Raw genomic sequence first — 72,089 nt, forward strand, 5'->3', positions numbered from 1 at the left:
GGCTATCGTACCATCATTGACCAGCAGGTAGTGTATGTTCACCCCTCCAGTTCTCTGTTCAACCACCAGCCTGAGTTGTGAGTCTATAACCATGGGGGCTATAAGCATAGTCACGAGCCACTGTCATCAATTGTTACTGGGGCTAGTAAAAAAATAAATATGTTTTGACATCTTTGCCTCTATGTAGTAGAATCCTTGTATATACCATACATATCTTGAAAGGCACGAGTGTTCCGTGTTGGACACCCATTTTTGGAAGTAAAGAGTATAAGTGTGTAGATTGTGCTACCTTTTTAATATGTATAATCAGGGAATAAAGCTCCAGAAAGATTAAAAACATACTCTTCTATACCCTAATTTCCCCCACTCACCTTATCACCAGGTTGGTAAATGAGTTGGTGCTGACTATGAAGGAGTACATGCGGGAGGTGAACACCATTGACCCACGCTGGCTGTTGGAGGCCATCTTCAAAGTGTCCGACCTCACGCGCCTCAGCAAACAGAAGAAGCAGCAGCTCCTCAGCAAACAGAAGAAGCAGCAGCTCCTCAAGCCCCTCTATAACCGCTACGAAGAGCATATAGAGAATCTCCCGCACCTTCCGCAGGAAGTAGATGGAGATCCCTTTGCCCTTACACGCAGGTTCAGACCACAGCAAGAGAGAGAAGGAGACCGTCATTAACTGGTTGATAAATACCAGGCCATGGTTCCTCTCTGTGTTCCTACAGTCATTTGTTTTCATGGTGCAATGTCAGTTAACTTACCCCTCTCAGACAGAAATCAAAACTGATATGACCCAAAAGCTAGTTTTACTTAAGATGTCCAATGTATAAATTACCTCAAAACTGAACCTCAGGGATTCCCTTAAAGAAAATAACTATTAAGTGAATAGGAAGGAGACTGCGCAGTAATCTGATCAGCCCGTGGAAGTCTGTCTGTTTTTGAGGACACAATGCTCAAAGTTCGATTAGTCTAGTGATCTCATGTAAATAGTTTATATCAAGGGAAATGGATGGGACTTTGATTGTAGGTCAGCAATTGCCAGATCTGTCGTTTCATTAAGATGACGGAAATGTAATCAGACTGAAATTATGAGTGATTCCTTTAACCAGTGAAATTCTAGCTTTTTCTAAATGATATAAGCCTCATAAAATATTGGATGGTCTCATGTCTGTTTTTTTGTTGTTGTTGCTGTTATGTTATAATTAAACTGTCTTGATCCGGCAATTACAGAAATGGAAAGTATAGAACAGACCAGTTACTGGTTTGAGTCCCCGAGCCGACTAGGTGAAAAATCTTTCGATGTGCCCTTGAGCAAGGCACGTAACCCTAATTCTCCCTCCATATTTATTCATCTGGCAAATAAACACGCCCCTTTTAAACAATTCAGAGTCAAAGATAGATCTAACCCTTGGTTTTCTTCGGAGCTATCTGAGCTCATTCAGATGAGAAATCAGGCCTGGGTCAAAGCATGGAAAACTGACTCTGTAGTGGACTGGCAATTTTTCAACTGAGAAACAGATGTACTATCTCGATTAAGAAAGCTAAATCAAGGTACTTTTTAAGCTCTATCTCTGACTCTGCTGGTGAGAAAATCGACTGCTCTTCCCTCTGCCAGCCTCTTGCTGACTCGACGGTTAACCCATCAACTTCTAGTGAATCTTTGTTTTCATTTCAACAATTTACTGTCTGTGATGTGCTAGATGCCTTGCTTAAAATTGGTGTGAAAAAAATCCACTGTGGCTGAAATGCTTGATCCATTTTTGCTGCAGCTCTCTGCCCCCCTAATTGCTGAATCGATTAACCAATATTTTTTACCTGATGATTATATCTGGTACAGTCCCCAAGGTTTGGAAGGCAGCCCATGTACTCCCCCTTCACAAAGGTGGTGACCCTTGTGACCTAAATAATGATCATCCTATTTCTAAACTTTCTTGCCTAGCTAAAATATTAGAATCCTTGATTAATTCTCAGCTAAGATATTTCTTATCTTTGAAATGTATTCTAAATCTACATCAATTGGGTTTTATACCACGTCATAGCACTATCTCTGCTGAATCCCTAGTTATAAATGATGTGGTTAACTGTATGGATAAAAGGCAACATTGTGCTGCCCTCTTCATTGACCTGTCAAAGGCCTTCGATACTGTTGATCACTTACTGCTAATTCAAAGGCTTTCCTCAACTGGCCTAGACCAGGCTGCATGTAACTAGTTAAAAAATTAATTGACAGATAGAACTCAATGTGTATCTACAGGAAGTGTTGAATCAGGTTTCCTGGATATTACGAATGGTCTCACGCAGGGGTCGATTCTGGGTCCTGTACTTTTTACTGTTTACGTTAACAATATCGACAATATCGACAATATGCCGATCATACTGTTGTGTATGCTATTGCCCCCATGGTTGACCAGGCTCTATCTGAACTACAGTCTGCCTTCATTGTATTACAGAAAAACGTTATTGACCTGAAATTAGTATTGAATGCAGGTAAAACTAAATATATATTGTTCTCTAGAGTGCATAAAAATAACTCTGATGATTTACTTTGAATGCTTTCCATATTTATCGTGTCCCTGCTTACAAATATCTGGGCATCTGGATAGATGAAAAGCTGTCTTTTAAAAAGCATACTGATGAGTTAGTTAAGAAGCTGAGAATAAAAATGGACTTCTATAGAAATAGGTCCTGCCTCTCGCTAAATAGTAGAAAGCTAATTATTCGGTCGACAGTTCTAGACTATGGCAACATCATCTATAATGCCACTTCATTAAAGACATTAGATGCAGTTTAGTACTCATTACTGCATTCTCTACCAGAAAGTTGGTTGGCCCACTTTGATGTCACATAGGTTGATACATTGCTTATGTTTTCATTTATAAAGCCCTTTTACAAAAAGTCCCACTGTACCTAACATCATTACTAAACTTTAGACATACAAGATACCACACCCGGTCTCAGGGATGGTTAACTCTGGAAATTCCTTTGGTCTCTACTGAGTTAGGTAAATCAGCTTTTAGTTTTCATGCACCTTATTTTGGAACAATCTTCTAAATGTTCTTAAATGTGATATTTTGGTGCCTCTAGGGAAATTCAGAAAGCTGACTGAGGACCTTATTACTGATGAATGTGTTTGTTTTTAATTACCTGTGTTTTTCTTTCTGCTTGCATTTTCTATTTATATTTTGATCTGTGTATTTTCTGTCATTTCTGTAATTCAGGGCTCATCTGTAAAAGAGACCTTGATCTCAGTATGACTCCCTGATAAAATAAAGCCAAAATAAAAGGTCACTCTGGATAAGAGCGTCTGCTAAATTACTTAAATGTAAAAAAAAATATTTCAACTGATCATTTAATTTATGCATTTTCAGGCGTCCCATTGCAGCTGGAGTGTGCTGTGTGTGCAGATATTAAACGAGGAACAGTCTGACCTTTAAGAACCTTCGTAGTAATCATGTTTCCTAGTTGACATAAGGTGTGACCACTGATAACGTCAGGAAAGGAAATGGCAGGTAGGAAATGCATGTTCTCTTTTGTCATTGACTGTGACTTCAGTTTGGTTAACTGATTTTGATGTTCATGATTTAGAAATTACTCCATACCTTGAGATAACACCCATTCTCTCTCTGTGTAGCCATTCCCAATCTGTCACAATGTTATCAGAGGAATAAAACAACGTCTTGGCACATAGAGTAGTAGTAATATTGTGTCTTTATTAAGCAATCTCTTTAACCACAGTCATGTGTATGGATTGAATATGCCTCAGAAGTGAGAGGAATGCAGCTCTTAAAAACTCAAAAATCCCTAATGAGATTAATTTTAACAAAAACAAAAAAACACCATAGCCTTATATACAAGTGGATGGGGTGGGCATGTGCAATAGGTGCAGGGGGCCGGTGGGTTGGAATAGGTGGGTATTATGGGATATGACAGAGAATCTGGAGGATGGGATGGTGGCATTAGTACATGTAGCCTTTGGAGTAGGACTGGGCGCCCATGTTTGGTGGGGCTTGTTCTTGGGGGTAGGAGGCCCCCTCGTCCATGTGGGACAGGGGCACCGTGTCCTCCTCATTGACGTAGCGCTCAAACTCGGCCTTCATGCTGGGCCGATGATTGTCGGGGAAGGCCAGGGAGATGAGGGCCTCGGGCTCGCACACAAACTTGTAAACGTAGCGCTCCCCTGCCACCTGCAAACAGAGGAAAGAGATTTCTCTGTTAGATATGTTCATTAGTTGGTGTTGTTATACTAATGCAAGTATGGTAAACATCTGAGCAAATAAATCAGATACACACATAAGCCATTTAATATAAAACGTTGCTTCCAAATAAAATGGAAGAGCCAACAAACCGATAGGCAGTCTCACCACTCTCAGAGACACATTTGAACTGCTGAGTAAAGCCTTAGTTTGTACCTTCTGCATAATTCCCTTCTCGTAGTAATAGCGCAGAGAGCGACTGAGCTTGTCGTAGTTCATGGCTGGACGGTTCTTCTGCATGCCCCACAGCCTGGCCACCTGAGAGGAGAGAGGGAACGAGAGAGGAGAGAGGGATAAGAGAAAGAGAGAGGAGAGAGGGGTGGTTATGCATCTGGGACTGTTCAGCTCCAATGGATAGGCCCTCTGCTCTTCACAGGTGAATGAACAACGTTTTTAGCATCTGCCAAAGGACACTCCTATTATATTATTATATAGATTGAGGTTAGATGGAGTGATGACTTTCTCTCTGGAACCAATATGAATGAATTCCAAATAATTTGCCCTAGAGGGAAGAACACTATTTTTCTTGCTTCAGCCTGCAACTTTCTAATGCTACCACTAGGGGTCCTCAGTGACTAGTTGAAATGCTCTTTCTCTCTGAGCTAACTGGCTCATCATGTCAAAAGCAGGGCGAGTCCCCACATGTGGATTCACTTCCTTTTTATGTAACCCGTCACCACTTGAATGCAAACAGAGTCCCACAATGTGTGCAGTGAAATAAGAGGCTGGTGCCTGGTTCTCATTGAGGCAGCATCGTGAAATTTGTCTCAACCTTCCGTTGAACAGCATGTTAATTCCAATACCTATGAAATGTCTCACATCTCCAAACGAGTGTGAAATGAAACCACAGTGTCAGAGCTTTGTGTTGTTGACAAACATTCTGGTCACTAGGAAGAGTTGAGTGTAGAAAAGGCATATTAGACTCCTGACTTGGGGGTTTAGGGAATGCTTGTGTCCCAGAGCAGATTCCTCTCTTTGATCCTGAGTGCACATTCAACCTTAATTGCTCTTTTAAAACACTCGCAGTATTCATTATTTACGTATAGTAGCCAGATAATGGAAGTATCATTGTATCAAAATGTCTTAGAAATAAATGTCTTAGAAATTCAGTTACCTGTTTGAATAAACTTCTAAGTCAACGGCCCTCAACTTTAATAGCATCTCTCAAACAGTCCATTGACTTATAGGTAATGTGATGTAAGGAGTGAATATTAGGTGATGAAGCTCATCCTCCATTTTGTTTGTGTATCTACTGTTACAATTGGTAAATAATGCATGGAGGCTAATGGGCACCTGGCAGTTTAGATCAGTGCATGGCCCAAGAGGGATTGTATAGAAGTAGGGAGGGGAAGGGCGGAGCAATCTCAAACATTGAAACCTTATTGTAGACAATACACAATCAGCATTAAATACCTCTTACGTCTGACTCTGACCCCGCAGCATATAGCAAGCGAACTTAAGCTACTTCTAATGTTTCTTAACAAAGGTCAAAGATCCCAAATGGACTTAACGGAGACGTAACAGAAATGCTGTAGATCTCACTAGACTACACCCTGGTTGTGTTCGGGTTAAGGTTGGGCCTTACCCCCTCTGGCTTGATGAGTTTGAACTCTACTTCTCGCTTTTCTTAACACAGAGCAAAGATCCCAAATGGACTTAGAAGATGCTGTAACTGTAGATCTAGTTACTGTAGGTTGGGCTTTACCTCCTCAGGTTCGATGAGTTTGAACTCCATGCCGCGGCCGGTCCAGGCGATGAAGTGTGCGTTGCCAGGGTCATCCAGCAGGGCCACCAGGAACTGCCAGAGCTGCAGGGATCCCCGGCGCTGGTATGGGGCCCCATCACGGAACACGCTACCCCCCTCCTGTTTCACCTCACCTGGAGAAGAACAGGGATACTGGAGGTTGGACTAGGCTGTAGGCTCAGACTGGTTTGAGGAAGTATGCAGCTACCATTGACTAGGGCTGGTAAAATTACTGTATAATCGTGTAATGGACGATTATAGATGAAGACCGTCATGAAAATAAGATAATCGTCATAATTTTTTTTTTTTAAATCTGTCCATTAGTGCGATTCAGTCCATTTCCGCGGTAACATGGACTTTTTACAACCTGATGAAACTTTGTTGCTCCTTGCTGAAACAAGCAAGGTGTTGTAGCAAACAAATCTTTGATTGCCTAGGCAACGCCCCCCTCCCTGCAGTAGCAGCACATGTAGTCAGGAGTGGAGGAGAGGAGAAAATGTGCGTCTTAATAATAAAAAATAAAACAATTATTTTGCTATTCAAACGATTATAACAGTGACCGCGCGTGGTTATTTGGTTGACCATTAACTGTCATCCAAAATTCCATGACCGTCACAGCCCTACCATTGACATAGGACAGCTAATGACAAGTATGGTAATGTGGCCAAAGTTTGTTCAACGTTACTAATAGGATAAGGATAAGACTGTAATTTTGGTTGAGTCCAATCAATAGCTTTCTTGACAGGCTTAAGATACTGTAGTAACTGCTACATTGTGAGTGACAGTTGATTGGTTAATTATCTTGAGAAGCAGGGAATGATGCCGATATACAGTACTATGAGTGCGGGAACATGGGGACTGTCACTGTAAGTAGCTGTCACTCTAACCCGGTGTGTTTTGCCAGTTCAACCTGTGCAGGAGCCCTCAGGCTCTCCCCTCACATCAATCACCCCAGTGCACCATGGGAAACTGACTGTCACCTTGCTCTCCATGACACAGGAGCCCAGTCCCTACCTCACGCACGGGAAACGAAACCCACTAACTCAGCTCCAACCAGGAGCCTGTTATGCAAAAAATAAACTCTAAAGCTTATTGTTCAGCAATACTATATCTGATACTATTGGCACTGATAGAAGGCTGATACCGATACATGTACTGGGAAAGATTATTGTGAGCAATAGGGATTCGATCCCAAACGGAGAGCCATGTGATGTGATTGAATGGATTCTATGTCTCTCCTATGGAGAACTGACAGTGGACACCCTCAGTGCCATCATCCATAACCATTATTATCTCAGTGACAGCTATTGGAGTGGATTGTGTGCAAGGAGCTGTAAGACTCACCTTCTAATTTCTCTGGAACGACACGGGAGTCGTTTTCAAACAGATAACCTGTAAGAAAAGACAGGGGTTGTTATTAGTGTTTAAAGTGGTCTTGTGTTACTATAGCTTGTTCACTATGCCAAATCTTGAATCACATTTTCACAAAATGAATGAGTATATAAATGGGGAAAAAGTGAACTGTTTATTGGGTGCACTTATCTCTTACACTTCAACAAGAATGTGTAGAGCACTTCGTGAGTAGGGGAGGATTCCTCACACTAAATATCTCAAAAGGACTCCATCTTCCCTCTTTCTTTTGTTTTAATAATACTTTTGATTTTAAGTGTGTAATACTCTAGTGATTCTTAAAGGGGCATCCCAACACTGATATGGTAAAAAGCTGAGGGATGGGTCTGGATATATGTAACCACTCTTAAATGCATAATAATAATAATAATAATATGCCATTTAGCAGACGCTTTTATCCAAAGCGACTTACAGTCATGCGTGCATACATTTTTGTGTATGGGTGGTCCCGGGGATCGAACCCACTACCTTGGCGTTACAAGCGCCGTGCTCTACCAGCTGAGCTACAGAGGACCACATGCATAGACAGAGCTATGGATACAAGGACTGACCATCCATGATATCAAAATTATAGTTTTGTTTTGAGGCTGTACAGTGTTTGTTTACATTTACATTGTTTACAAACAAAGTGTAGAACAAGTTTATATTTTGGGTTCTGTTGGGGTACGACAGTTAAATTAAGCTCATAAGTTATATTCTTCAAGAATCAATGGGTATATATAATTAATTTAAAAGGCGAAAAATGGATGAAGCAACTGCAGATTCCCCCTTTAATAATACAATCTGTTTTATGATTGGCTATTCAAGAGCAATTCCTGAGTTCTCACTTATTTAGGAAATGATGCTGGACAAGAACTAGAATGACCCTAAATGGTGTGACAAACAAAGGGAGTGAAGAGGAGCATTGTTTTTATTTTCTCAAGGAAAAATACTCTGGCTTTTTCCAGGAGTAATATTTATCAAGGGATTCTTGGGGCAGGGGAGAGGCCAGAGCCTATGCCAATGGAAACATAGACACGCCACCGGTTAGCCAATTTAAATACAGACACTCTGGGCTGGTTAGCCAATGACCGCAAAGCTACAGCCAGTAGCCAGGCCTCATTTCAATTAAGAATAGGGCGATTCGGTACATGTAGTATCCCCATCCCATCTTCAGTGCCATGAACCGTTGGCACAGACTTTTGATAATAAAGCATGCATGTAAAAAAAAAAAAAAACATGATTATGCAGTCATAATGCATTATAACACTTGCCATAAGTGTCTATGTATTATTTATGACGGTCTTATACATGCTTGTAACAAGTAATAATGAATTATATCAGACAAGTTTTTGCTTACCTTCATTGTTGTGCTGGGGGTTGGGGTACCCCTCGTTGTGGTGATACATGGATGGACATCCAGGCACATCTATAGGACAGAAACACAAGCGGACACCTATTGGTCAATGCAGTGTATTTAAACAATCAGTAAAAGCTTTTTCAGTGTACAGATGGGTTTCCTTCCTCAATCTATATATACTAGGCCAATATCCACGGGGAGAGAGAGCATTAATGTGGTCCTGCAAGGACACAACCTTCATTTGTCTTAATATCAATTGTCTCCCAACAGTATTTTTAGGCCATGAGTAAGCTCCTAGTGATGAGCAGCAGTATAGTTTAGTGTAATGGTAGAGAATGTGAGTCTGCATTGTCAGCACTTTGTCCATCCACCTGAACACACCTCTACGTGACTCAACCATCCACACTGCAAATGGATGGGATCTTCATATTTCTATCAATCCCGAATCAAATTCCTAATCAAATGTCCATTTCCTAAAGTTGTATAAATTGAAAACCTCAGATGTTTCTCCCTGTTGCTAAGGGCTGTGGTCCGGTTGGTGACAAACTGCTCTTATCGCCTATATAGTGTACTGTATGTGTGCCTGTGTGAGTGAATGCATGCACATGCGTCAGTGTGCTTGTTTGAGTGGCTGAATGGCAAGAGGAGGCCAGAGTGGGTGAAAGGTGCAGCAGCTCTAGTCTCCTGCCTCTCAGTGGTGTGGTTAGTCTGGTGACTCATTCCTGGGGAGTGCAGTTGCAGTGCTGTGGCTGTGATAAGATGTCACTGGGGAAAATCAGACCCTCCATTCCGGGCTAGCACTCTATCACACTGTAAATAATATCACTGCCAGCCAGGGCAGCCTGCCACTGGGGAGTGATGGGCAGATTTGGGACGAGAGCACCAGGGTCAATTGTGTGCTGGCTGGTGTCGCAAGCTTTTGTAGCCATTATGTGTCTTTCACACAACACAATGACACACATTAGTTTACTAGATGGAAATTTGAATGTGAAAAAGACAACTTTATTCACAAGCCTGAACCACATAACTGCCTATGTGCTAGTGGTGCGCCTATCTATAATTTGGGTCACATTTCTGTGCCAGTAGGCCTATGAGGTCCTTGTGATAGCCTTTCTGAGCAGGCAAAACAGCTGCCAGCTTTTATCTGCGGCACACCTCTCAGGCAGGCCCACCAGCCTCCTCAACTCCTCCTATGACTTTCAAAATACAGAAATACAGCCGGTATGATGCATTTTGCATCATCTGTATTTCTGTATTTTGAAAGTTATATATCTTGAAAACTTGATTGCTGACATGCACATTTTTTTTGACAATATCAATAATGAACTAATGAAACAAATACCAGAAGATAGTTATTGGGTGGAATTTTCCTTTAAAGGGAACAGCCAGGACCTTGGAACTGTGCTGCTGCTGCTGTGCTGTGGAGGTACGGCTGGTTCTCTGTTGTTGCCAAGGCCCCTGGCTACCCCACCCTCTCCTCCCCCCTGCCCTCACCCCTTCTCTCTCCCTCCACAGTGAGAGGTTCGAGTTACTGTGGCCACGCTCATTTTTCCATTATGAGTTCATCTGCCTGCAGAAAAAGGAGCCGCTGCTGCAACCCGACACCCCAGAGTGCTCCACTGGGGACTCTAGTCTTTCCAGTGCCCTCCATTTTCTCAATGAAATTCCTCTGCCTCCCTTTCAGTGAGACAAGCGCGGAGAGACGGAGCGGGGAGGAGTGTAGAGGAGGAAAGAAACAGTATTACAGTCAAGAGTCAATACCTTTTTTTGCAAAGTGTCAGGGAGTTGAAAGGAGGAGTTTGGAGGTAGGGAGGGGGTAGGGCAAGGTCTCTAGAGGATATTGAACTGTCTGCGTTTGGACATTTTGTTCTAATGTCATCCATACACACCAGGATGACTCAAAGCAACTTTTATTTCAAAGGAACTTTTGTAGGACAGAGAGCAATAGCCACAAAGCAATAGGCACGTAACATTTCAATGTGTAAGTAATTGTAAACATCCTACGTCCTACAGAAGTTGAATAGGCCTACATGAGTGATATGGGATTAGTTCGGGTATGTTTTGCAGTGTTCCGTGGTTCAGTGTGTTGTGATTTGTTAGGGAGGAAAGACACTCAGTATCTTCCATGAGAGATTTGCTTCCCTCCAAAAAACCATGAGCTATTCAGTATAGACTCTTTCTACTAAAGGGAGACTGCCATTCAAAACAGACTCATATTGTATCTCTGTCATTCTTCTCTTGGACCCTCAGTGTTTTAATCACTCACCAGGCTCATAGGTGTAGTCGGTCGGCTCCTGCTTCACCATCATGTGGACAGGGGGGAACCTGTGAGGATGGTGGTGAGAGTGCGGGTGGGGTTGTTGGTGTTGGTGAGGTGGGTGAGGCCCGTGCCCTGATCCATGCCCCGGTCCTGCCATGTGGGCGGCCCTCTCGTAAAGAGGGTCCAGGTACTCTTGCTTGAAGCTCTGCTGCAGGTAGGGTAGACAGTGGTCTGAGTGCTGTCGATGATAGCCACCACCTCCACCTGGTCCTCCACCTCCTCCTCCCCCACCACCGCCTCCGGCTGGGGCAGGGTGCATGCGCTGGAACGCCTGCCCTTGAGGGGGGAACCCCTGGGGGCACATGTCTGCTGAGGTGGCCTGATACCTGGAACTAAGAGAAGGGAAAAGAGAGGTTATGAAAAACTATCAGTACCGACAGCACATTATTATGTCACCAACCAAAGGCATATTGTTTTTTGGCACAATTTTAAGTATTTCGTACAGTACAGGGGGTAATACCTGGGGTGCATGGGGTAGTTGTTGTGGCTAGGCAGTGGCTGGGAGGCAGCAGGGGAGTTCATGTTGTAGGCCGTGTTGTCAGGCCGTCCATCAGCGCCCCCGGCAGGCTTGGGGGAGTAATGCTGCTGCATGGGAGACATGGGTGTCCCTTGGGGGCAGGAGCTCTTATTGGGTCCTGCAGCCCTCTTCTGCTCGTAGGCACTGGAAACACACACAAACATGGTTTATGAATCCCAATGTGGTGTATGAGTACATGTACTACTCTGGCATCAATAGTAGGCCCTAACATTAGTAATACAGGTCAGTAAGCCAAAGTGGGCTTATGGTGGATGGGTGTTTTGTAGTGACTCACATTGTGTTCAGTAGCTTGTGTTCTGGTCACTCTCTTTGTTGCACTGCCTTATGTATGAGAATTGACTGGAATTGGTTGACTAGTGACTTGCTATGGAACATTTACATTTTAGTCATTTAGCAGACGCTCTTATCCAGAGTGACTTACAGTTAGTGAGTGCATACATTTTCATACTGGCCCCCGTGGGAATCGAACCCACAACCCTGGCGTTGCAAGTGCCATGCTCTACCAACTGAGCTACACCCCCCCGAACCTCTGAATCCGTAAGACGAGAATGTTTGTAAATGGGCCATAATAAGCTGAATACTGTACTTGTTGACATGTGTACCTGGCATAAAGGCACTGCTCTCCATTGGGGTAGGTGAAGGTCTGCTTGTGGCTACAGGACTGGCTGGGGTCGGACCCAGGGCTCGGTGGTTCCTTCTTGATGGTGACTGGCGGGCTGTGGAATGCCACTGCTGTAGAAGGACAGAGACAGAAGAGCATGTTGGCACATATGGATCGTTCTTTTTACCCTCTATGATGTCATCAAGTTCAAAGGCAAAGCAAATACTCCTGTCCACACAGGAATCCCTAATATGTGCCAGACCGCTTAAGTGACAGTCAATTGAAAACAAGGGAAGCAGACAGACACACATAAACACACATGTGCGTACACACATTCCTGCAGTTCATTTGGAAGCCATTGGTGTCCGCGCCCACTTTTTCTCCTCTCCTCCAGACACAACACAACTTTCTATGCACCCAACACAAAGTATACCCCAACCTAAACAACGGCACTGGCCAAGAAACTGTCTTTCGATGAACAAAAGGCCAGGCAGGTCGCTCAAAAGTGACTTCGAAATTGGACGTCCTGAGGACGTGGGAAATGCCTTCAAAACCGGCCACTAGAGGCAACAGCGAGCACTATTACCATCAAGTAGGCTTGGGTTTTGCTAGGGCATTTTGGACGGCAGTGGCGGATGGGCGTAGTCCCATGACTCTATAATCCCATGACTTTGGATCAGAAAGTTGCGTGTTCGATCCCAGTGGTGGACACTCCTTTATATATTAAAGTAATTTTTTACCCTATCCCAAACCTTAACTCTTATCTTAACCATTTGGAATGGGTGCCTAAACTTAATGTGACTCTGGATCAGAAGGTTGCGTTTTCTATCCTAATCGAACTCTTAACCTTCTAAATTTGACGTTTGGAGCAACTTCGAAATTTGACGTTTTGAGAAACAGAACTATACTGAGCAGGAGGAGCAACCCAGAGTGTCAAAAACACTTAGAAATTTTTACATTGGGAGCAACTTCGAAATTTGACGTTTTGGAAAATCATGGATAAATGTCTAGCTCTGCAGTGAGATTGTGAGAGCTTGTTGCAAAAGGCAATGCAACACTTTGGTCAGTATGATGTTTGAGTGAAACATAATACATTATTTATTTCCTTGGCAAACAATGTTATATTATTTTATTTTATTTTCCAAAGGGAGACGGCCAGAGAACATTTTACGTTTGACCTCACAGGGTCATATTATTTGTTAAGAACAATATTCTGATGATTATTCCCTACTGGAATTTGGCCTCCAGGTACCCTCTCTAAGGCCAGAGGTTACTATAAAGCAGGTCTTAGTAAGTGATATCTGGCCCTTGAGCCATAAAATCAGCCATGGGTGTCCTTACGCAATTAAAATGTTTCAAATGTATAGTCTATTCAACCCCTAGGTCTCAGCCTTGATTTAATGTTTTGACCCAGGGCAGAGAAGGATGAGACAATGAACAGATAAGGAGGAGTATTTAAGTCTGCCCTCCCCACTGGAGGAAGAGAGATTTTCTGCAAACCTCTTAGAGGAACGTGTCTGTCTTCCCATATGCATACGTCTGTCTATGTCTGTCTATTAAACCTTTAAATATAGAAGTTATTCGTCTTATATTTTGCATCTCGCATTTCTCCACACCGTGACCAGTTTCCAATTCCTAACATATTGATATTTCCTGTCTTGGTTTCGTTCTTCATCTGCAAACATTCTGAGCTGTTTACTAGATCCTCCTCCTCCGCACAGCCTATATTCTTACCCCATGTTCAATCCAAACTCTACAGAAGACATCTACTTTCTTTCAAGCTCTTCCCTTGGTGGGGACCTTTGCCTTGAAGGCCACACAAACCACCCAAAGTGGAGCTTCAAACTGCTGAGGCTGTGTTTATTATGTGAGGGGAGATCTGACTGACTGTACAGCACAGGATGTTTTTCTGGGCCTGAGAGGGTAAACAGCAGCAGCTGTGCACTTTCAGCTGGGGACGACTGTGTTTATACGTGTGTGTGTGTGTGTGTGCGTGTGACTGCAGTGGGTGTGGAGTTGACGGAACAGGCCCCACTGAAACCTGAGACCAGGTAATTACATACTGTCTGTATCCCATTCACAAAAAGGGAGGAGAAGAAATGCAGAGACATACTGTAAAAGGCTGCGAAGGGAACGTCTACAGCTAGTCAAAGAGAGCAACAGAGAAAGAAAAGAAGGCTAGAGAGGAATGGGGGGAGTAAAAAAACCCTGACAGACAATCAGAGGGAAATAAAGACAGAATGAAAGAGACTGAGAAAGAGAGACAGACAGACAGACAGACAGACAGACAGACAGACAGACAGACAGACAGATGCAGTTTGTGGAACAGTTGAAAACTGGGAACCCCCCTATTATTTTAGCCTTTTCTTTCCCATGACACACCTGGGCAGGTGAGGAAGTGTTGGCTTTAGAGTGCGATCAAAAAGGATTAGAAAAGTATTTACCCAGATTTCCCACACAGACACAATAGGATTCCAGCCCTCCAAATCCCTCTGCCCTCTTCCTTTCTCATCATACCCAGGGTGGCACATGACTGAATTTGTTTCCAATATGGCTATGAGAGTGTGGAATGTGTTTGTCCCACATAGTGACCCTCTCACTACACACACTCCATGGTGTGTAATGTGTACACAAGTCCAGTCACTATGCAACCCAAGTGGAGCAGCTAATACGATTGGCAGACATACTTCCTTTTGATGTGGCCCTGCTTCTGTTTAATTTCGAAACACAGCATACTGCTCTGTGAACGGCATCAAGTCAAGAGCATGGGCCGCTGTTTGAGAATGAAGCACAGCACTGTTCAATAGTAAGTGGGTGGAGATTTGTGTGTCAGGATCTACAATATTAATTACTCTTGTATATGAGCGTAGGACGGCTGTGAGTGTGTGTGATTGGTGCTGTTGTCTGGCATGCTTCCCCTATTAGCAGGGGTTGGCGGACATCCCCGTTAACGAAGCCCTAATGAATCAACGGATTTCTCAAGCCCAACATCAAAGGATTTTGGGAGACATTGGATATCCCTTGATCCTAATAGAAATGTCCAAACACTTTGAGCATATGAATTGTTTCAGTTGTATTTGATCAGAGTAAACTATGAAATCAGAAAAATTATGATTTATTTCAATTAGAAAAAGGGATTCTTAAAATGTACAGTTTAAAAAGGGTTTAACAAATAATGGCTTAAAAAATCCTTGAAAAAAGTTACATTATCGAGGTAAATCCAAAGTCCAAATGACATCAAATTTGCCCCCAAAGTTTATAAAGTAGTGGCAGTCACATAAACAGAGTTTGGACAGCATGGCTCTTCCCTATTGGTTTTATTTAGGGGCGATTTGACCCCAACTCACAGGCTCTGGTTTCCCTCTCTACAACTCTGTTAGTAGTTACACTTTTCTCCACCAAGATCCTCATATTTCAAGGAGTTTTTTTCTAGTATGGGAAGGGGGTGTTGTGAACTTAAACATAATGTATAATGGTAGAGAGAGAAGTGTTTAGATCTTTTTGGACAGATACTGTACACAATAGGTACACAGTGTTAAGGCAGAGAGAGAGAGAGAGAGAGTGTCCTCTCCTTTTATTTGGAATGGGTGTTGGGGGGAGCGGAAATGTGAACACATCCTAACCTGGTGTAAAATGATGATCTCAACAAAGTAGAGTTTGTTAACTTTAGAGACGTTTACTGCTGAAATGCTTTTCTTATTCTCCCCACAAAATACATGGAGTATTGAGGGATATAGAGCATGTGGAAAGGCTCCTTCTTGTTATGAAAGTTGAATGTTTTCATCTTGTGTTTGCTCCTCTTTCTGATTCATTTTTTCTCACTCCCATTCTGATCACAGGATGACCCAGGTTGGGGATGGGGATGGAGGGAGGAGCAGGGGGACTTTACATATGTAAATAGTGAAGCTTTGGGGGAGGATGCAGGGTGAAAGATGATTGTCATGGTTGAGTGCTTTAGGAAGTGGGGTGCTATTCAGTCTCACACCCACCACAAACAAATCTCAGGACCTGAGACCCCCACACCTCTATCCTCGTCCACACAAAAGTGTCCTCGGCTGGGACATAAGGTACTAGTGGGAACTCCTCAGGACTAAGGACCACCAGAAGCTTGTCTGAAATGGGACATTCTTCTGCAGCTTAATATATCACGTGCTAAAGAAATACCTTGTCATAGCCATGCTACTACATTGTGTAATGCAAAGAGGAATTCAGGATTCAGAGTGTTGTGACATCAAGAGTCAATAACTCAGCCATCTTTTGACCAATCCCTTGTATCATGGGCCTACATTCCAAATTTGGTTTAATTTGGTCCTATGGTACATGAGAAAAAGCATATTAGCATATTTTAGAATATTAGCGTATGTGCTAATATGCATCTACTGGTATAGTGTGGCCATCTTTGAATCCATCAACGTTCTTTTCTCAAACTCTTAAGGGAATATTGTGATGAGTCCAAAGACCAGATTTGGAGTGAATCTGACTTTTTAGTACATGAGAAGAAGATTTGTTAAGCGTTACATAGTCATTTACATTTACATTTTAGTCATTTAGCAGACGCTCTTATCCAGAGCGACTTACAGTTAGTGAGTGCATACATTATTTTTCATACTGGCCCCCCGTGGGAATCAAACCCACAACCCTGGCGTTGCAAACGCCATGCTCTACCAACTGAGCTACATCCCCATTCAAAAAAGTGAATTGTTAATAGTTTCCTTATTTGTTAAGATATCAATGCTAAACTTAACATGGATCATCGTGGTAATGTCTTTGATGACCCTAAACATTTTCAAGTTGATAGGCCATTGTGAAGTAAGTCGCTCTGGATAAGAGCGTCTGCTAAATGATGTAAATGTAAGTAGATTTACAAAGGATTTAAATTGACACGTAAAATCTGATTTCCTGATTTATCAATAACTCAGACATCTCTTAACCAATCCCTTAGCTTCTCTCAAACTATGTTAAGAGATCCAAAAAAAAATCTGTTTTAAAAAATGTCCAAGATGGAGCAAAATCGCTGTGAACCCCTAAATATGGTATATACCTCTTCTTACTATTCTCTTGTGATCTTCAGTTTGTACAGGATTCCAATTATAGTTTGGTAGCTAATGGCAATTATCAAACGAGTAGCAGCCAGGATTGAATGCCAGGTAGGAAACCCCCTCTGTAATCTCCTCAGTTTATTTTATACAGAGCATTTCCTACCATTAAAGGTTATTCTCTAGTAATCAAACCTGAACTCAGTGATAGAGGATCTGGAGAGCTTTACATTGGAGTGTTTATCTCTGGTATGGGAAGTCTCAGTCTCTGGAAGTCTGCAGGCCATGACAGCTTCTTTTTTTTGTGCCTTATTTTACCAGGTAAGTAGACTGAGAACATATTCTCATGTACATCATCGACCTGGGGAATAGTTACAGGGGAGAGGAATGAGCCAATTGGAAGCTGGGTATGATGGTATGAGGGCCAGTTAACACCCCTACTCTTACGATAAGTGACATAGGATCTTTAGTGACCACAGAGCGTTAGGACACCCATTTAACATCCCATCCGAAAGATGGCACCTTACACAGGGCAATGTCCCCAACCATTCAGTTCCTGGCCCAGCGCTCTAACCACTAGGCTTTTTGCCATAGGTAAACCATGAGAATGAAAGGAGGTGTATAGAAGGAAACATCCATAGTAGCTATAGTCTATTTCAAATATGGGCAACTGTCACATGATTTTTCCTTGAATGTTAGATGATATACAGTTTCCTGTATTAGTACATAAGTTATATAAACTACACATGTACTGTACACCCTAGAACAGCTTTAGTAGAGCCCATGGAGGGTTTCTTGAGAGTCAGAGAGAGAGAGATGGTTCCTCAATGGCAAATTAATGCCAACAATGACAGACAGTTCAATAAAAACAACAGGCATGCCCAATTATGTGGGTCTAAAGATTTCAAAGGAACTTATTGATTTCTGGGACATGCCATATAGCATTCCTCTCTCTGACTCTGTGGCCTGGCTCAACTGTAGAAAGTAGGGGACATGAGGGATAGACAATAGTTTTTTATATGTTATGATAGTGGAGATCAAAATTGGTATATTAACACATGCTGCTTCATCTACACCGCATTGTGGCACCTTTTTTGTTGTAGTGATTCATATAACTTATTTTCAACTGGGCTTGTTGCCACTGCTGTAACTTTCAACCCTATCAAGTACAGAAGAATAGCCTTCAATTTCACTTACTGTAAACATTTAGGTGATATTGAAATGCTGACATTTTTATTCCAAGTATATTGGCCCACACATTGAAAGTACTGCATGTAAAAGTGTGGTCAGTGGAAAATCCAGTGGGATGGTGAGTCAACGACGGCGATTCAATCTGTTCCACATCATTGAGACTGGAGAGACAATCCAGCAGCAATGCCACTGGCGAACTGAAACATGTGCAGGACATGTGTGCTTCTCAGAGAGAAGCGAGGGGCGAACTGACAACTGGAGTTCTTTTAAAGCCAACGCTGGGCTCCAGAGTGGTCTCAGTGTCTATTCCAAATACCATCGCTTGGTCCATTTAACCATTAGTGTCTCCTATCTGATTTACCGGTCACCCTTTCTGATTGGCTAATGCCTTTGCGACTTGGCTTCTTTGAATATTTAAAGCATTGTTGTCAGATACCTGCCAAACGAGCCTGACAAGATTGATAGAGAGCACTGTAGAAAACGATTGGACGGTAAAGCGACGTGGCACCTCCTTTTATTTCCCTCGGCTTTGTCGATTCAAAACAGATCAACTATGTGAGAGATATCAAGACGCTTTAAGACAAACGGAAGTGTTTCATGTATTTTGGTTTCATATTATTAGGTGTAGCTTGATGTTGTGTTGGGTACGAGGATGTGGTGGACTTGAATGAAACTCAGTGCATGTGACCGGAGAATGGAGTGTCGCACGTTGCCGTCATCCAAGTTTCACTTCTCACTTCTAGAACATTTGATATCAGGTCGACTTTTTGGACCTTATTCCCTTTTCATATCTTGTGTGCCCTATATGTTAAATTAAATGACTTCACAATTTGACAGTGAACATGGAGATATTACTGTAAATCAAAAAGTGTGTGGGTGTGTGCGCATCATGTGACTGTGTCATGTCCATCCCATGGACAAGACAAGGAGGAGTGGACACAGGATTTAGCAAAGTCAGCTCTTAGCACTAACACAGGCATGTCACGTGTTATGGATTATGGGAATAGTATATTCTTGATTAATGTTTTATAGCATGGTGAATAACAGCACTGTACAGTGATACAGAATCAAAGTGCACGTAGCAGCACTAAAATCAAAGTTGAATCAAAGTTGGCCATAGCCTTTGTATTGACAAAAAACATGACTTTAATATATATATATATTTTGATTAATCCCACTTGATCTATTGTCCATTTCATCCCCAGTGCATTGTGGTGGTATTTTTTAAGTGGCCAGTGACCGTCTATAAATCTTTCTTCCCCATTGCCGTTTAGTGGGCACAATACAATACATCCTCATCCCAGGACACGGGCAGCGAGTGGGGCGTTCCATCACAGAAAGCGGGGGGTGTATTGACCCTTCACTCTCGATCCCTCAGCCCCAATATAGCTGTCCCCTCTTAATGTTTAATGTGTCAATCGATTCCACCCCCCCCCCACCTGCCGTTACTGAAATGATATAAAGAGCTCCCACTGACCCGGCTAATATCCATCAAGTGGAGAAGTGACAGAGGGAGGGGAGGAGATATAGGGGTGGACCAGGCTTATCTTGACTGAAGGAGATAGATAATACGTGCTGCACTGAGTTCCCATCAAGCCCTAGTAGAAAGCCTGGTCGAACTCCTCCCCGTAAATATCAGAGCACATGCCACATCCATAGATCCTCTCACTCTATCACTCCCTTCAATCTCTCTATTTCTTCCTCTTCCTCTTCCTCTCTCTCTCTCTCTTCCCCCCTCTCTCTCTCTCTATCTCTATCTCTTTCTCTCTCTCTCTCTCTCTCTCTCTCTCTCTCTTTTTAGCGATTGGGATCTCAACATGATGCTCCGAGGCACAGGCAAGCGTGCTGCGTGACCCCCCCCCCTTTCCTGATTTATCTACACTTTATCTTTATCTATCCATCTACCCCTCCCCATGCCTCCCTTCCGCCCCCTCTCTGGGGAATCTTTAGGATCAATACAGCTCTACTAGGCTCACACCACACACACGGCCTGTCCTGTGTCAGCAAGTCACTATGGCTATAACAAGACCGCAGCCTCAACCATCAGTGATCCCCTCTTAAAGTCACATGTGGTGGTTGTAAACACTGAGCAAACCAGGGCGATGTTTAGTAAGACACACCGGAGGAAAACGTTTTCTCCCTACTGAACAGGACCCAGCTATGACTGACTCAGTCTAGGGATATCCCTAGCTGCCTGTCTTGCCCAAAACAATAACGGCACCAAGGGTAATTAACTCTGACGCTATTTAGTGATACCATGCTTGGTTTGTTGATGTGATCTCCTGGTTTCTCGTGCGTCGGTGTATTATTGCTTAATGTGGAACTGGCCTATTATTTTTAGGCCTCACCTCTCAGGCCTGGCTGCATCTGTTGCCCCTGGTTTTCCCCTGCTCTCGCCTTAGAAAGAGAAAACATTCAAGCTGTGGAGAACGTTAAAGCACAGACGTTCCTCAAACCCCCCTTTCCTCTCCCTGTACATGCACACGCACGCACTTCCCCCCTCACACATTACGTACAACATTTACATCACCCACGGAAGTACGTTTTTGTGTGAGTATTATGTGAGTTAGAAAAGTTAGAAAAGTTAATAAGTATTATAACAGTGTGTGCATTATAAGAGGGAAAAACAACTGTTTAGAAGACAACATATCTGAATGTATAACTGAAAGATTACCAAATGCAGAAACCAAATGGTGCGAGATAAAGCATTTCAATAGTTCTCCTTCTCTTTTTGTAGTGTTAGTAGTAGAATAACGGCCCTCCAATTCATGAATGGAGATTCCCTCCCCTTAACCCAATGTGCTGCCTCAGCCAGTCTCTCACAACTAGCCCATTCATAAAACTGTGGGGCTGAAGTGTGTGTGTGCACGTGTGCATAGTGTGTGTGTTTGTGTCTGTAGGTGGGCAGGATGCATGTGTTTCTGGAGAGAAATGACCCATTCAGTCATATACTCACATGGACGCACAAACGTGCGCACACACACACACATTGAAGAGGAATTGTCCTCCCTGGGGGCGAATGGTATCCCTGCATATCTGGCAGTCACCTGGATGTTTTTGCAAACTTGTTGCATAGCAGCTGTATTTTGGAAAGTTGAGAACATATTTATTTTTGTTCAAATGGAGAGAGAGCAAAGAGAGGTAGGAGCTCGCCAATTCACTCTCCCTCTGCTCCAAATGGGGACTGATTGGGCCAGCTCTGAGCGAACCAGTGATCAGGGGAACACAACAACACAAACAAGAGAGAAGGTCATAAATTCATGACGAGGCAGAATGCTTCCTACCGAAGAGACGAACTGCCGTGAGCGTTCGCACTCAAATGCACTCTCTCTATCTCTCTTTCAGTCTCTCTCGTTCTCTCTCTCTCCGTCTCCCCTTTTCTCTCTAAAGGACTGGAACGGCATCTACAGCCACAACTTCCTATATAATTACTACAAGGTCCAAAACTAAACAATCGGCCCACACAGCTCTGAAATAGTTGGATTAGCTCACATCTTGGAACGCTCAACGTAGAGAAAGCGAGAGGGTAGAAGGGTGAAAAGGAGAGAGAGAGAGGCTAGGGGTGTCCAGATTTAAAATTCTGCTTAGTTTGTACAGAAACAGGAAGAGGGAGGGGTCAGAGATTCCACTCAAAGAGAGGGGGGGTCACGAAACGGGGTAACAGTACTGTAGCACTTTTTTATGAATGAAGACTAGGGGAGAGGGGGAGACACGCTTCCTCTTACATGCAGGAGAAAATGTATGAATGGGACACGTCTCTTGGGCTGCTCTCCGTCTAACAGAACATAAAGAACTCCTACTTTCCACACAATTTGTATTTCAGTAACAACACATTTATCAATGGCGTATTTAGTCTCTGACAATTCTAAAAACCTTAAAAAGTTGAAACTAGGTAAACTTTCAGTGCGTGGAAGATTTGATTGACATTTGACTGAGTTCCCTCCCGGCAGGCAGATAGATTGAAAACAAAAGGGACTGTCAGTATCCAACAGCCTCATTACAGATCAGATTGACAGATACCCCCTTCAAAAGTTCTGTCAAACCCCCAAAAGTCAACAACATTCCCCCTCCCTTTTAGCTATCACAAGCTGAATGTCATCCCTTTCGTTTACCATTGACCTCATTTCATAACGGTGTTCAGTGAATCATACGTTAAGGAACTAACATGTGTTGTATTAAAGCTTGAAACTCCTTAAAATACACAGTATAGGTCAGAGGTAAAGAGGCAAAGGTCGTGTTTACATAACCTTCCCTCAGTGGAACTCTGGAGACAGAGCATGCTCGTTAGCTGTTATTGAGAGAAAAGGGAACGAGATTACATAGATTTAGCAGATGTCCAGGTATTGCACAATCACTTCTTGTCCCCCTCCTCCCATCTCCTTAATCTAGCATTCCGGAGTGTCCCAAAGTCTGGCGCTCTGTTTTCACTCTCTTCATCCCTCTCTCTCTCATTCTCTCTATCTCTCTTTCCCTCTCTCTCTCTCTTTCCCTCTCTCTCTCTCTCTTTCCCTCTCTCTATCTCTCTTTCCCTCTCTCTCTCTCTTTCCCTCTCTCTCTCTCTTTCCCTCTCTCTCTCTTCCCCCCTCTCTCTCTTTCCCTCTCTCTCTCTCTCTTTCCCTCTCTCTCTCTCTTTCCCTCTATCTCTCTCTATTTCCCACACCCATACAGGTAACAACCTGACTCAGAAAACAACAATGTTTGATTTGCTGTGGCGCCTTTTCAATACGGCCTCAATTATTTTTTGGCACAAGGGATTGTTTACCGGCTTTACGCCCTGTACTCTGAGTTTCCATAACACGTCACCTGTTTAGAACTATGAAGAGTGATGAGTTTGATGGAATAATGCATAACCGGGTATGGGAACAGATAAGGCCTTCATTTTACCCGCTGGGTGCTTCAATAGACTCACTTTATGTCTATGGCAGCCTGTCAACTTGGAGCTTCCCATCAAATCATGTTGAATAGAGAGTCTTCTGGCCATTGAGTGTGAACAGCAGGTGCTAGCAGGAGCGCTGTCTGTCAACCTGAGCCCGTCTCTGCTCAGACTACTGTGTATAAGTGAGCTGCCTGTCAAAGTGAGGCCCCACTGACCCTACGGAGCATATCAGGGTCTACCATGGGCAGCAGGCTGACCGCCGATTGGTTGGGCTGGCCCGGGGTTAAGTAGACATGACCCTTGCATGCCCTAGGGTTCATCGCCACATCCTCCTCACCATTGTTGGCCCACAGACAGGAACAATATGTTTCACTGGGCATGTGTTACTGGGGCTAAGGAGTTGTGACTTGGACGAGGATAAATGACACAGTGTTTACCCACAATAGCGGTGGGGTTTTGAATGGTGCCAGGGGGAACTCCATTGCTAAGTTTAAAGTTCACACTATAAAACTTCTGATTTATTTTCATGGTTAAATTATGTTCAAAACATGTTCAAGTTAAGACTTAACCAATCAAAATTGCTATGTTAAATTTGCATTAAATTTACTGTTAAATATATTATTGTCCCATTCGTCATATTGTATGAACTCACCCATAAGTCTATGAATGAGTTAGAATGAAAAAGGCACGGAGGACGCTGTTTGCAAAGTGCACACCCTACAGACCGTGAATCACCATTGTTTAGACATACAACAAAAAGGGAAACCCATTCAAATAGCAGCCGTGCAGTTGTGTAGTATAGGAATTTGCTTTCCCCTCTTACACCTCAGACATACACAAAAGGGAGTCTTTGTACCTGGACTTTGAATGATATTTTACTGGTTTCCTGGGCTGATCCATTCAGCTTTTCAAAACCATGCAAATTGATAGAGAAGGACAATAGTAGAATCCACATTCACCCATGATGAGTAGGTAATGTATTAAGTTTGTGTCTCGGAAATGCTTTTTCCCAGGCAAAGATTAATGTAACTTCGACAAGTACAGTAGCTCCACCCAAGCATCGAGCAGTTTCACAACCCAGCGCTGACCCCGTATCTGAGTTTCTCTCTCTCTATCACACACACACACACACGCACACAAAACAAACACGCATACACAGAATTCTTAGAGGTTACACGCATCCAGTCTTAACTTACAGTTTTCGGTGTGGAAATCAGGAACAAACTGCTCGTCACTGTCAGGCACTTGAGCTGAAATCAGAAAAGAAAGAGAAACCGTTAGTCATGTCATGGTTTGAGCAGAATGCTAAGCCTGTCAGTTAACCTACCTTAGCTAGCCTTGGTGGTCTGAAATTTACCTAGACAGTGAGCACTACGCTAGCCTGCTAGCTTAGCCTGTCTAATGCTAGCTACTTTTTCCTATTAACTGAGTGAGTCTTGGTGTTTCATGCTGTCCGGCAGCCTTGCCAGTGTGGAAGCTCGGCTCACCCTGTCCATGGGCTTTGGCGGTCATGGTGCTGGGCCTTGCCAGACTCTCTCCTTGGCCATGAAACCTGAGTCACTACCTGGGTCCAGCCAAGCGACCTTGACCTCCACACTTGCCAGCGTGCCAGCACTTTATCAATACCACATAGTCAAGGGGGGAAGGAAGCTTAGCTCCTTGTTTCATGTGGCATTCAACCTCTTGACGGCACAAACACTGATTTATTAGTTAACCCTTTGAGCTGCAGCTTGGGAGGGTTTAACCTCAAGACATGCCTTGACCGCAGTCAAACATCGTAACTGTGATTATTGACTGTGTTTTATTCTGGTCCAATCAAAAACTGTGGAAAATGAAGATAGTTCACTCAGATCGTTTACCATTGGGAAGAATGGTCAGTTCCGGTCTGCTTAAGCATGAGGCTCTCCCATAGACACCAGTGCGACAGCAGCTGGGTCTGGTCTACTTAGTTCATTGACTAATGTAACCAGAAAAAATGTGGGAGTGGGGTGTTTCACTTCCTCTTCCGTCTCTGGACTGATCTCAACTAGGGTCAGGAGCTTTTCCTGACCACATGAGCTGACCAGGAACAACTCAGGGTCCCTTCTGATAACTTCAGACTGGCTTGTGAAGCTGTCTTTCGGTATGAATGGACGATGCTCTGACTTGAGGCCTAACGATGGCAGCACAGGGTGATTTATGACCTTAAGAGGTGCACTTACAGTGGAGACAGGGTTACTGTCACTCACGTAGGCTAGCTATCGAACCATACTGGTGATAGATGGATCAATACAGAGGTGGAGCTGCCTTCTCTTTCTCCACCCATGGATCCCATGTCAAGATATTATGTTGGAATCGTATTCTCTGTCCAAACCCTGGCCAAAGAACCACAAAGATATCTTTAGCCCTCATTGACCTGATTGTGATCGTGTCAGGAAGACGTCAGTAACATGTAAATTGTGTGCATTTTGTGTACTTGTTTGTGTGTGCTTTTCATCACAGATCACAGACAGACTAAACAGGCTATTTTAAACAAGGGAGGAAATCAGACGTCTTCTTTCTGTCCTACACCCAGTTAGTGGAGCTGAAGGACATTCTTTGACAATATAGATGCTCTGCGGCTAGCGAAGTGTTCTGGAATTCGTCACCTGCTTTGAAGCGGGTTCAAAGGTCAAGCTAGAGGTTGTAGGAGGACGAGGAACTGAGAGAGAATTAGGGGGAGCTGAGAACAAGTTTAGGTTAGCACTATTTAGGATTAGATCTTTATCACAATGCCACTATCTACTATGAATGAGTGATGTTTTGTTGAATAATTCAAACACAAAAACACCAGAAGTTATCCAAATGAATCCAAAAACTGGACCTGGTGGAAAATATATGAATCCATTCATGCTATATCTTAAGTTGGAGTCAGTTTAATTGACAATCTTATTATTGAACATTATAGTGAAATGAACCGGATCCTACCATCTAGGCCCTAAAATACTGAATTGTCTTTATGCAAACCCAGCCCATTGGGAACAGGTGCAATGGGGCTTGGTAGTATTGTACTATCCTGTTTGCTGAGATGTTCAGATCCAAATACATTTCCGATATCAATTGTCTTCCCAAGCACTGGACATTGAACCACACACAAACAGGTTAGGAAAACCAGATTAGTTGACTGCCAATGCCCAAAAGGGTGAAAAGGTCAAATTTACCCAGTGAGCCATGCATGAGCACACTGGCATCTGATTCGCTACATGCGGCTGAATGGCCTAACCCTAAACTTCGCCTGCAGCCAGGGCTAGAAACCTTTACAACTAGGATCAGTCCAATTTGAAAGGTTCCTGCTTTTTCCATTGCTTTGGTCTTGCACTTACGTAATGGTACACTTAGGAAAAGTTGATGGTTATCGTTAAATATCGAGACAACAATCTGTCCGTAATGGCCAGCGAAAACAAAATGCCACCACATGGGAAGCACATATCCCCTCTCCACTCTGAAATTGTTTTAAATAACCAGAATATGGAACATGAGATTGTATAGTATTATAGGAAACCAAATCTGAAGTTTCATTTACAATGGACATTAAAAAGTCTCTCAAATTGAAACTATGGCATAAGCAAAATTACTTCCACTTTGCTTTTTTCCCCTCAAACACAGAGCATGGGTAAGTCCATAGAACCCAGAAAGAGAGAGTGAGTAAGTGCCAGCGCCTGTGACATCACCCAGCCAAGTAAAGACCCAAACCTATCCGAAAGGTTCATCCACCAGCTACCAGACCATAAAACCTAGCTTGGAAACCAAAACAGAGCGAAAAGAGAAAATAAGAACTTCAAAATTCACTTTCACGTATTTCTGCCCCGCTTCCTGTGAGGAGGAAACCGGATGAAGGCGTCTTGGAGCATGTTCAGATAAATGACATTGATTTCTTATATAATACTGTGCCTTGTTGCTATACAGTAATACTATTACCCCCTTTTAACTTTGCAGTCTTTTGCCCTAAGGAGAGGGATAAAGCTGTTTTATGAGAAAGAACAGAGGCCAATATTTAGTCCACCAGACCAAACAATAAATCATTTCCACTAGTTTCAACATGTCTAAAATGGAACACGTTGGATCGAGCTCAGAAAGGGAAGAGAGAAAAAACACATTAAGGATGTCTGAGCGTCAGTGCGACTGGCTCGCAGACAAGAGCACAACCCCTGTGCTTAGGCAGACAGAGGGAGAGTGTTTGTGTGTGTATCCGATTTGCTTCCAGGAACACTTTGTCAAAAGTCTTTGAGATGCATGTCAGCACAAGACAGAAAGTGTGTTTATATGAGCACAGATGCATGTTTCCCTTTTTTCTTCCAGACACCTTGAAGGACTTTTTTTCTCAATGGGAGATCCTGAGAGGAGCGTAGAACTCTCAGTCATAAAGGTAAAGGCCAACGACAAGACGAGACAAGCTCCTGAACTCTCTCTCTCAACTTTCCTGACTCCCCTCTCTTTCTCCCGCTCTCTCTAGTAGAAAACTCCCTCCAGCTACCAAGTTTTTACAACACGGGTGAATCCCTTGTAACCACAATCAGTCACAATGACAGGCCTGTAATTAATGTAAAAGGAAAGAGGAGTTCTGCCAGAAGAGCTCAAAAACAAGATACTATTTAGGGTTAAAAAACACATTGATAGTTACACCACCAACTTCCACCCAGGCAGCTCTGGCTTTTTAATTCTCTCTATGGCCCAGTGACCCTGCTCTTCTAGCCAATCTGTTAAGGAAGTACAACAGCACCCCATATCTACTGCTCTGCTATGCATGTTACCTTAATGGCTGACTGAATGCAAATAAAATGTCCATCAAAGGGATCCGACTTTGGAGTGGTGCTCATTGTTGTCTCTTTTATTGGTGTTGTCTTTGTCTGTGGAGCGTGGTGGTGTGAACTTGCCAGTTAGACGCTGCATGAGAATAGACACGAGGCCGAGATACAGTGAGAGGATTGTTTGTCGGGCTTCATAAACAGTCGTTTTTCTTACCCATTTGACCTTTTTCACACTACTGTGCCGACCTGAACTGTACTGTGTTGCCTCAGGTATTTTCTTTTCACGTTGACCTTTCCGGCACAGTTCCAGCATATGTTTGACCCAGGTCTGCTATAAATCACAGGGTATCAATTTGGCTGGTTCAAGATGGCAACCATTTTGTAGCCGGCTGCATTTCTGGTTTAGAGATTGTTAAACCGTTACATATTGCCCTGCCACTTCTAGGCCCCAGATTTACTAAACATTACCAAACAGGCATGAGTCATTCCTCAGTTTTGTTGTCCCGTCTTAACATATAATTGCTCCTTTAGAGCGTACGTCATGTTGTACTTTTAAACTCCACACTGCTGACAATTGCTGCTGCCTGCCTGGGTCCATTTTATCGCTATGTGTGTTGAGGGACAGGGGCCTAACATGCTGCTTGTTTGCATTGGCTGGGCGCATTGGCGCGTAAGCACACTACATGCCAGCATGGCCAAAATAGGGCATGTTTACAGCTAATCATGTCCTGTCTATGTTCACAGAGGACATTTTTCTGTCACTCATGACCATGTGTATTGCATCAGCATGTTTTAACTCCCAGAGCGTTTCTTCACCTCCTAAAGGTCCTCGTTTTACTTTAAGAAATGAACACCTGGTACTTCACCCTGTGTATTAGGCCTTTCCTGGTGTGGACTTATGACTACTTGGGACACATAACTAATAGTCCAATTAATTGTAATTATCATACTGTAGAGTATTTCAGTCCCACTCTACATTAATACATCTGTAGAGATTTAATAAATATTTTCATAAATATACTTCTGGAGAAATTAGCTCTATCTTGACCAATAATTGTTTGGAGCCATTTCTGCTTAGTGGTGGCATAACACATTTATAAGCATAGTTGAAGTATTTTAATACTTAAGTGTTCTCATCAACCAAGCAGTCATCAACTGAGAAATTGAGATCAAACCCACTCACACACCCAGCTATATCAATAGACCTTGTTATGGATAAATTCCATGTTCATATCTGTCTGACCAAGGCTGGTCCTCCAGGGTATCAATATGACTAATGTTCAATAGATCAAATGCATATTCTAACATGGTATCTAGCATATTAAAATATTGTTGACATTTCCCCCTTCTATGTTGCTATTTTGTCATACCACTCATATATTTTCCTCATTGCCAATGCCACTGAAACATATACAATTAATAAAAATAAAAAAAATTACCTTCTGTGAGCCATGTCTCCTGAAGCTGGCTTAGATCCTGAAAGAGGTCTAAAAAAAAAAAACACCCACAGAATGACAAGATCAAAGTTCATTACACACAAGTTATGTTGGCTAGTTCAGGTTTAGGCAAGTTAAATCATATGTATCAATCCATAAATAGAAGTCATAAATCTGTTTGCCGGATTGGTAGGCAGAGCATTGACGAGGTAAACCTGTGTCATGTAAAGGGACTTCAGATCATTGCGAGCTTCCTTTGGAGTTCAAACTTTACCTTCAGATTCCTGAGGGGGTAATTCCGTGTCCATGTATTTCCTTTTCGCTGCCATCAACAGTCTATTTAGGGGTCCATTTCCTCGTGACTTCTGCAAAGCATCAGAAATATTACAGAAGTGGAAAATACAGTCAAACGTGTAGTACACCCTTTGATGTCACAGGCTACATAGAACATGCCCACTGTCACTAATTGGTTTAGTTAATTAGTCAATATGGCTATAAATTCTAAAATAAGTACATATTACATTATAATTAGGATATTATAAGGCTATTATTCTCTTATTTTTAGTAGCCTAATTATTTTAATATTATCATATAGTTGTTACTTTGTGTGTTTTTTTTATTACTTTTTTTCTATTCATTCCAGACTAAACAAATATTTCCCCCTTCAAATACCATTGAGAACTACTCTCATATAACCTATTACAATTATGACAAAATGCACACATCAACACAAACATCAAACCACAACAGAAAAACAATGCAGCTTGTCTCTGTGAATTGCAACAGTTTTGCAACACAAACGCGCTTTATCGTTCCATTTGCCATCTCAAATTGTTAGCCCATATTCGGTTACACTGTCAACATCTCCTGTCTTGAGACAAGCAATGTGTTAATAAACAGTGTAAAATAAAAGCTTTAATTTATTTTATTTAGTAAAACAATTGTGCAGACCTTTCAATAGTTTAGAACCGAACTGAAAATAGTTTTCATTGCGCACATAGTTGCTTCAAACAAATCTCATGCAATGTGCGATCGAAAGAGAAAGCCCGGTAGCCAAGTCCTACAACTGATCAAAGCATAAAAAAATACATTACTTTGTACATACGTACATTTGCTAAAGTGTAAGGCACTTGCTGGTCCAAATATCCATCCATCTTATAATCCATCCGTTAACCGTTTGTGATCATTTAGGCTGAGTTGAATGTGATCCACGCAGCCTGCAGGGAGAGAGGAACAAGAGACAAGGGGGAGCGATAGCTGTGAATGGAGCTGGGAGAAAGCTGCATACATAATGAGCTCCATTCACAAAAAAATGCAGAGAGGGTAAGCTATGGCGTGCGATTACCCAGCGGGCTGGTGCCCCTTTTACCGCTAGACTGTAGTCTGTGGTTCGGGATAGACAGTCATCAGACACCGCACAAAATTATCTCAATAAACAAGCCTATGCAATGTGCCATTTGCTCTTATATAGTTATCAAATGTTATTTGAAATTTGGCTCATATAGGTTTTTATGTAGGCTAAATAGAATAATCATGTAGAATTTTAATTTGTAAAATCGACAGGCAAACCAATAAATTGTGATTTTATAGGACATGCACTTATAAAACTACAGTAGACAAATTGTATTGGCTTTTCTTACTAAAAAGTATAGGCCTATACTTTCCATTTAGGCTACATCAATGCCCCGAGAGAAAATGGAACTGTGGATAATGTGAAAAGAAACAGATGTCGCGTCCCAACTGTATAGGCTACAGAGGGCAACTAAATAACTGTTTTAACCTCACCTTGCTTATAATAGTCAACAATAAGAAAACTAAAAGCTTAATGCGTGTGATATAAGTATGGGACAGAAATGCCCCAAAAACAATGTTGTTGTCAATTATTTTCCAGACTTGAGTGTTTTCTTGCTCTCTGGCGCTCGCTTGGCCAAATGACTTGGTGATTCGTGGATTTCCTCTTTCAAGGGCTCGAATTTCTTCCTTTGTCTTAATGAATGACCTGACTTATGAATGAAATCTAGACTCTCTCTTTGAACCAATCCGCTATGAGACTGTCCAGGTACCTAGCAACCATGGGCGGAGTTAGAAAAGCAGCAGCCAATCAGAGTTTGGGACTCAAAGAGTCTTCATACAAGATTTTCCAGTTGTTTTTCATTCACAAAGAGAGAGAGAGGGGGAAAGTTAGGGAAAACAACTCCATTCATAAAAACCTGCACTAGCTTGAATGTCCCATCTTGTTTTTTCCTGCCTGCCCAGACTCTGTCAAACAAGTTAGTTTTTAAACAAAACATACTGAGTTGGAGTGAAAAGGTTACTATCTTGTTATTATGTTTTATGACAATAAATAAATTATATCCTGTTCTGTTCTATCACATGCACTCTAAAATGAAAATGGAAGGGAAAAACTGGATCGAAAAGCAAGCTTCCTGTGGCTTAAAGTGGTTGTTCATTTCTGAAACTAATGGAGTAGTTTCATTTTACTCAAAGTACACATACGTAATTTCCAAAATATATACTAATAGCCATGTACTGTATGTTTGCCTGAGTCTGATAGCTGTGTCAGCAGGGTTAAGAAGAGTCCACAGGGAGCTAAAAGAGATGCTATAAAGCTTTCTGTAGTAGGTAGTAGATGGAACCTGGTAGATAAGAGTGCTTTTTGATCAAAGGGGGCTTTGTTTGTAAGGTAAAATATTACTGTTTTTCTGTTACCACCACTTCAATGGTGCTTGTTGTGAACAGCGATGGGGAAGAAGAAGGGGGAAAAACAGAGAGAGACATGGGGGGGGGTCTCTGTTTGAAGGAGGTGAGGCTCGTCTCCAACACCGCTGTCCTCTTCCCTCTCTCCCTCTCGTCCTCTTTCTGGAGCAGCCTTTCCTCTCCATCCTCCTCCTTCCTCTCCTCCCTCCTCCTTCCTCCTTCCTCTCCTCCTTCCTCCTTCCTCTCCTCCCTCCTCCTCCCTCTCCTCCCTCCTCCTTCCTCTCCTCCCTCCTCCTTCCTCTCCTCCCTCCTCCTCCCTCTCCTCCCTCCTCCTTCCTCTGCTCCCTCCTCCTCCCTCCTCCCTACTCCTCCCTCTCCTCCCTCCTCCTCCCTCTGCTCCCTCCTCCTTCCTCTCCTCCCTCCTCCTTCCTCTCCTCCCTACTCCTTCCTCTCCTCCCTCCTCCTTCCTCTGCTCCCTCTTCCTTCCTCTCCTCCCTCCTCCCTCCTCCTCCCTCCTCCTTCCTCTCCTCCCTCCTCCTTCCTCTGCTCCCTCCACCTCCCTCCTCCTCCCTCCTTCCTCTCCTCCCTCCTCCTTACTCTCCTCCTCCCTCCTCCTTCCTCTCCTCCCTCCTCCTTCCTCTGCTCCCTCCTCATCCCTCCTCCTCCTTCCTCTCCTCCCTCCTCCTTCCTCTCCTCCCTCCTCCTCCCTCTCCTCCCTTCTCCTTCCTCTCCTCCCTCTCCTCCCTCCTCCTCCCTCCTCCTTCCTCTCATCCCTCCTCCTTCCTCTCCTCCCTCCTCCTTCCTCTCTCCTGATAAGTCTGATGTTGACTGATAAACCCCTGAAGCCCACTGACATCACATTACTGGAAAAGCATGAATACCTCTCTGCTGTTTTTAATTCAAAATAGCTCACAACCACACCAGTATTGTTGAAAATGCTCAATAGAACATTGATGATGTCCTGGAATGGTGTGCTTGTAAAACGTTTATTTTTATTGCCCTTTTTTTCAGATAATAATAATAAAAAAATCTTTATTAATTCGAGTAGTTCCTGGATATGTATTTTTATTGTGTCTATGAGACAGCTTGCCTTGGGTCACGTCGGTGGCTCCATGGTGGGGCAGGTTTCCCCTACCCCCACTGGGAATCTAATGAGTTCCCAGACCAGAGCCAATCCTGCCAGACCAGACCATGCCAGAACCAAACCATGTGTGCTACTCAAGAGATCTCTGACAATATCCTACTCCCACACCCTATATCCCCTTTCCTTGATCATATGTCAAGGAGTAATGTATAATATTATTGTGTAATAACAACCATAATATCTATACATTCTACGTTCATAATTCCTGAGTTGACGCTAAGCATTTACGATTTTAATGAAGATGATTATTAACCATTTATATGTCGTATCTTTCATTCTTCAATCTTCATTCCCCCCAAATAGTGACAAATTAATAACGCAAAATTTAGAATGGTTAATCTATAGCATAATGCACATGAGGATGCCCATTCATTGAGTTGACCTTTGCATGACATCCATGGTTCGCTTCCATAGAGGGGGCATCTCCGTTGTTCATTTCTGAAACTAATGGAGTGGTTTCATTTTACTCAAAGTACACATACGTCATTTCCAAAATATATACTAATAGCCATGTACTGTATGTTTGCCTGAGTCTGATAGCTGTGTCAGCAGGGTTAAGAAGAGTCCACAGGGAGCTAAAAGAGATGCTATAAAGCTTTCTGTAGTAGGTAGTAGATGGAACCTGGTAGATAAGAGTGCTTTTTGATCAAAGGGGGCTTTGTTTGTAAGGTAAAATATTACTGTTTTTCTGTTACCACCACTTCAATGGTGCTTGTTGTGAACAGCGATGGGGAAGAAGAAGGGGGAAAAACAGAGAGAGACATGGGGGGGGGTCTCTGTTTGAAGGAGGTGGGGATGGTCTAGTGTGGAAGGCTCGTCCCCAACACCGCTGTCCTCTTCCCTCTCTCCCTCTCGTCCTCTTTCTGGAGCTCTATCAGCCTTTCCTCTCCTCCCTCCTCCTTCCTCTCCTCCCTCCTCCTTCCTCCTTCATCTCCTCCCTCCTCCTCCCTCTCCTCCCTCCTCCTCCCTCTCCTCCCTCCTCCTCCCTCTGCTCCCTCCTCCTCCCTCCTCCCTACTCCTCCCTCTCCTCCCTCCTCCTCCCTCTGCTCCCTCCTCCTTCCTCTCCTCCCTCCTCCTTCCTCTCCTCCCTCCTCCTTCCTCTGCTCCCTCTTCCTTCCTCTCCTCCCTCCTCCTTCCTCTCCTCCCTCCTCCTCCCTCTGCTCCCTCCTCCTTCCTCTCCTCCCTCCTCCTTCCTCTCCTCCCTCCTCCTTCCTCTCCTCCCTCCTCCTCCCTCCTCCCTCCTCCTTCCTCTGCTCCCTCCTCCTTCCTCTGCTCCCTCCACCTCCCTCCTCCTCCCTCCTTCCTCTCCTCCCTCCTCCTTCCTCTCCTCCCTCCTCCTTCCTCTCCTCCCTCCTCCTTCCTCTGCTCCCTCCTCATCCCTCCTCCTCCCTCCTCCTTCCTCCCTCCTCCATCCTCTCCTCCCTCCTCCTTCCTCTCCTCCCTCCTCATCCCTCCTCCTTCCTCTCATCCCTCCTCCTTCCTCTCAAGTCTGATGTTGACTGATAAACCCCTGAAGCCCACTGACATCACATTACTGGAAAAGCATGAATACCTCTCTGCTGTTTTTAATTCAAAATAGCTCACAACCACACCAGTATTGTTGAAAATGCTCAATAGAACATTGATGATGTCCTGGAATGGTGTGCTTGTAAAACGTTTATTTTTATTGCCCTTTTTTTCAGATAATAATAATTAAAAAATCTTTATTAATTCGAGCAGTTCCTGGATATGTATTTTTATTGTGTCTATGAGACAGCTTGCCTTGGGTCACGTCGGTGGCTCCATGGTGGGGCAGGTTTCCCCTACCCCCACTGGGAATCTAATGAGTTCCCAGACCAGAGCCAAGCCATGCCAGACCAGACCATGCCAGAACCAAACCATGTGTGCTACTCAAGAGATCTCTGACAATATCCTACTCCCACACCCTATATCCCCTTTCCTTGATCATATGTCAAGGAGTAATGTATAATATTATTGTGTAATAACAACCATAATATCTATAAATTCTACGTTCATAATTCCTGAGTTGACGCTAAGCATTTACGATTTTAATGAAGATGATTATTAACCATTTATATGTCGTATCTTTCATTCTTCAATCTTCATTCCCCCCAAATAGTGACAAATTAATAACGCAAAATTTAGAATGGTTAATCTATAGCATAATGCACATGAGGATGCCCATTCATTGAGTTGACCTTTGCATGACATCCATGGTTCGCTTCCATAGAGGGGGCATCTCCGCGCCATTAAAACAAACAGGACATATTCTCTCAGGCAGTGGGCAGAGGCCAGACAAGACAGGCAGCCCTGGTTGTGGGGACGGGCGTTCGATGAAGAGAAGCTTGCTCTCACGTGCCATGTCAACTGGAAGATGATTCCCAGTCCAAACAGTGGTCGTGTGAAAAGAGGTGCAGCCTGGCCTGGGTGAGAGAGGAAGTGTGTGTGTGTTACTAAAAATACGGGTTACATATTTGGCCTTTGACTTATCGCACATCCTTTTTGTGCCAGGCTGCCAAATTTGGATCCAGGCTGCCCTCCCCTACATTATGTCCTGTCTGCCCTGAGACCAGGGCGCCTATTCCGAGTCAAGGAAAGGACTCCAGGACTTCCTCTATCCTCCTGGACAGCAAACAATGCTCACCTGAAAATAACTCAAGAAAAAGCTGAGCCAGTTATGTTAATTAAGGCCAAGAGCTAAGATTTAATTATATGGAAATAACATTTCCTTGGGTGTTTACAGAAATATACATCAGGGTTTTGAACCCACATCCTTGAGAGTTGTTGTGCTTTTTCTCAGACAGATCTGTAGTGTCAAATCAAATCAAATTAAATGTTATTTTCAGAATACAACAGGTGTAGACCTTGGCGCTCCAGTACCGCTTGCCGTGCGTTAGCAGAGAGAACAGTCTATGACTAGGGTGGCTGGAGTCTTTGACAATTCTTAGGGCCTTCCTCTGACACCGCCTGGTATATACAGTGGGGAGAACAAGTATTTGATACACTTCCGATTTTGCAGGTTTTCCTACTTACAAAGCATGTAGAGATCTGTAATCTTTATCATAGGTACACTTCAACTGTGAGAGACGGAACCTAAAACAAAAATCCAGAAAATCACATTGTATGATTTTTAAGTAATTAATTTGCATTTTATTGCATGACATAAGTATTTGATACATCAGAAAAGCAGAACTTAATATTTGGTACAGAAACCTTTGTTTGCAATTACAGAGATCATACGTTTCCTGTAGGTCTTGACCAGGTTTGCACACACTGCAGCAGGGATTTTGGCCCACTCCTCAATACAGACCTTCTCCAGATCCTTCAGGTTTCGGGGCTGTCGCTGGGCAATACGGACTTTCAGCTCCCTCCAAAGATGTTCTATTGGGTTCAGGTCTGGAGACTGGCTAGGCCACTCCAGGACCTTGAGATGCTTCTTACGGAGCCACTCCTTAGTGGCCCTGGCTGTGTGTTTCGGGTCGTTGTCATGCTGGAAGACCCAGCCACGACCCATCTCCAATGCTCTTACTGAGGGAAGGAGGTTGTTGGCCAAGATCTCGCGATACATGGCCCCATCCATCCTCCCCTCAATACGGTGCAGTCGTCCTGTCCCCTTTGCAGAAAAGCATCCCCAAAGAATGATGTTTCCACCCCCATGCTTCACGGTTGGGATGGTGTTCTTGGGGTTGTACTCATCCTTCTTCTTCCTCCAAACACGGAGAGTGGAGTTTAGACCAAAAAGCTCTATTTTTGTCTCATCAGACCACATGACCTTCTCCCATTCCTCCTCTGGATCATCCAGATGGTCATTGGCAAACTTCAGATGGGCCTGGACATGCGCTGGCTTGAGCAGGGGGACCTTGCGTGCGCTGCAGGATTTTAATCCATGACGGCGTAGTGTGTTACTAATGGTTTTCTTTGAGACTGTGGTCCCAGCTCTCTTCAGGTCATTGACCAGGTCCTGCCGTGTAGTTCTGGGCTGATCCCTCACCTTCCTCATGATCATTGATGCCCCACGAGGTGAGATCTTGCATGGAGCCCCAGACCGAGGGTGATTGACCGTCATCTTGAACTTCTTCCATTTTCTAATAATTGCGCCAACAGTTGTTGCCTTCTCACCAAGCTGCTTGCCTATTGTCCTGTAGCCCATCCCATCCTTGTGCAGGTCTACAATTTTATCCCTGATGTCCTTACACAGCTCTCTGGTCTTGGCCATTGTGGAGAGGTTGGAGTCTGTTTGATTGAGTGTGTGGACAGGTGTCTTTGATACAGGTAACGAGTTCAAACAGGTGCAGTTAATACAGGTAATGAGTGGAGAACAGGAGGGCTTCTTAAAGATAAACTAACAGGTCTGTGAGAGCCGGAATTCTTACTAGTTGGTAGGTGATAAAATACTTATGTCATGCAATAAAATGCAAATTAAATTACTTAAATATCATCCAATGTGATTTTCTGGATTTTTGTTTTAGATTCCGTCTCTCACAGTTGAAGTGTACCTATGATAAAAATTACAGACCTCTACATGCTTTGTAAGTAGGAAAACCTGCAAAATCGGCAGTGTATCAAATACTTGTTCTCCCCACTGTAGGTCCTGGATGGCAGGAAGCTTGATGTACTGGGCCATACGCACTACCCTCTGTAGTGCCTTGCGGTCGGAGGCCGAGCAGTTGCCATACCAGGCAGTGATGCAACCAGTCAGGATGCTCTCGATAGTGCAGCTGTATAACTTTTTGAGGATCTGGGGACCCATGCCAAATCTTTTCAGTCTCCTGAGGGGGAATAGGCTTTGTCGTGCCCTCTTTACAACTGTCTTGGTGTGTTTGGACCATGATAGTTTGTTGGTGATGTGGACACCAAGGAACTTGAAGCTCTCAACCTGTTCCACTACAGCCCCGTCGATGAGAATGGGGGCGTGCTCAGTCCTCTTTTTTTTCCTGTAGTCCACGATCAGCTCCTTTGTCTTGCTCACAGTGAGGGAGAGGTTGTTGTCCTGGCACCACACTGCCAGGTATCTGACCTCCTCCCTATAGGCTGTCTCATCGTTGTCGGTGATCAGGCCTACCACTGTTGTGTTGTCGGCAAACTTAATGATGTAGTCGTGCCTGGCCATGCAGTCTGCCGCTGTCTGTTCAATAAAACTGTCTTCGTCAGTCAGGCACTTGTCCTGTTATGAATACACCTTAGTAATTAACAGATTTGCCCCAAATCCAGAAGGGAGTGAGAGTTACTTGCAGTACACTTTCTCTAAGATGAACAGTTTTAAGTCATGAGTTGGCGCAGTGGCTGATTAACGTCCCCTGGCTTGGGCTTGGTGCATGGGATTGTCGTTGGCTTAGACCGCGACACATTAAGTGATTTCCCACCGCCACCCCTGTGGAATGCCTAGTACTGCAGTTCACACAGACCCCAGACAGGCTCAGCTCAGCCTGCTTCCCCCACAACAACAGATTATTTTTAACTGCTGTGTGACTCTGTGTGTGTGTGTGGGTGTGTGTGTGTACTGTCTGTGTGTGTGTGTGCTCTGTACACTCCGGTGGCCTATTATTCATTCCCCCAGGACATAGCTCCGTTGCTGGGATGCCTCCTGGTGTACAGGCACAGGCAGGAAATGTCATTGTTGGCATCTGAGGGAGGACTAGCACGCCAACCCAAGTGTGCTCTCAGCACCTGCAGCCTCAGTCCCCTGCCACAGACACTGGCTTTCTTGTTTGTCAACCCCACCATCCATGCCCCACCAAAGTCAGCCTGTCTAACCTGCACTGCCCTATGAAAGATCAATCAGGTGAACACAATAGTGTCCTCGTTTATGGGGGTGTTTTTCTGATGCCGCCTGAAAGTCCCCATGCAGCTGCACTGGCCCAGTTTACACTCCAGATAAGACACAAAGCAAACCCCCCTTTATTCCCAGTTTTAGACCGGCCCTCTCCAGTTTTCTCCGCAAGCCAACTGCACACATCAGGAGCCCATAGAGAAGAGCTGGACTGGGAGAAGTCATTTTGTTCTAGCGCGGGATGGCTCTGATGACGAGATATAGAGGAGCCTTGTTGCTGTTTCTGTCACTCCACAGCGCTGGTTTTATGTAAACACTCTATTGTCGCTCCAGCCGACTCGCCCACATTTTCATTTATATCCCATTTTCCACTTCAATCCTAAATGACTACCGCCCCATAGCACTCACGTCGGTAGCCATGAAGTGCTTTGAAAGGCTGGTCATGACTCACATCAACACCATCATCCCGGAAACCCTAGACCCACTCCAATTCGTACACCGCCCCAACAGATCCACAGATGACGCAATCTCAATCGCACTCCACACTTTCCACCTGGACAAAAGGAAAACCTATGTGAGAATGCTGTTCATTGACCACAGCTCAGCGTTCAACACCATAGGACCCTGGGACTAAACACCTCCCTCTGCAACTGGATCCTGGACTTCCTGACGGGCCGCCCCCAGGTGGTAAGGGTAGGCAACAACACATCTGCCACGCTGATCCTCAACACTGGGGCCCCTCAGGGGTGCGTGCTCAGTCCCCTCCTGTATTCCCTGTTCACCCACGACTGCGTGGCCAAGCACGACTCCAACACCATCATTACGTTTGCTGACAACACAACAGTGGTAGGCCTGATCACCGACAACGATGAGACAGCCTATAGGGAGGAGGTCAGAGACCTGGCAGTGTGGTGCCAGGACAACAACCTCTCCCTCAATGTGAGCAAGACAAAGGAGCTGATCGTGGACTACAGGAAAAGGAGGGCCGAACAGGCCCCCATTAACATCGACGTGGCTGTAGTGGAGCGGGTCGAGAGTTTCAAGTTCCTTGGTGTCCACATCACCAACAAACTATCATGGTCCAAACCCAACAAGACAGTCATGAAGAGGGCATGACAACACCTTTCCCCCTCAGGAGACTGAAAGGATTTGCCATGGGTCCCCAGATCCTCAAAAAGTTCTACAGCTGCACCATCGAGAACATCCTGACCGGTTGCATCAGATTTAGATTTTAGTCATTTAGCAGACGCTCTTATCTAGAGCGACTTACAGTTAGTGAGTGCATACATTATTTCATCACCGCCTGGTATGGCAACTGCTCGGCATCCGACCACAAGGCGCTACAGAGGGTAGTGCGTACGGCCCAGTACATCACTGGGGCCAAGCTTCCTGCCATCCAGGACCTATATACTAGGCGGTGTCAGAGGAAGGCCCAAAAAATTGTCAAAGACTCCAGTCACCCAAGTCATAGACTGTTCTCTCTGCTACCGCACGGCAAGCGGTAACGGAGCGCCAAGTCTAGGTCCAAAAGGCTCCTTAACTGCTTCTACCCCCAAACAATAAGACTGCTGAACAATTAATGAAATGGTCACCCAGACTACTTACATTGACCCCCCCCCCCCCCCCCCCCCATTGTTTCTTGAACTGCATTGTTGGTTAAGGGCTTGTAAGTAAGCATTTTCACGGCGCATGTGACAAATAAAACTTGATTTGATTTGATTTCCCCAATCCCACCCATCCAACGTCTTCCTCCAACCACACACCTCCCACCCCACCACCCGGAAACCATGTTTTCCACCTCTTCCCACCCATCTAGCAACTAGAGTTGCTTGTTAGTCTCCCCCCTCCCCCCAACCACCGCTTCCCCATGGGCCTGCAGGCAAAAAAAGTACAAAAATATGAAAATAGGTACATATACAGTACCTTCTGAAAATATTCATACCCCTTGACTTTTTCCACAATATGTTACGTTATGGCCTTGTTCTAAAATTGATTAAATAAAACAATATTCTCAGCAATCTACACACAATAGCCCATAATGACAAAGTGAAAAACGTATTTTGGAAATTTTTGCAAATGTATTAAAACCAAAAAACTGAAATACCTTATTTACATAAGTATTCAGACCCTTTGCTATGAGACTCGAAATTGAGCTCAGGTGCATCCTGTGTCCATTGATCATCCTTGAGATGTTTCTACAAATTGATTGGAGTCCACCTGTGGTAAATTATATTGATTGGACATGATTTGGAAAGGCACACACCTGTCTATATAAGGTCCCACAGTTGACAGTGCATGTCAGAGCTAAAATCAAGCCATGAGGTCGAAGGAATTGTCCGTAGAGCTCCGAGACAGGTTTGTGTCGAGGCACAGATCTGGGGAAGGGTACCAAAACATTTCTGCAGCATTGAAGGTCCCCAAGAACACAGTGGCCTCCATCATTGTGGAAGAAGTGGAAGAAGTTTGGAACCACCAAGACTCTTCCTAGAGCTGGCCGCACGGCAAAACTGAGCAATCGGGGGAGAAGGGAACCCGATGGTCACTCTGACAGAGCTCTAGAGTTCCTCTGTGGAGATGGGAGAACCTTCCAGAAGGACAACCATCTCTGCTACACTCCACCAATTAGGCCTTTATGGTAGAGTGGCCAGACGGAAGCCACTCCTCAGCACCTAAAGATGCTCAGACCATGAGAAACAACATTCTCTGGTCTGATGAAACCAAGATTGAACTCTTTGGCCTGAATGCCAAGCGTCACGTCTGGAGGAAACCTGGCACCATCCCTACGGTGAAGCATGGTGGTGGCCGCATCATGCTGTGGGGATGTTTTCAGCGGCAGGGACTGGGAGACTTGTCTGGATCGAGGCAAAGATGAACGGAGCAAAGTACAGAGAGATCCTTGATGAAAACCTGCTCCAGAGCGCTCAGGACCTCAGACTGGGGCGAAGGTTCACCTTCCAACAGGATAACAACCCTAAGCACACAGCTAAGACAATGCAGGAGTGGCTTCGGGACAAGTCTCTGAATGTCCTTGAGTGGCCCAGCCAGAGCCCGGACTTGAAATCGATCGAACATCTCTGGAGAGACCTGAAAATAGCTGTGCAGCAACGCTCCCCATCCAACCTGACAAAGCTTGAGAGGATCTGCAGAGAAGAATGGGAGAAACTCCCCAAATACAGTTGTGCCAAGCTTGTAGCGTCATACCCAAGAAGACTCAAGGCTGTAATCGCTGCCAAAGGTGCTTCAACAAAGTACTGAGTAAAGGGTCTGAATACTTATGTAAATGTGTTATTAAAGTTTTAAATTTTTTATAAATTCGCTAAGATTTCGAAAAAACAGTTTTTGCTTTGTCATTATGGGGTATTGTGTGTAGATTGATGAGGGGAAAAAACTATTTAATCAATTTTAGAATATGGCTGCAACGTAACAAAATGTGGAAAAAGTCAAGGGGTCTGAATACTTTCCGAAGGCAGCATACTGTCAAAAGTTTTATAACACCTACTCATTCAAGGGGTTTTCTTTATTTTTACTATTTTCTACGTTGTAGAATAATAGTGAAGATATCAAAACTATGAAATAACACATATGGAATCATGTAGTAACCAAAAAAGTGTCAAACAAATCAAAATATATTTTATATTTGAGATTCTTCAAATAGCCACCCTTTGCCTTGATGACAGCTTTGCACACTCTTGGCATTCTCTCAACCAGCTTCACCTGGAATGCTTTTCCAACAGTCTTGAAGGAGTTCCCACATATGCTGAGCACTTGTTGGCTGCTTTTCCTTCACTCTGCGGTCCTTACTCATCCCAAAATATCTCAATTTGGTTGAGGTCGTTGGATTGTGGAGGCCAGGTCATCTTGTGCAGCACTCCATCACTCTCGCTCTTGGTAAAATAGCCCTTACACAGCTTGGAGGTGTGTTGGGTCATTGTCCTGTTGAAAAACAAATGATAGTCCCACTAAGCCCATTCTTGATGGGATGGTGTATCGCTGCAGAATGCTGTGGTAGCCATGCTGGTTAAGTGTGCCTTGAATTCTAAATAAATCACAGACAGTGTCACCAGCAAAGCACCCCCACACCATAACACCTCCTCCTCCATGCTTTACGGTGGGAAATACACATGCGGAGATCATCTGTTCACCCACACGTCTCACAAAGACACGGCGGTTGGAACCAAAAATCTCCAATTTGGACTCCATACCAAGGACAAATTTCCACCGGTCTAATGTCCATTGCTCGTGTTTCTTGGCCCAAGCAAGTCTCTTCTTCTTATTGGTGTCCTTTAGTAGTGGTTTCTTTGCAGCAATTTGACCATGAAGGCCTGATTCACACAGTCTCCTCTGAACAGTTGATGTTGAGATGTGTCTGTTACTTGAACTCTGTGAAGCATTTATTTGGGCTGCTATTTCTGAGGCTGGTAACTCTAATGAACTTATACTCTGCAGCAGAGGTAAGTCTGGGTGTTCCATTCCTGTGGTGGTCCTCATGAGAGCGCTTGATGGTTTTTGCGACTGCACTTGAAGAAACTTTTAAAGTTCTTGATATTTTCCGTATTGACTGACCTTCATGTCTTAAAGTAATGACGGACTGTCGTTTCTCTTTGCTTATTTGAGCTGTTCTTGCCATAATATGGACTTGGTCTTTTACCAAATAGGGCTATCTTTTGTATTGGCGAATTGGGAGAGAGTGCGGTGATTGCCATCTAAGAGCCAACATATCTTTTGCGGCAGTGCTGCCTGCCAGCAATAATCTTCTCTGATTGATTGAGAGATTCAAGGAGCTATCATTGTTAAGTAACATAATAGATGCAAAGCACTGAATATTTACATTCATGCACTTCGAAATGAATTTGATAACTTTGTCCCAGAAGCATTTACCTGATTTAGGGGACACAGTGAACTGTTGGGAATTGGGGCCAAATTCATCATAAAACGTTTCCTTGGTGTTAAATACAGTCAGTGAACAAACTTAAAATGTATAAATTGATGGTTCGGATTGCAGGATGTCAAGGTCATATTTTTCCATATTCTGTTATTGTAGAATGTTTATGATGAATTTTAAAGCAAAGAAATGAGTAATGTACAGTAACCCCCTGCTGGGCTCTTTCCACTCTCAATGCTACTCAGACAGTCATCAAAGCTTTACCCTAGAGCATGCTGGGAAGAGAAGAGACTTCTCACTAATTCACAGATCAATGGTGTCCCAGAGTTAACCAGTCATCTCACCCACCCACCCTCACACATCTTCTCTTTTCCTAAATAACATTTTTGAGGTTTCATGGTTTCGCAACACTCCATGGTTCTGATTTCACAAGGGAGCCTCGCTAATTCAGTCAAAATCCTTGTGGTAATTAGTTTGGATCGTTACAAACTCTGTACCCGTAAACAATGCCCTGAGACCCCCCAAAACGACTCAGGCCTGTGTTGGGATTCCAAACAACTGTTCAGTATTGTTTAGTTTGGGTTCATCCGGTTTAGGCCGACCTCATAACACAAGGTCACTCAGCTTGACCGAAGATGTAATGTATGACAGAGCAGTCTCATAAAGTTGATAAAACTGGACTGTCAAGAAATAGTTCTGGCTTGGGCTATTGCAGCTGGTAGTTTTTAGTTTCTTCATACTGTATATTTTACTGTGGTTCATGTTGTCTCAATTCTCTATGTTTATGCATCTTGAAATCCCATGTTTGTTAGATAGCCACTCTTAGGAAAACAGAGGTATGGACTCAAGCAAAGCAACTACGCTCAATCTAACATCCTGTATGCGTATGACGTCAGTATGTACAGTGCCTTCAGAAATAAATTATACCCCTTGACTTACTCCACATTTTCTTGTGTTACAGCCTGAATTCGAAATGGATTAAATAGATTTTTCTCACCAATCTACACACAATACCCCATAATGACAAAGTGAAAACATGTTTTAAATTTTTTTGTTCATTTACATAAGTATTCACAACCTTGAGTCAATACTTTGTTAAGCACATTTACAGCTTTGAGTCCTTTTGGGTATGTCTGTATCAGCTTTGACCATCTGGATTTGGGGATTTTCTCCCATTCTTCCTTGCAGATCTTTTCAAGCTCTGTTAAGTTACATTGGGAGCAGCGTTGAACAGCAATCTTCAAGTCTTTCCACAGATTTTCAATGGGATTTAAGTCTGGGCTTTGTCTGGGCCACTCAAGGACTTTCACATTCTTGTTCTGAAGCCATTCCAGTGTTGCTTTGGTAGTATGCTTGGGTTCATTGTCTTGTTGGAATGTAAATCTTTACTCCGGTCTAAGGCCATTTGCACTTTGAAGCAGGTTTTCATCAAGGATTTGCCTATATTTGGCTCCATTCATTGTTCCCTTACCAGTCTCCCAGTTCCTGCTGCTGAAAAGCATCCCCATAGCATAATAATAATAATAATATGCCATTTAGCAGACGCTTTTATCCAAAGCGACTTACAGTCATGTGTGTATACATTTTTACGTATGGGTGGTCCCGGGGATCGAAACCCACTACCCTGGCGTTACAAGCGCCATGCTCTACCAATTGAGCTACAGAGGACCACAACACAGCATGATGCTGCCACCACCATGCTTCACAGTAGGGATGGTGTTAGATGGGTGATGAGCTGTGCCAGGTTTTCTCCAGACATAGCGCTTTGCATTCAGGCCAAAGTGTTAAATTCTTGTCTCATCAGAACACCAAATATTTTGCCTTATGCTTTCAGAGTCTTTAACAACCCTTTTTGCTAAATTCCAGGCATGCTGTTATGTGCCTTTTTCTCAGGAGTGATTTCCGTCTGGCCACTCTCCCAAAAAGCCCAGATTGGTGAAGTGCTGTAGAGACTGTTGCCCTTCTGGCAGGTTCTCCCATCTCAGCCAATTAACTCTGTAGTTCTGTCAGAGTGGTCATTGGGTTCTTTGTCACCTCACTGACCAAGGTCCTTCTTGCCCGGTTGCTCAGTTTGGTCGGACGGCCAGCTCTAGGCAGAGTCTATGTAGTTCCATATTTTTCAATTTCCCAAAGATGGAGACCACTGTGCTCTTGAAAACTTTCAACACTCTAGAAATGGTTTTATACCTTTCCCCAGATAAATGCCCCATCACAATTCTATCTCGGAGATCTACGGACAGTTCCTTGGACTTCATGGTATAGTTTCTGCTCTGACACGCACTGTCAACTGTGGGACCTTATATAGACAGGTGTGTTTCTTTTTAAATCATGTCCAAACAATTGAATTGCCACAGGGGCACTCCAATCAAGTTGTAGTGACATCTCAAGGAGGATCAAAGAAAATTGGATGCACCTGAGCTCAATTTGGAGTGTCATAGCAAAGGGGTGTGAATACTTATGTAAATGAGATATTTCTGTATTTCATTTTCAATACATCTGCAAAAGAATCAAAAAACATATTTTCACTTTGTCATTATGGGGTATTATGTGTAGATGGGTGAGAAAAAATACATATTTAATCCATTTTGAATTCAGGCTGTAACACAACAAAATGTGAAATAAGTCAAGGGGTATGATTACTTTCTGAAGGCACTGTAGTTAACGTGTGTGTGTATAGATTCAGAAACCTGACAGGTAATGGTACGTCTTTATATTCAGGAGACTCTGAGTGGAATAGTCTGCCTCGGTCTGTTAAGACTATTTCCACTCTGTGTAGCTTTAAAAGAAAGGTGAAATCCTGGTTGATGGATTGTGTGCCTCTGTGAGCATTCCCTTCTAGCCCATTGATGATGACCAAATAGTGTTCCTTTATGTATATTATGCATACGTTGTTGTGTCTTTATGACTAAATAACCAAATTGACATGCCATTTTAGCTTCTGTTTTTTAAAAATCCTGCCACATAAACACTACATCACCAAAAGTAAGTGGACACCCCATCAAATTAGTGGATTTGGCTATTTCAGCTACACCCATTGCTGACAGGTGTATAAAATTGAGCACACCGCCATGCAATTTCCATAGACAAACATTGGCAGTAGAATGGCCTTACTGAAGAGCTCAATGACTTTCAATGTGGCACTGTCATAGGATGCCACCTTTCCAACAAGTCAGTTCGTCAAATTTCTGCCCTGCTCGAGCTGCCCCGGTCAACTGTAAGTGCTGTTATTGTGAAGTGGAAACATCTAGGAGCAACAACGGCTCAGCCGCGAAGTGGTAGGCCACACAAGCACACAGAACGGTACCGCCCGAGTGCTGAAGCACGTAACGATAATCTGTCAACACTCACTACCAAGTTCCAAACTGCCTCTGGAAGCAACGTCAGCACAATAACTGTTCGTCGGGAGCTTCATGAAATAGGTCTCCATGGCCGAGCAGCCGCACACAAGCCTAAGATCACCATGAGCAATGCCAAGCGTCGGCTGGAGTGTTGAATCACGCTTCACCAAAAGGCAGTCCGACAGACGAATCTGGGTTTGGCAGATGCCAGGAGACCGCTACCTACCCGAATGCATAGTGCCAACTGTAAAGTTTGGTGGAGAAGGAATAATGGTCTGGGGCTGTTTTTCATGGTTCGTGCTAGGCCCCTTAGTTCCAGTGAAGGTAAATCTTAACGCTACAGCATACAATGACATACTAGACGATTCTGTGCTTCCAACTTTGTGACAACAGTTTGGGGAAGGCCCTTTCCTGTTTCAGCATGACAATGCCCCCGTGCACAAAGCGAGGTCCATACAGAAATGGTTTGTCGAGATCGGTGTGGAAGAACTTGACTGGCCTGCACAGAGCCCTGACCTCAACTCCATCGAACACCTTTGGGATGAATTGGAATGCCGACTGCGAGCCAGGCCTAATCGCTCAACATCAGTGATCGACCTCACCAATGCTCTTGTGGCTGAATAGAAGCAAGTCCCCGCAGCAATGTTCCAACATCTAGTGGAAAACCTTCCCAGAAGAGTGGAGGCTGTTATAGCAGCAAAGGGGGGACCAACTCCATATTAATGCCCATGATTTTGGAAGGAGATGTTCGATGAGCAGGTGTCCACATACATTTGGTAATGTAGTGTAAGTTACAGGTGCCTACAGGGTAAAAATAGCCATTCAACCAGTTTTGAAAAGAGGAAACAGAACATTCTGCTCCATTGCACTCCATTGAAAAGTGCAAGGGTACCAATATATTAGAGCGCAGCAGACTGTATACTGCATTTATCTAGCTTTGATGGCAGAGTTGGTTGGGACAATCATGGCGTTGGTAATTCCAGCATGGGTCAAACGCTGTATACTGCATAATACATTGGATAAAAGCATCAAAAGATCATACTTTGTCATATTACCATTACACTATCCCACTTCATTCATCACTGGATCAAGTCCAGGGCCATGCACAGACCTTTCAGGGCGCAGGTGCTCCCCAAAACAAAAACAGCCTCTGTAGCGATTTAAAAAAAATAAAAAATAGCATGGGCCTACATTCATCACAAATTGTAAGCAAGCTAGGTACAGCGCCTCCTAAAGAGATGACTGACATCAGTGGCGAACTTGACGACGTGCCTAAAGGGCACTTGGCGAGTGGAAGGGCCAAGGAGCACGTGCTCAGGGCTGGTAGACTCCTATTGTCACGATTGTTACAGGAAGCGGACCAAGGCGCAGCGTGATAGGCGTACATCTTTATTACTTGTACACACAAAGAACCAAAACAATAAACGATACGTGAAGTCCTAGTGTCACGGTCGTCTATGTCGTCCAAGTATGACCAAGGCGCAGCGTGTCCAAGAAACATGACTTTATTAAATAAACGTAATAGCACTACAAACAAAAGACGACTCAATGAAGTCCACGGTACACTGACCAAAAGGAACAAAAACCCACAATTCCCACAGGAAAACAATCAGAATAAATATGGCTCCCAATCAGAGATAACGAGCCGACAGCTGACACTCGTTACCTCCGATTGGGAGTCATCGACCAAACCTAGAAATGCAGCCAACAGAAAGGCAAACCTAGAAACAAAACCAAAACCCAACAAAACAAAATACACCCTGGCTCAAATACAAAAGTCCCAGAGCCAGAGTGTCACAGTACCCCCCCCTAAAGGTGCGCACTCCGGGCGCACCAGCATACAGTCTAGGGGAGGGTCTGGGTGGGCGTCTGTCCACGGTGGCGGTTCTGGCCCTGGTCGTGGTCCCCACCCCACCTTAGTCACCACCCGCTTCCCTAGCCTCCTCCACATGACCACCCTCCAACTTACCCCACCTGGATTTAGGGGCAGCACCGGGCTAAGGGACAGCACCTGGCTAAGGGGCAGCACCGGACTAAGAGGCAGCACCAGGATAAGGGGCAGCACCGGGCTAAGGGACAGCATCGGGCTAAGGGACAGCCCCGGACTCAATGGCGGATCCTGGCTGGCTGGCTCTGGCGGATCCTGGCTGGACGGCTCTGGCGGATCCTGGCTGGCTGACGGATCTGGCTGCTCATGGCTGGCTGACGGATCTGGCTGCTCATGGCTGGCTGACGGATCTGGCTGCTCATGGCTGGCTGACGGATCTGGCTGCTCATGGCTGGCTGACGGATCTGGCTGCTCATGGCTGGCTGACGGATCTGGCTGCTCATGGCTGGCTGACGGATCTGGCTGCTCATGGCTGGCGGAAGGCTCTGGCTGATCCTGTCTGGCGGAAGGCTCTGGCTGATCCTGTCTGGCGGAAGGCTCTGGCTGATCCTGTCTGGCGGAAGGCTCTAGCGGCTCCGGTCTGGCGGACGGCTCTGAAGGCTCATGGCAGACGGGCGGCTTAGCAGGCTCAGTACAGATGGCCAGTTCAAGCGCCTTAGGGCAGACGGGCAGTTCAGACCCCGTTGGGCAGACGGCAGACTCTGGCCGTCTGAGGCGCACCGTAGGCCTGGTGCGTGGTGCCGGAACTGGAGGTACCGGGCTGAGGACACGCATCTCAGGGCTAGTGCGGGGAGAAGCAACAGGGCATGCTGGACCCTGGGGACGCACATAAGGCCTAGTGCGGAGAGCAGGAACAGGGCATGCTGGACCCTGGGGACGCACATAAGGCCTAGTGCGGAGAGAAGCAACAGGGCATGCTGGACCCTGGGGACGCACATAAGGGCTAGTGCGGAGAGCAGCAACAGGACGCACAGGACTCGGGGAACACACAGGAGGCTTGGTGCGTGGTGTAGGCACTGGTGGTACTGGGCTGGAGCGGGGAGGTGGCGCCGGAAATACCGGACCGTGCAGGCTTACTGGCTCCCTTGAGCACTGAGCCTGCCCAACCTTACCCGGGTTGATGCTCCCCGTTGCCCGACCAGTACGGGGAGGTGGAATAACCCGCACCGGCCTATGTGGGCGAACCGGGAACACCATGCGTAAGGCTGGTGCCATGTACGCCGGCCCGAGAAGACGCACTGGTAGCCGGATGCGTTGGGCCGGCTTCATGACATCTGGCTCAATGCTCACTCTAACCCGGCCGATACGTGGAGCTGGAATGTACCGAACCGGGCTATGCCTGCGTACAGGAGACACCATGCGCTCTACTGCGTAACACGGTGTCTGCCCGTACTCTCGCTCTCCACGGTCAGTCCAGGGAGTAGGCGCAGGTCTCCTACCTGACTTCGCCACACTCCCTTTAAGCCCCCCCCCAAGAAATTTTTGGGTAGTACCCACGGGCTTCCAGCCTTGACTCCGTGCTGCCTCCTCATACCGCCTCCTCTCGGCTTTAGCTGCCTCCAGCTCTTCACGAGGACGGCGATATTCTCCCGGTTGTGCCCAAGGACCCTTTCCATCCAGTATCTCCTCCCATGTCCATGAATCCTTGATAGGCGTCCATAAATCCTGTTGCCGCTTGACACGCTGCTTGGTCCTTTTATGGTGGGTTTTTCTGTCACGGTCGTCTATGTCGTCCAAGTATGACCAAGGCGCAGCGTGTCCAAGAAACATGACTTTATTAAATAAACGTAATAGCACTACAAACAAAAGACGACTCAATGAAGTCCACGGTACACTGACCAAAAGGAACAAAAACCCACAATTCCCACAGGAAAACAATCAGAATAAATATGGCTCCCAATCAGAGATAACAAGCCGACAGCTGACACTCGTTACCTCCGATTGGGAGTCATCGACCAAACCTAGAAATGCAGCCAACAGAAAGGCAAACCTAGAAACAAAACCAAAACCCAACAAAACAAAATACACCCTGGCTCAAATACAAAAGTCCCAGAGCCAGAGTGTCACACCTAGGTTAAATACACAAACCTTCCGGAACAAGATCCCACAATGAACTGTGCAACACAGGCTGCCTAAGTATGGTTCCCAATCAGAGACAACGAGCAACAGCTGCCTCTGATCGGGAACCACCCTGGCCAACATAGATCTAAACTATCTAGAATAAACACATAGAAACTACAACATAGAAACTAACACCCTGGCTCAACATAAAAGAGTCCCCAGAGCCAGGGCGTGACACCTATCTCTGCACGTGCCTGCTCAAGTCAAAAGCACCAATGAGGGTATAGTCATATACTATATAACATGAAAGTAATACACCATTCATAATACTAGGCCTTTATGAAAGGTATCAGAAAAACCCTCCTTGCTAATACCATGGTAGGTTTGCTCTTTTCAGGTATGGCCCCACTGATGTCAGCACTCTCTGCCTAACGTCAGGCAGGGAATGAAGTCAGTGGTATTTGAAGGCATGAGATCATTTTTCCATTGACTGTGTGTAAGGGACACCTTTAGCAATCAGCGAGATGCTGCAGGTCCACTTCACTCTAGATCATTAGATGAGCCCAACACTGCCTGCTGATGTTTTCTCACCCTCATCAACCAACCCCATACACACATGAAGTACACTCACAGGCGCACGGATGCAGGCCTCTCTCTCTCTCTCTCAATTCAATTCAATTCAATTCAATTCAATTTAAGGGCTTTATTGGCATAGGAGACATATATTTACATTGCCAAAGCAAGTGAAATAGATAATAAACAAAAGTGAAATAAACAATAAAAAATGAACAGTACACATTACACTCACAAAAGTTCCAAAAGAATAAAGACATTTTAAATGTCATATTATGTCTATATACAGTGTTGTAACATACAAAGGGGAAAATAAATGAACATAAATATGGGTTGTATTTACAATGGTGTTTGTTCTTCACTGGTTGCCCTTTTCTTGTGGCAACAGGTCACAAATCTTGCTGCTGTGATGGCACACTGTGGTATTTCACCCAATAGATATGGGAGTTTATCAAAATTGGGTTTGTTTTCGAATTCTTTGTGGGTCTGTGTAATCTGAGGGAAATATGTGTCTCTGATATGGTCATATATTTGGCAGGAGATTAGGAAGTGCAGCTCAGTTTCCACCTCATTTTGTGGGCAGTGTGCACGTAGCCTGTCTTCTCTTTAGAGCCATGTCTGCCTACGGCGTCCTTTCTCAATAGCAAGGCTATGCTCACTGAGTCTGTACATAGTCAAAGCTTTCCTTAAGTTTGGGTCAGTCACAGTGGTCAGGTATTCAGTCACTGTGTACTCTCTGTTTAGGGCCAAATAGCATTCTAGTTTGCTCAGTTTTTTTGTTGATTCTTTCCAATGTGTCAAGTAATTATCTTTTTGTTTTCTCATGATTTGGTTGGGTCTAATTGTGTTGCTGTCCTGGGGCTCTGTGGGGTCTGTTTGTGTTTGTGAACAGAGCCCCAGGACCAGCATGCTTAGGGGACTCTTCTCCAGGTTAATCTATCTGTAGGTGATGGCTTTGTTATGGAAGGTTTGGGAATCGCTTCCTTTTAGGTGGTTGTAGAATTTAGCGGTTCTTTTCTTGATTTTGATAGTTAGCGGGTATCGGCCTAATTCTGCTCTGCATGCATTATTTGGTGTTTTACGTTGTAAACGGAGGATATTTTTGCAGAATTCTGCATGCAGAGTCTCAATTTGCTGTTTGTCCCATTTTGTAAATTCTTGGTTGGTGAGCGGACCCCGGATCTCACAACCATAAAGGGCAATGGGTTCTATAACTGATTCAAGTATTTTTTAGCCAGAACCTAATTGGTATGTCGAATTTTATGTTCCTTTTGATGGCATAGAAGGCCCTTCTTGCTTTGTCTCTCAGATCGTTCACAGCTTTGTGGAAGTTATCTGTGGCGCGGATGTTTAGGCCGAGGTATGTATAGTTTTTGTTTGCTCTAGGGCAATGGTTTCTAGATGGAAATTGTATTTGTGGTCCTGGCAACTGGACCTTTTTTGGAACACCATTATTTCTGTCTTACTGAGATTTACTGACAGGGCCCAGATCTGACAGAATCTGTGCAGAAGGTCTAGGTGCTGCTATAGGCCTTCCTTGGTTGGGGACTGAAGCACCAGATCATCAGCAAACAGTAGACATTTGACTTCAGATGCTAGTAGGGTGAGGCCGGGTGCTGCAGACTGTTCTAGTGCCCTCGCCAATTCATTCATATATATGTTGAAGAGGGTGGGACTTAAGCTGCATCCCTGTCTCACCCCACGGCCTTGTGGAAAGAAATGTCGAAAAACACAAACACTTGTTGTTTGTGTACATGGATTTTATAATGTTGTATGTTTTTCCCCCAACACCACTTTTCATCAATTTGTATAGCAGACCCTCATGCCAAATTGAGTCAAAAGCTTTTTTGAAATCAACAAAGCATGAGAAGACTTTGCCTTTGTTTTGGTTTTTTGTTTGTCAATTAGGGTGTGCAGGGTGAATACGTGGTCTGTCGTACGGTAATTTGGTAAAAAGCCAATTTGACATTTGCTCAGTACATTGTTTTCACTGAGGAAATGTTGCGAGTCTGCTGTTAATGATAACGCATAGGATTTTCCAAAGGTTGCTGTTGACGCATATCCCTACGGTAGTTATTGGGGTCAAATTTGTCTCCACTTTTGTGGATTGGGGTGATCAGTCCTTGGTTCCAAATATTGGGGAAGATGCCAGAGCTAAGGATGATGTTAAAGAATTTAAGTATGGCCAATTGGAATATGTGGTCTGTATATTTTATCATTTCATTTAGGATACCATCAACACCACAGGCCTTTTTGGGTTGGAGGGTTTGTATTTTGTCCTGTAGTTCATTCAATGTAATTGGAGAATCCAGTGGGTTCTGGTAGTCTGTAATAGTTGATTCTAAGATTTGTATTTGATCATGTATATGTTTTTGCTGTTTGTTCTTTGTTATAGGGCCAAAAAGATTATCTCCGTTTTGGATAGATAACTCTCTGTGTTGTTGTTTGTTTAGTCTCTCTCTCTCTCTCTCTCTCTCTCTCTCTCTCTCTCTCTCTCTCTCTCTCTCTCTCTCTCTCTCTCTCTCTCTCTCTCTCTGTCTCTCTCTCTCTCTCTCTCTCTCGCTCGCTCTCTCTCTCTCTCTCTCTCTCTCTCTCTCTCTCTCTCTCTCTCTCTCTCTCTCTCTCTCTCTCTCTCTCTCTCTCTCTCTCTCTGTCTCTCTCTCTCTCTCTCTCTCTCTCAAACCAGCCCCCCTAATCCTGTAGCCTATTGTCTAGGCTAGGGATATAATCACCACAGTTAGTCACCACCATGTGGTTTTCTGCCTGTACCCCCTCTCCTTCACTGTAGAAGTGATATGAAACACACACAAACACACAAACACACACGCACATACCCCTCCCCCACACACATACTCACACCCCCTCCCACTCAACCTTACCCATCACAGCATGACATCATCCGTCCTGGGTTACATGGCGTCCTGAGTGTCCTGATGGCAGAGATAAGTCACTGATTATCTGGGAATCTCGTTACACTGGAGCAATGGATCCCTCCCTTCCTCTCCGCCTTCACTGACAGTTGCATGAGCAGGCCCATAAACCCAGGCAGGTGAGCGGAAACCAGGTCCGTCCACAACAACACTGATCTTAGAGAGGTGAGAGAGATAGTGTGGTAAAAGCATATAGAGATTAGTAATGATCTAACGTTATTCCATAGTACCTTGTTCACTTCCTGCTACTCTCACGAGACACGTGTAACGTTTTTTAATGTTGCCGTAACATTTCCTGGATGTTGTGAAGGCGTTGTTGTGGTGCCGGTGTGTTGGGCCCTTTGTCTGGGGAACAAGGGGACAGGGGAGAGGGCACATGCTTGAGGGAGCCCCGTTTAAGACTCAATCAATCCTTTGGTGAGGTTCACTGACCCAGAAAATGGTCTCCCACCACAGAGGAAATGATAGCCAAGTAATCACCTTACTGCGAACAACAACACCACGGAAAGAATGCAAGGAAATCTAACGCACACTGTAAAGCGGTGAATATACAATTGTAAACGAGGAGTTGGATGAAAGTGTAGATTTGACTTTCATAGTGAAAATGTTTGAAAGACCTCATAACAGTATTTATTTTGCATCTTACATTACTTGGCCTTTACTTGGCCATTTTCCCCTTTGATGCTAAATGCCATTTAAGCCTAAATATATCCTGTACTCTTCAAGGCTCTTACAAAATTGTTTGGGTTTTGTGCATGCTGTTGTGTTGACTTGTTGTCCCCACATATTCCTATCATATGCTCATACAGGGGTGTCATGAGCTGAGAGGTGGATTGTATTTCTCTCAATGTTCTCATGGGAGGTAGCTAGCTAGGGTGGTGCAGTCAACATCATAGATACTGTATAGATACCGTTGTTCTTGGAGGTGCTTCGTAGATCCACTCTCTATCTCCTGGCTGAGACACGAGGCATGTGCCCACTGAAGAGGTCTGTATCATTATAGGTAAGTGCCTAGTCAAGTAGCATCACAGATGGCCATATCAACCCACTTCTAACCCCCCACCCTTTGACTTGCATGTGAATAGACCTGCTAGTCCCCGGGGCTCAAATGTTATGGTGAGGCGCTCGGTGCACTGTTATGGGTGGGGCTGGCCGGACAAATGAAAATATTTCCCCTATGCTATCCTGTTACACATGCCGTTGCATAATCATGTTTGAGTTCTAAATGGAACATTCAGACACTTGTTACTTAAGCTCTCTGCAGCAATCTCAGTCAATCTCGGCAAGGACCTTCAGAAAGTATTCCTACCCTTTGACTTATTCCACATTTTGTTGTGTTACAGCCTGAATTCAAAATGGATTAAATATACATGTTTTCTCTCACCTATATACACGTAATACTGCATAATGACAAAGTGAAAACATGTTTTTAGACATCTTTGCAAATTTATAGAAAATGTAATACAGAAATATCACATTTACATAAGTAGAAGTAGAATCAGCTTTGACAGTGATTACAGCTATGAGTCTTTCTGGGTAAGTCTCTAAGAGCTTTCCACACCTGGATTGTGCAACATTTTTCCATTATTATTTTCTAAATTCTTCAAGCACTTTAGTGCCTTGTTGCAAACAGGATGCATGTTTTTGAATATTTTTATTCTATACAGGCTTCCTTCTTTTCACTTTGTCAATTCGTATTGTGGAGTAACTACAATGTTGTTGATCCATCCTCAGTTTTCTCCTATCACAGCCATTAAACTCTGTAACTGTTTTAAAGTCACCATTGGCCTGATGGTGAAATCCCTGAGCGGTTTCCTTCCTCTCTGGCAACTGAGTTAGGAAAGACGCCTGTATCTTTGTAGTTACTGGCTGTATTGATACACCCTTCAAAGTGTAATTAATAAATTCACCATGCTCAAAGGGATATTCAATGTCTGCTGTTTTTAAAAAATCAAATTACCAATAGGTGCCCTTCTTTGCTAGGCATTGGAAAACCTCCCTGGTCTTTGTGGTTGAATCTTACAGATAATTGTATGTGTGGGGTACAGAGATGAGGTACTCATTTAAAAATCATGTTCAAAAACTATTATTGCACACACAGTGAGTCCATGCAACTTATTATGTGACTTATTAAACAACTTTTTACTCCTGAACGTATTTAGGCTTGCCATAACAAAGGGGTTGAATACTTATTGACTCAAGACATTTCAGCTTTTTGACATTATGGGGTATTGTGCCAAACTCATATTTCAGTACTATTCTATTGTAGGCCAAAACCAAAAATGCCAAGCATCCTTGATAAAGTGCATCTCAGCACATGGACCCTCTTTGTTTTCCTAATGGTCAATGAGGTCATAACTGTAAATGTCCATATGCCACATATTAACCGAATAGAAAACAGTGTAGCAAAATCAGGCCACCTCATGGACATTTCCGGAAATTAGAGGTTGGATACATGCAGCTAGATAGAGATATATCCACATTGTCAGCTCTCTCTCTGTCTTTTTCTTTCTGTTGAGTGCCAATATACCGTAGGTGGATGTGGCCCTCAACAGATGGGTCTGTGGAGGAGCTGAGAGGAGCAGATAAGGTTTATGGAGATATCTCTCAGCAACATGACATAGATGAAATGGAGGTCAATATTTTGGTGGCCTAGAAGGGGATTTGCTTGAAAGCACCTAATGGCTCCATGTTAAGAGCTAGCTAGAGACATTGAGGTTCAGTCATGTGAAATAGGTCCTTATCAGTGCTGTTCAATCTAGGATACTACTTTTAAAATGTGTTTGTGTTTATGTAATGGAGCTCAAATGAACTATAATGAGTCATAGATCATTATTCATTATGTCTTGAGAGTTGTTTTTCTACTCAAACAGAGAATATCGCTTCAGGGATGCAAATGGACAGTTTGTTGTCAACTACGCCACCATGTGGTTATTTTTGGTCAACAACAGAAAACAATGTTCATAGTACTGAGTGACTCTCAGTTTACACTAGGTGGCAGTAAAGACCTCAAATCTGCTGTGGCAAAACTACAATGTGATGTTGTTATCTGACTGAAGTCACTGAACCCGATAATCATTAGTCATTTTCTAATATCAACTGCCTGCCTGTGACTGCAGCCACACAGCCTACCTATCTTTACATTTCAGTCATTTAGCAGACGCTCTTATCCAGAGCAACTTACAGTTAGTGCATACATTATTAATTTATTTTCATACTGGCCCCCTGTGGGAATCGAACCCACAACCCTGGTGTTGCAAATGCCATGCTCTACCAACTAAGCTACATCCCTGCCAGCCATTCCCTCCTCTACCCTGGACGACGCCGGGCCAATTGTGCGCTGCCCCATGGGTCTCCCGGTCGCGGCCGGCTACGACAGAGCCTGGATTCAAACCAGGATCTCTAGTGGCACAGCTAGCACTGCGATGCAGTGCCTTAGACCACTGCGCCACTCGGGAGACGGTAACGCTCCATCAACTCCTTGCAGTGAATTCAAACATTTTGAATATGCACCTGAAAAGTAGGCATAATGAGCAAGCAACTCAAGTGGTCTGCTTAATGGATTGGGCAGAGCAGATTAACAAAAGTAAACAAACTCAAATGATGGGCATATCGGAAGGCAAAATACTTGCCTTTTTGTTGATCATTTGATTTATTGTAAGTGGTGTAAGCCCCGTGCAGCTCAGTTGGTAGAGCATGGCACTTGCAACGCCAGGGTTGTGGGTTCGATTCACACAGAGGGCCAGTATGAAAAATAAATAAATAAAAAATAAATGTATGCACTCACTAACTGTAAGTTGCTCTTGATAACAGCGTCTGCTAAATGATGTAAATGTAAGCTGGGCATGCAGCAATGGGTCCATTATTTTGTAGTTGGCCTATTGTATAGTAACACCTGTAACCTATTTCTGTTACTAGTTAGACAGGGCAATGATAGATAGTTGGTGCTGGTAGGGTGTGGAACAGCAGGCAAGGCCGCAGGGCACATATTGGGCATGAATCCACCTTTTGGAGCACACACACACGCACACGCACACACACAGAGCCCATAATTAAGAAATAAAGCTTACATAAACAGAGAAATATAATATCTTAAAACCCATTTAGTGGGGAGCAGTGAAATAAACGTTTCTCTTATTGCATCTGTCAGGTCTCTCAAACTGATTGTCCATTCTCTCTGTCCTCCCTCTCGCTCTCCCCCTCTCCTCCCTCCTTCTCTCTTTCCGTCTCCCACCGTTGATGAAATATGGTGCAGGAAGATGAGTGAAAGTCTGCCTGTTGTGAAACACATGGGCTGTTGGAGGAGAGGTCTGGAGGGGATGTAGAGACGGGCTGCAGCAGCAGGCTGTACAGCAGGTAATAATGGAATCCTTCTTGGAGTAGAGCGGACCTGATTTTTTCTCCTTCAGAAGAGAGGGTCTGTCTGGGGGTATAGAATAACAAATCAAATATTGGTCGCATACACATATTTAGCAGATGTTATTACGGGTGTAGCGAAATGCTTGTGTTCCTAGCTCCAATAGCGCAGTAATATCTAACAATACAAAACAATACACACAAATGTAAGAAGTAAAAAACACGGTCTCGTCATCTTTTTTTATTTATATTATTTTAGATTTTGTATTTCATTGATCCTGCCTGTCTATTAGACATGCTACATTTAATTGAATCATTACGTTGAGCACAACTGGCTGTCAGGTTGAAAGTACCTGAGCAGGAGCAACACCTATCTATTGGTCGATACCGTGATGAATTTTAGCAAAAAGGCAATAAATAGCTATTTATAGGAGATCTGTGAAAAACATTGGACACTTATTTCATACTAAATATTGTTCTCAGTGCATCATGTCCACTGATCGCATAGAAAGAGGGTGTAAAGAGATTGAAACAAGAGATATTCAAATCACAAGACCTTCACGTTTGAATGTGCGATTGAGGTATACATCCAATCGTCATGAAATCCTGTGGGAATTTCCATGCATGATGTTCATAGGAGTATATCAAATGGGTGTCAAATGAAAGCTAAGAGTCTATATTTTTGGGAAATGAAGGCATTGATACATTTTTCAACTATTCTCCATTTTAGGATTTGATTTCTGGTCAAACAGATGGAAAAGGGGTCTTAGAAAACATCTACCAGAAAAAGTATTTAAAGGTATTAGAAATACATCAAAACACAGCAATGTTGAAGTAAAGACCCCTGCCAACTAACATAAACACTTACAGTATATTTAGATTTGGATAAATTATTTGCCTTATGTAACTTTAAGAAACATTGCCTTGTAATTCTGTTACCAAAACCCCACATATCTTTAAGATATTTTCTAATTTCTCTCCCTCATAAGGAGGGAGGATAATGAAAGTTCACAGAATAAATAAGTAAAGGTTATAGTGTTTTTAATTATTTCCGTTTTTTAAATGAATTATTAAGTGATTAAAACTCAATTATTTTACCAAATAAGTAACAGAATTAAAGATTTTTTAAATGGAATTACTGCAATTGAATTGGCTAAGATGGGGAATCATAGTAGTAGTCACAAACTACAGTTGGGTCACCTGCTACTGTCCTTCCACTGGCATACTGTTAGGTTCAGCTCTTAACGGTTCAGCTCATAACTGTTTTCTAACCAGCATCCTCACCCACTAAGCACCGACTGACACCGGATGTCCATGGACTTTGACAAGTAGTTGACATTTTGTCAGTCTACCTTGGCCTGGATTAGTTTTTTTGGTCTGGTCCAGACTGGCCTTGATTTTGCCCAAACATACATGTCCATGATTGGTTCAGATTTGGTCCGGTCCAGACAGGACCAAATCTGAACCAATCATTGAAGTCTATCTTTCACAACTTTGGACAGCACAGTACAGTGCAGTACAGTTGAGCACAGTAGAGTACAGTACAGTAAAGACAAAATATAGTAGAGTAAAATATAGTTCAGTACATTACAGTACAGTAGAACACACTAGAGTAGAGTACAATATAATTTACTGTACTGTACTCAACTGTGCATTACTGTGATGTCCAAACTTGTGAAACATAGACGTCTATGATTGGTTCAGGTTTGGTCGAGTCCGGAACAACCACATTTGTTCTTGTTTGGGGGCGGAGCTCATTCGAATAATACCCAAATATGCAAAGGAGGATATTGCATATTTCTACCTATGTGTACCTATTCAGGATACATCACCATGAAGAGAATGACATTCATATCCATAATTATGCATAACTTTTTCTGCATGGTGCTGATCAGGGACCCATGATGTTCTCCAGTGACCATAATTCTGCTAACGGGAATGGATGTAAATCCACTTCACTTACTGTAGTTCAATAACCAAAATAGATTTTTTCAAACTCAAGGTGTCATGTCATAGCTGACAACCCATTCTTTCTGCAGACATCTTTGAATTAATATTTAAGAGAGTTTTGTAAAAACGTGGTCGCATAAAAAACTGAGGGAGATTTTACCGTAATTCTGTTACCAAACTTTGCATCTGCAGTTCTTCCAGTAAATGTGTTTTTGTAACATTTTCAGTGGATTTACCTGTGTATAATCTAATGAAAGAAAAGAGCAATTCAACATTACACAAGAAGTATGAACTTGTACTACATTAGGCTAGGCTAGTACTGTCCGTCTGTGTCCAGTTTGTCCATTTGTCCAGACGAGTTGGGAATGCAGATTTATGAGCGACCATGCAGATGTGGACCGGACAGCAAGTGTTTTGGCGTGTGCCCCTGGTGTGAGTCCACCCCTCCATCCCCCCTACGCCCCTCCATCCCCCCTCCACCCCTCCATCCCCCCTACACCGCTACACCCCTCCATCCCCCCTACACTCCTCCATCCCCCCTCCACCCCTCCATCCCCCCTCCACCCCTCCATCCCCCCTACGCCCCTCCATCCCCCCTCCACCCCTCCATCCCCCCTCCACCCCTCCATCCCCCCTACACCCCTCCATCCCCCCTACACCCCTCCATCCTATCCCCCCATCATGCGGCAGGCAGCATCCCTGCTGAGCTAGGCCTGTTTATCTTTTCCGAAACGGCCATGATTAATGAGGCCCTAAACACATCCTTTTTCCCCTGGCTGGACCTGGGGAGCCCTACAGCTGAGTAAACAGCCTCCCTCTGTCCCCCGACTCACCCTCTACTCCTCCCAACCGGCTTTATTCCACCCTGCCTGCCGGTAGCCAGCCAACAGAGAAAACACAAACACACACACACACACACACACACACACACACACACACACACACACACACACACACACACAAAAGTATGTACATATAAGAGCAAGCACATATCATGCATCTAGCCACGTGCATACCGAAAATATTCCATTTCTATAGTGCTAAACAAGAGCCAATCACTCCCATCGTGCTCATTCATAGGCTACACAACCATACCTACACCTGACATATTGTCAAACCAAATCATAAGAAGCAAGGATAGAGGCAGATCCTTATAGGATTGCTTTCAATGTGTATTTTGTGGCACTTGGTTTTAATTGATCCGCAACATATATTAGTGTGGAAAGGCATATATTGAAGACATATCAATTGATGATGGGGGAAATTATTACATTCTGGATGTAAATAGTAGGGTTATTTATCGCTTTTAATTCAATGTGTATTGTGTAGAGCAAGACCAGATTCTTTTAAAGCCTTTTCTCTGGCAGCGAGCTTTAAGATTGATCTCTGAATCGCTCCGTCTTGACAGGCTGGTTAACAAAAATAGATATTGAGTCACAAAAAGCATTACTTGTGCAGAGAAAACATCTTAATTGCCAATAGCACATGGAATTTGGATTTATTTAGGCTAGTCAGAATCACAATTGCCCAGAATTTGTTCAACAAAAATAACTTCCATGCTTGGAACTGCCTTATGTATCCAATCTAATGTAAAGTTTGGATCAATGCTTTGGGACTTAGATATTTGTTTTCTAATTTCTTAGTTTTTGCATTTGTTTGCGTTGCTTTCCGCGAACCCCCGGTTTATTTGTTTAGGGCAGACAGCGGTGCCAAAAGTTTGTTTCTCATGCGATGCTGCAGTGTCAAAAGTTGTGCTCTAAACTCAGCAGGGGGGTTTCCCCAGTTACTGACAGGAACTACATTTAACGGCCCTTACGCCTGCTATCCTCCTCTCTTTCACAGGAGAAGTGACAAGGGCGCCATATACAGTGGTCACTTTGCGTTTGGCCCATTTGTCCACAGGCATTATCTCTACTGCATGTGCTTGTGTTTCACTGGTAAAAGAGTCGGACCTGACACCCCCAGAAGTGCTGCTGTTGAGTTGGATAGTGGTCGTCAAACACTCATTCTGCTGCCGTAGACATCTGTTGGACAAACACTGAAAGGACAGTGCCGACAAGTTTGCTTTCAAATTATGTTCGAGTTAACTTTTACAATTTAAAGCACTTATTGACTGCTCCCTAATCCTGAGGCTAATTCAGTTGTTTGCTGTAGTAATCAGTCAAGATGAGATATTTTTTACTAAAGGCCGTTTGATTGTCTTGAGCTACCCCCTCAAGGCAGTGTGGTGTGTAACTGCTAGGAATTTGTGTCTGTCAGGTTTTTCCTTTGGAAAACATCTCAGTGATGAGAGGTGAATGTGTACCTATCAGTCTTCATCCTGGCCGCGCGGGGGAGGGGGGGGGGGGGGGCAGTGTGGGTGGTGGGTGGTGGGGGAATTCCTAATGTCCGCAGGCATGGCGTGTGGTGAAGGAGCGTGGGTGTGTTTGCATGGGTGTGTGTGTGTTTACGTGTGGTGTGTGTATTTGTGTGTTTGTGTGTTTGTGTGTTTGTATGTGAGTGTGTGAGTGTGTGTGTGTGTGTGTGTGTGTCTGCGTGTGTAATGGATACAGTGGTCTCCAGCAGTAGGGCCCTTCTTCCCATGGTTGATTGGGGCACTCTCCAGTCTGTCTGTTGGGGCCCTCTCCAGTCTGCCTGTTGGGGCCCTCTCCCGTCTGTCTGCCCCTGGTCATCCCGTCTGCCTGGCCCCTGGGCCCCTGCCTGGTCGGGGGTGTGGGATGAAGGATGGGGAGCAGGCCGAGGTGCAGCCATTACAGGAGACGTGGGTAGATGTGGGTAGACGCACTCAGACACACACTGATATGGGGTTCTGGGGGGCATCTGGCTCCCTCTTCATCACCCTCATCACTGTATCCTCTTCCTCTCCCAGCCTGGGAACCGAGAGGAGAGGAACCGATCTGTCTGAGACGAGACTGAGAAACAGCTGGGGCAAGGCTCTATGTGAAGGTGTATGGTGTGGTGTGAGAGAGAGCTAGAATGTGTTTTGTGTACCCTGTCTGTCTGTCTGTCTGTCTGTCTGTCTGTCTGTCTGTCTTGTCCATATGTCTGTCTGCCTGTGTATGTGTGTGGCTTGGAACTACAGTTGAAGTCGGAAGATTACATACACCTAAGCCAAATACATTTAAACTCAGTTTTTCACAATTCCTGACATTTAATCCTAGTAAAAATTCCCTTTCTTAGGTCATTTAGGATCACCACTTTATTTTAAGAATGTGCAATGTCAGAAAAATAGTAGAGAGAATGATTTATTTCAGCTTTTATTTATTTCATCACATTCCCAGTGGGTCAGAAGTTGGTAGCATTGCCTTTAAATTGTTTAACTTGGGTGAAACGTTTCGGGTAGCCTTCCACAAGCTTCCCACAATAAGTTGGGTGAATTTTGGCCCATTCCTCCTGACAGAGCTGGTGTAACTGAGTCAGGTTTGTAGGCCTCCTTGTTCGCACACGCTTTTTCAGTTCTGCCCACACATTTTATATAGGATTGAGGTCAGGGCTTTGTGATGGCCACTCCAATACCTTGACTTTGTTGTCATTAAGCCATTTTGCCACAACTTTGGAAGTATGCTTGGGGTCATTGTCCATTTGGAAGACCCATTTGCAACCAAGCTTTAACTTCCTGACTGATGTCTTGAGATGTTGCTTCAATATATCCACATAATTTTCCTTCCTCATGATGCCATCTATTTTGTGAAGTGCACCATTCTTCGGCTTGCAAGTGTCCCCCTTTTTCCTCCAAACATAACGATGGTCATTATGGCCAAACAGCTCTATTTTTGTTTCATCAGACCAGAGGACATTTCTCCAAAAAGTACGATCTTTGTCTCCATGTGCAGTTGCAAACCGTAGTCTGGCTTTTTTATGGCGGTTTTTGAGCAGTGGCTTCTTCCTTGCTGAGCGGCCTTTCAGGTTATGTCGATACAGGACTCGTTTTACTGTGGATATAGATACTTTTGTACCTGTTTCCTCCAGCATCTTCACAAGGTCCTTTGCTGTTGTTCTGGGATTGATTTGCACTTTTCGCACCAAAGTATGTTCATCTCTAGGAGACAGAACGCGTCTCCTTCCTGAGCGGTATGATGGCTGTGTGGTCCCATGGTGTTTATACTTGTGTACTATTGTTTGTACAGATGAACGTGGTTCCTTCAGGCATTTGGAAATTGCTCCCAAGGATGAACCAGACTTGTGGAGGTCTACACATTTCTTTCTGAGGTCTTGGCTGATTTCTTTAGATTTTCCAATGATGTCAAGCAAAGAGGCACTGAGTTTGAAGGTAGGCCTTGAAATACATCCACAGGTACACCTCCAATTGACTCAAATGATGTCAATTAGCCTATCAGAAGCTTCTAAAGCCATGACATCATTTTCTGTAATTTTCCAATCTGTTTAAAGGCACAGTCAACTTGCCAAAACTATAGTTTGTTAACAAGAAATGTGTGGAGTGGTTGAAAAACGAGTTTTAATGACTCCAACCTAAGTGTATGTAAACTTCCGACTTCAACTGTAGATGATTGCTCTGTGCTTGTGTAAATGTGTGTGTGCATGTGGGAACTGTCCTGTTTCTTTGGGCATTGGTATGTGTGTATGCAGGTATTTGTGAGGTTGGCGGACTGTGACCTGTCCTGTCTGTCTAAGGTCTGTCCCCCAAGGGCTTGGGCTGCTCACTGGAAAAGCTGCTTTGACGCTCTTCCTCTCCCTCTCTTTCTTTCATTAATTAATTCATTCTCTCGCTCTCTCGCTCTCGCTCTCTCGCTCTCTCTTTCTCCTTCTCTCTCTCTCTCTCTCTCTCTCTCTCTCTCTCTCTCTCTCTCTCTCTCTCTCTCTCTCTCTCTCTCTCTCTCTCTCTCTCTCTCTCTCTCTCTCTCTCTCTCTCTCTCTCTCTCTCTCTCTCTCTCTCTCTCTCTCTCTCTCTCTCTCTCTCCCCCTCCACCTTCCTCCCTCCCTCCAGCCCAGGAGAGGAGAAGACAAATAGAGGTGCTGCCTGCGTGAGGCACAAATCCCTGCTTCCTCTGAAACTTCCAGCAGCTCTGCTTTTTTCCTGTCCAAATTCCACAGCCCTTAAACTTTCCTGGCAAGCGTTCAGAAAACAACCCCCCCCCCCCCCCTCCACCACACCCCTCCTCTGGATATCACAGATCTTGCGGTCTGCCTCCCTTAAATAAAGATCTGACTTCATTGTTGTTTTCGCTTGCCGATCGTGTTACCTCCAAGGTGTCTACTGTTTTTCACAAAAGGTCACAGTGAGGTGCGGGTGAGCGTTGAGCACGGGGTTCCTTTACCCTTCCCCTTTCCCCCAGGCTCCTCTGTCTCAGTCAGATGTCTGGTGCTACTCTGCCTCCATCCAGCACCATAGTAAAGATGATAGAAAACATGCCTGGATTAGTGCAGGGTAAATATTCAATCAGGGCTGTGAGTTTAAGGCTGTTTGACTGGTGGTGGTGCTTCGGTTCGGTTCAATGGTAGCCGTTACAGTACAAACAATATGGCCGCCCTCTTAGTGATACAGCAGAACTACTGTGCTGGACAATGTTTTGATTTTGAAATTGTAGCTTTTCAGAGAAAAATGCGTTCAATAGAGTTGTCAATGTACCCTTCAAATAAGTATCAATATTGTACTGTATATACTGTAGACAGTGTATTTTTGGGACAGAATAGTTCGAAGTTAGCACAAGTATGCTAAACTCACCAACTACCATTTAGCTATAGAATAAACCTTACTCTAGAAGTGTTCCTTTATTATGCACTAACCACAGTCTGTCCAAGTCAAATCCCACACTTAAATGAGGAGCAGACGGGGTGGGAACAAGTCACACACTACCCACAACCCCACTCTCCCCTGTCCTCAGCCCTCCCCGCCCAAATGTTAATGTACCTTTGGTGTTGAGCCTCCAAACTTTCCCTCTGTCACTTACCTCGGAGCTTTATCTTTTTAACGATCCCAAATCCCCGGGGATTTAGTGGGTGAGCCCAGCTGCTTGGACTTGTAAAAGAGAGAGAGAGAGAGAAAGAGACCGAGAGAGAGAGAGAGAGCGAGAGAGAGAGAGAGTGCTAGTCTGGTCTGGATCTGGTCGGAGGCTGTGTGGGATAGTTCCCCCAACATCGCCAGGGCTAAATGAAAACAATCTGGAACTGCCTGTGTGTGTCGGACCCAGAGAGTGACAGAGAAGGAACGAGGGAGAGAAGAAGGGGTGGGGGATGGGTGTACGGCTCGGGGAATTACAGCGCTCGTCAAAAACGAGAAGAATTGACAGGAGGGAGGAGAAGAAAGGCTCTGACACCTGTGGAGGAAAAAACCCCAGCCAGCCTGCCTAGGGCCTGTGGTACGTCTGCTCTCTGCTGTGGAGCTCTGCACTGGGCTGGTCTGCTCAGTGAAGGGCCGCCCTGTAATAACTCACAGGCCTCAGGGGCCAGGGGCCTGAAAGGTGATAGCCTGGCAGGAGTTGGTTTACAGCCAGAGAGCACTGACCGACACTCCTGGATGCTGGGCCTGGCCACGTCCCTACCGCCAGAGCCAGACAGAGAGGCAAATTTGAGCGTGATCGCTGTAAGACTAGATTTCCTGTCTTTGGGTTTGTGTGGAGAATGGGAATGGATGGAGTGATGAGTTGGTTAGAGTTGGTTAGAGTTGGTTAGAGTTGGTGATGATGATGTACAGTGCCTTGCAAAAGTATTCATCCCCCTTGGCGTTTTTCCTATTTTATTGCATTACAACCTGTAATTTAAATTGATTTTTATTTGGATTTAATCTAATGGACATACACAAAATAGTCCAAATTGGGGAAGTGATTTGAAAAATATAACTTGTTTCAAAAAATTCTAAAAAATAATTAACGGAAAAGTGGTGCGTGCATATGTATTCACCCCTTTGCTATGAAGCCCCTAAATAAGATCTGGTGCAACCAATTACCTTCAGAAGTCACATAATTAGTTAAATAAAGTCCACCTGTGTGCAATCTAAGTGTCACATGATCTGTCACATGATCTCAGTATATATACACCTGTTCTGAAAGGCCCCAGAGTCTGCAACACCACTAAGCAAGGGGCACCATCAAGCATGCGGCACCATGAAGACCAAGGAGCTCTCCAAACAGGTCAGGGACAAAGTTGTGGAAATGTACAGATCAGGGTTGGGTTATAAAAAAATATGCGAAACTTTGAACATCCCACGGAGCACCATTAAATCAATTATTAGAAAATTTAAAGAATATGGCACCACAACAAACCTGCCAAGAGAGGGCCGCCCACCAAAACTCCCAGACCAGGCAAGGAGGGCATTAATCAGAGAAGCAACAAAGAGACCAAAGATAACCCTGAAGGAGCTGTCCATAGAACCACTATAAGCCGTACACGCCACAGAGCTGGGCTTTACAAAAGAGTGGCCAGAAAAAAGCCATTGCTTAAAGAAAAAATAAGCAAACACGTTTGGTGTTCGCCAAAAGGCATGTGAGAGACTCCCCAAACATATGGAAGAAGGTACTCTGGTCAGATGAGACTAAAATTGAGTTTTTTGGCCATCAAGGAAAATGCTATGTCTGGCGCAAACCCAACACCTCTCATCACTCCGAGAACACCATCCCCACAGTGAAGCATGGTGGTGGCAGCATCATGCTGTGGGGAGGTTTTTCATCAGCTGGGTTCTGGGAAACTGGTCAGAATTGAAGGAATGATGGATGGCGCTAAATACAGGGAAATTCTTGAGGGAAACCTGTTTCAGTCTTCCAGAGATTTGAGACTGGGACGGAGGTTCACCTTCCAGCAGGACAATGACCCTAAGCATACTGCTAAAGCAACACTCGAGTGGTTTAAGGGGAAACATTTAAATGTCTTGGAATGGCCTAGTCAAAGCCCTGACCTCAATCCAATTGAGAATCTGTGGTATGACTTAAAGATTGCTGTACACCAGCGGAACCCATCCAACTTGAAGGAGCTGGAGCAGTTTTGCCTTGAAGAATGGGCAAAAATCCCAGTGGCTAGATTAGCCAAGCTTATAGAGACATACCCCAAGAGAATTGCAGCTGTAATTGCTGCAAAAGGTGGCTCTGCAAAGTATTGACTTTGGGGGGGTGTATTTTGTCTTATTTCTTGTTTGTTTCACAATAAAAAATATTTTGCATCTTCAAAGTGGTAGGCATGTTGTGTAAATCAAATGATACAAACCCCCCAAAAATCAATTTTAACAGTCAAGTTGTAACAAAATAGGAAACATGCCAAGGGGGTTGAATACTTTTGCAAGCCACTGTACTTGGTGAAGATGGTGCTTTTAACCTCTGCTTTGCTGGAGTAACAAAGTGTGTTGGGTCAGTTTCTTTCAAAGTGCAGTGCTTCTATGGGATGGGATTACAGAATAAGATTCAGTGAGCGTCAATAGATAAATGCCTTGACCAAAACCTTTGGAAGGCAAGCTACAACACCCATTAACACTACATCCATTATACTTTGAAAGGTCTTTATGTCAGTTATGTACAACATCAAAAAAACCTGTAGTGGATAAAAAGTACCCTACCCTACTTTACCCTACCTTACTCTACCCAATCCTACCCTACTTTACCCTACCTTACTCTACCCAATCTTACCCTACTTTACCCTACCCTACCCTACTGGACCCTACCCTACCCTACCCTACTGTACCCTACCCTACTTTACCCTACCCCACCCTACTCTACACTACCCTACTTTACCCTACCCCACCCTACTCTACCCTACCCCACCCTACTCTACCCTACCATACTTTACCCTACCCCACCCTACTCTACCCTATCCAACTTTACCCTACCCCAACCTACTTTACCCCACCCTACTTTAACCAACCCTACTTTACCCTACCCTACCTACCCTACCCCACCCTACTTTACCCTACCCTGCCCGACCCCACCCTACTTTACCCAACCCTACTTTACCCTACCTTACTTACCCTACCGACCCTACTTCACCCTACCCTACCCTACTTTACTTTACCCTACCCGACCCTACTTACCCTACCCTACCCTACCCTACTTTACCATACTTACCCTACTTCACCCTACCCTACCCTACTTTACCCTACACTCACCCTACTTACCCTACCTGACCCTACCTACCCTACCCTACCCTACTTTACCATACCTACCCTTCTTCACCCTTCCCCACCCTACTTACCCTACCCTACTCCACCCTACTTACCCTACCCTACCCTACTTACCCTACCCTACCCTACTTTACCCTACTCCACCCTACTTACCCTACCCTACCCTACTTCACCCTACCCTACCCTATCCTACATTCTCCTACACCACAGCCTTTCTTAACGATCTTACCCCATCAACATAATAAGCTACTCTTGTTGTTCAAGGACCTGTTATGCTGTCTTTCCCCTGCTCCTCTCTGAATGGTGTAGACTAGTGTTTACAGAGTGAATATTGACTCATATCCACACTGGCACAGATGGTCTCAGAAGTTACTGGCTTGGCCCTGTCTGATAGATCTACAGTGTAAACACTCAAACAAACAGGACAGTGACCACAAGGTTGTTTTGTTAGTGTTCATTCAGCGTGCTGACTACCACAACAAACTGTCCCTACAGTGGCTCAGAACTGCTGCTAGTCAATCACACTCACTTAGAATACTTTGGATTTTAGGCGTACTTTATTGAAAAATAACAAAATGTATCATTTAAGTCACACATTTTTCTTGTTTGAGTGAATTATTTTGGCTTGACTTTGAGGAATATGATATTCAGCCAGTAAAAAATAAGTAGGTAAGTCACCTGAAACCAAAGCTGTTGGGACAGATTGTCTGCAGTGTATATCACCACCATCACTATGAGCCAGGTTATTTTAACAGCAGAAGAAAACACTAAACACTACACTTTCCCCTTCTCCCTTTCCTTCTCCGCAATCCAGAATATTCTGAAAAGCATTCCCACAGCTCTGTGTGTCTGTGTATGTCTGTGTGTGTGTGTCTGTGTGTCTGTGTGTCTATGTGTGTCATAGGGAAAGGTGTGTTTGGAGATTCCCACCAGTCCCGCCTTCCTCCAGGGAGACGCCAGGAGCTTAGTCCCACTCCGAGGCCAGAGGGTGTGGGCTGTGGAGGCTCCCGGTTTCACACAATGACCTCGGCCGGGCTAACAATGGCTACAGACAAATATTGTTATGGTTTGATCCTCCTCTTGGCCCCACTGTGATGGATGGCTTTCCTCACTCGCTCTGTCTGGCGTGTGCCGCGGCTCTCCGGACCCCAGTGGACCACCGGGACCTGCCCCGCTCTCTTCCCACCCTCCCTCCCTCCCTGACCTCCGTCAGCAACACAGCTCATTAACCAACTTGTAGTTTTTTTTATTGTGTTCTTTTTGTTTTTCCAATGCTGTCATTGGGTTCTGGCTTCTGGTATTTCTCAGGTTTCTCCTTTCAAACAATAGAAACGTGTGGGAAGAGCTGCAATGTTTTCTGATTACCGTAATGGTAAAGGAAGGGCCAGAGACGGCAGGGAACAGACTCTTGGGACATGACCACAGCCATATCCATCATTCTCAATAGCCACCTGAATCCTAGTACAGTAGATATGATGAATCTAGCTTGCATCTCAACCAAGCTAATCCTGTGGACATGTGCCAGCTTGCTAAGACATCTACTGCCCACATGGCGCTGCGGTTGCCGGTCTGTGTGGCAGCTCAGTTTCAGTGAGCTGGGCCGGAGGTGTCACGACAGGCCAGATCAGTATCCTCAGGACGTGTGAGGGAGCTGCGAAGCTGCAGCTGGAGCCTTACCGCTGGTAGAGCTCTAATCCTGCAGACCCAGGCGGCTCCAGACCATAACATACTAATGGGGGGGGCTGGTGTGGTGTAAAAACAGGTGTTACTAATTGGAGCCTGGGACGAGGGTGAGGAGGGATCTGGTAGGGGGGTGAACGGGTGTGACATCACTAGCCCCCATCCCGTCGAGGTGGCTGGGCGGCTGGGACACTGACAGGTCCTCCTTTGTTTTTTCGGCGGCCCCCGGGCTCCATGTGTTAGAAATC

General features: G+C 44.4%; 1 protein-coding gene across 1 annotated transcript; it reads right to left on the minus strand.

Annotated features, from left to right (window-relative positions):
• Nucleotides 1–3,691: 3,691 nt before the first annotated feature.
• Nucleotides 3,692–30,728, minus strand: LOC311111649 (ETS translocation variant 4-like). Its single transcript, XM_084154433.1, has 12 exons — nt 30,621–30,728; nt 29,786–29,876; nt 29,515–29,562; nt 24,506–24,559; nt 12,208–12,337; nt 11,528–11,728; nt 11,014–11,399; nt 8,748–8,816; nt 7,343–7,390; nt 5,960–6,132; nt 4,411–4,512; nt 3,692–4,185 (listed from the first exon to the last, which is right to left on the minus strand). Exons 1-12 carry the CDS (start codon nt 30,675–30,677, stop codon nt 3,958–3,960), a joined length of 1,587 nt encoding a protein of 528 aa, XP_084010559.1. The 5' UTR covers nt 30,678–30,728; the 3' UTR covers nt 3,692–3,957.
• Nucleotides 30,729–72,089: the final 41,361 nt, after the last annotated feature.

This window comes from Coregonus lavaretus (assembly GCF_964263955.1).
Source record: "Coregonus lavaretus genome assembly, chromosome: 1".
NCBI classification, from domain to species: domain Eukaryota; kingdom Metazoa; phylum Chordata; class Actinopteri; order Salmoniformes; family Salmonidae; genus Coregonus; species Coregonus lavaretus.

Bases quoted from the DNA above. Each gene is read 5' to 3' on its own strand.
- LOC311111649 (XM_084154433.1), bottom strand. From the start codon at position 30,677: ATGGATTATAAGATGGATGGATATTTGGACCAGCAAGTGCCTTACACT. The intron at 12,338-24,505 runs GTAAGTTAAGAC...GTCCTTCTACAG, and splicing joins TGATTTCCACACCGAAAACT to CAGTGGCATTCCACAGCCCG. The intron at 6,133-7,342 runs GTGAGTCTTACA...GTTCTTCTCCAG, and splicing joins CGTTCCAGAGAAATTAGAAG to GTGAGGTGAAACAGGAGGGG.